The 72,089-nt window shown below is 41.6% G+C and overlaps 2 protein-coding genes across 2 annotated transcripts; both read right to left on the reverse strand.

Annotated features, from left to right (window-relative positions):
• Positions 1-659: 659 nt before the first annotated feature.
• On the reverse strand, positions 660-30,196 carry CUL5 (cullin 5). The gene is made up of 19 exons (XM_032198230.1): positions 30,097-30,196; positions 23,535-23,644; positions 21,127-21,226; positions 19,635-19,811; positions 17,955-18,096; positions 16,680-16,825; positions 16,523-16,603; positions 15,256-15,349; positions 12,375-12,505; positions 11,522-11,629; positions 10,895-10,959; positions 7,764-7,896; positions 7,097-7,228; positions 6,343-6,466; positions 5,405-5,580; positions 5,126-5,287; positions 4,308-4,426; positions 2,857-2,980; positions 660-1,211 (listed from the first exon to the last, which is right to left on the reverse strand). Exons 1-19 carry the CDS (start codon positions 30,118-30,120, stop codon positions 1,017-1,019), a joined length of 2,343 nt encoding a protein of 780 aa, XP_032054121.1. The 5' UTR covers positions 30,121-30,196; the 3' UTR covers positions 660-1,016.
• Positions 30,197-38,609: 8,413 nt separating this feature from the next.
• On the reverse strand, positions 38,610-51,252 carry RAB39A (RAB39A, member RAS oncogene family). Its single transcript, XM_032197012.1, has 2 exons — positions 50,745-51,252; positions 38,610-41,829 (listed from the first exon to the last, which is right to left on the reverse strand). The coding sequence occupies exons 1-2, from the start codon at positions 51,095-51,097 to the stop codon at positions 41,403-41,405; spliced, it is 780 nt and encodes a 259-aa protein (XP_032052903.1). The 5' UTR covers positions 51,098-51,252; the 3' UTR covers positions 38,610-41,402.
• Between the last annotated feature and the right edge of the window lie 20,837 nt (positions 51,253-72,089).

Here is a 72,089-nt window from a genome sequence, read left to right on the forward strand (position 1 = left end):
ATTCGATTACATATGTATGTAAGGTTAGAGTTACCAATGAGGAATTAATACAGGGATCTTTGAGTGTTATCCTTTTTCTGGGGGATTTGTGCATCAATTACTATTTAATGCATTCAGATATATGTAGTCATACTTAAACATTTGGAATACAAATATTAAATGTACAAGGAAATACACTTAATATTTCTGTTCACTATAACAGAACCACCCGTGAAAACTGTTTGTAGAGTGAAGTATCATTCAAAAACGCTTTGCCTTCTCAAAAAGGATTGTACCAAATCACCTGTCCAAATAATGTAAAGTAACAAATAATGTGTATCCACTTCTTTACAGCAATTTAAAAACAATGATCTCTTGCTTAAGGAAAAATATCACCCATGAGTTGGAATTAGTTTTGTGTCACTAATGTGTCAAATATTAAAATCCAGTTACTAGATTGAAGCACTGCTCTAGCCAACAGATTTTAACTGTAACAAATATATATCAGTTTGTGAGGCATGTGTGTCTCTCAAATGTTATTACATAAAAAGGATCAAAGGTGGACAGTACATTACTCTGTTGATCCAAAACACAAAAGTGAAAGTGCTACTTCTAGTCCTAATCGCATTTAAAAAAAAAAAAAAAAACACAACAAAAACCAAAACAAAACTAATAGCAGTTCCTCAGTGCATGAATATTTGAATATTTTTTCCTTGTGCAAGTACTGGTCATCTAAAAACCCAAACCTGTATTCTTCCCAGTGGGTGTAAATCAAATCTACTTTTAAAAGTTCACAATGGGCTCTTCATGAATGCAAGTTTCCCACAAAACAGCATGCTGTTAAAAGTGTGCAACATGAAGGGAATGCCATCATGCTAGCTGAATGAGATTGGCAAAATATAGTCCTCTTTAAGGTAAGGCAGGGATTTTAATATGTAATGAAAGTCAAAACAAGTCCTTCTGCAGCACAAACTGTTGCAGCTGTCTGTCCAAGCACCCTTCCGTTTATGTTTTCAGCATCTCACAGAGTCCTTAAATTATGCCATATATATGAAGGTGTTGATATCCGACTCGTCTCTTCTGATATATTTGTGCTCTATAAGCCATTCAATTTGCTCTTTTATCATTTTCTTTTGTGGCAAGAACATGTTTTTCAATATTTCTACCAGTTCAGTCTGAAGCTGGGCATTAGTAATTTTCTTCCGCATTTTCATTATTTGGATGATAGCCTCCTGGTGGGGAACAAGAGGAAAAAAATTGAAATATCTGGTGGAAGTGACAAAGTGACCACAGTATTAATAATTAGCTCCTGGTTAAGGCAAGGCAGCAAAGAAATCTATATTCTTCCTAAGACATCAAATATAAAAGTTACTTTTCCATCATAAATACTGCACTCAAGACATGCCTCAGTTAAAACAAGACAGTGCCAACGTCTGTTCTGGCTTATATATTTCTTAAGTGAGGGCCAAATCTTAACATACTTGAAAAGAGAGACTCCAAACACAGTGTTTCACCTTAGTGAATTATAACCAGTTGTCCAAGTGGGCCATCATGATTAGACTTTAAACACTAGAATAAAACAGTAGAAAGATCTCCTGGAAGTTTCTATTCCCCTAGTCTTATAAGAGGGAACAAAGTAAAATAAATCCAAGAATGTTGAGAAAAGAATGTAAGAACACTCTTTACTCGCAAGGTCAAACAACAGAGTTCATTACCTTCTAAGTTGTGGCCAAGAACTTGACAAAACTCAAACCAAAGAAGTACACAAAAGGCTCATTTAGGATATATTAAAAACATGTTTAAAGTTACAAATCCCTGAGGCATACAGCTTTGAATTTGCCAGTAATCAAGCACTAAGTGTAAGTCACATTCTGCTGTATTCCTTAGCCTAAGTAGATACCAAGCTGTCTTTACAAAGAAGTTGATAGTGTAACAGAATGCAGCACTCAAGATGCATGAGAAGTATGACAACTCCAACCAAAGGTGAATCTACTCTTACTTTTTATATCTTGAGTGTTAGTCACTAAAACCTGATGTTCATTCACCTGTCCTTCCTTCTCTGAGCAAAAGTCACATTTCCAGGGTGAATACCTTGTGAATACTTTGTGAAATGCACGTTTTGTGTCAAAGTGACATTCACAAGGAGTTCTTATTTGATAAGCACCACTAAGCATTAATCCTCTGGCTGAAAGAACATCCAGGATGTTAGGTCAGGTGACACAGTTTACAACTTGGTTGGTTTGGAGTCTAATCTGCCTGATCAGGAGAAACCTGCAGTTTGGCGGTAAAAGGGGATTTTGAGACTCCATCGCAAGTAACGATGGGATGCTCCCCCAAATGAATTGTTGAGAATTGTCAGCTAAAACGGTTTGATATGATACCTGACTGAGAAAGGACAATCCACCACAAAGCAGGCTGTACAGCCAAGATGCAATTACAAACTTTCCCTCTAGGTCTCTCAGAAACCTATACTACTGTCACAGGAGAGCGATCCCCATCTCTGAGATTATTCTCTCTCTTCACACAGAGTAGCCAAAAAGATCTGAATATCCTTTTCATGTTGCTGGCTCAGTAAGTCAACTTTACCCACCACTACACAGTTACGCCTTTACTGCTTGCTTAATAGCTGCTCTGTCCTGATTAATATCATAATCTGTTACGTTAGAACAGGAGGCCAATAACTACAAGTACACAAGCACACACACACAAACAAGATCTGCTATTCACAAAGTAATAAAACCATACAGCAGAAGTAAGAGCTCGTAGGATCCAGAAGCATTCCTTTCATACATCAAAATTCAAATGTGGACAACATGCAGTAGCAGCAATACAACAAATGAAATAAGATAATTTTATATTCCTCTGACATTTACTAACCTGGGTTCTTAATATTCTTAGCTGGACGATTCCTTCATTTTCCTCTTCTCGCATTCTCTCTGTAGTAAGTTGCAATCGACCGATCAAATTTATCTTGCCCCTTTTCTGAACTTTAGCGTTTTTTCTGAAAAAGTTGTATTGTATAAAAAATAAGGCAAAAATACATTTTCAGTTAAGGAATTCCTATTAAACTTATATTACAGCAGCAAGGAGTACCATCATATATCAGATATTTATAGGCTATTAGCCTTGCAGGAGTGAGATAGCCAGCTGCCATATCAGAATTCAATGCCAACTCCATGAAAAAAAAAGGAAAAAACTAACATGAAAATACTATCATTACCAAAAAAATCATCAGCTGAAACTGACAGAGTCCAAAATTGAAAAGTTACCAGCACTATTTTAAAGAATAGATTTCCAGAGAAATATATTTCATTTTAATTATATAAAACTAGGGTTCTTCAAAGGAGATTTTACAACAGAGTTCAGAAAACGGGACCAGCTCATTTATATCACAAGAACCGTCTGTATGGCATTTTAAAAAAAAAAAAAAAAAAAAAAAAAAAAAATAAATAACGGACCATAAAAAAAATAGCAAAAAAGCTCCTGGTATTCTTCAGCAGTCACCCCCAAAATTTCTGTGCAGCCTGACTCTTCTGTCATGTGCTTGCATCATTTCCCAAAGCTTGTGATCCTGACGACATGAACAAACCATCGTGGCCCTGGGCAAAATGGCAAGAAACTAAGCCCCAAGAGCAGCAGATTTGTCACCTCTCTCTCTTTCCACAGATCCAGATGTCCAGCTGCTACTGAGTACGAGGACCAGAATCTCAAGTTTCTAGCAAGGAGCTGGTTCTAATTGTAGTTATTGACAATAAAGAGAAGCAAAAATCAATATAAAAGAGGCTGTATATATTCTCTCTATGCTACTATGTGCTTTGAAGCATTTCAAAGCACCAGTAGAAGAGCACTGCAGTTCTCACTGAAATGAAGACACTCCTCTCTGATGGAAGTCACACCAAAAAGCCCAGCTTTGGACAGCATAGCAGAATATTAAGCAGCCTCCTTTCCTTTAAATTAAAAATATGCTTTTGGAACTGCGTGTGTTTGGGGGTGTTCTGCTTACATGGTGTTCTTTCCATATGAAATCTCGTGGGTTCATTAGTAACAGAAAGGTAGAGCCTCACATTTTGCATCTCTTCCCTAGGTGTTTAAGAAGTTTAACTTCACAGAAATCAGAACCATACAACCGCTTGTCTGGAGGAGCTGCTGGAAGTCATCTGGTTCAACCACCTGTTTGAAGCACGACTACCACTAAAACTGAAGTGAGGACAGGATAGCAAAGCCTGTGCCTAGCTGAATCTTGAAAACTTCCAAGGATGAAGGTTAAGGCGAATTCCCTTAATCATAACATAGCACATTGTTATTTTCATTTTCAAACATCATCTTACATTAAACTGAACTCCTGGTTCACCGAGAAGAGGGTTCCTTCTGTAAAGTCTTTGGGTGAATTGACTTGAGGTTCATACAATAAAACCTGACGTTTCAGCTTTGGAAATGCTACAAGAGACTACAGAGAAAAAGGGGGGAAAAAAAGAATGAAAATAAAACACCAGACTTTCTAAATGGAAACAGTTACTATTTAAGAACATTGTTCACCACTGTGCAGACTGTAATGGAGGAACCACGTAGCCTGGTTTGGAACTGCCAGGGGGGCAACAGGGAGATACCAGTAAAACCAGAAAGGGGCCATACTTCAGAAAGAGATTTGGTAAACTGAGTTAGCATGAGTAAAATAACACCAAGTAAAATGCACAAATTCATGGCTACAGAGTAGCTTGTGGTATTAAGTCTCATTTACATGATTTCTCATTTTATTTGTGAGCTAAATTGTTAAAAGGCTGATAAAGCAAACACTGAAGTTATTTTTAAGTAACATACAGTTATTGAGTGATAGTGAGTTCCTAGAATTAAACCAGTCCTGCTCCATAAACCACAATCATAACTGTGTGCTTTAGGCAGGATATGGTCAGAAAGGTTTTGCTGTTTCCAAAAGCTTAAATTATCTAACTCTGAGAATAGAGAACATGTTAATGTAAAGGCCGTGTGTGCTCAACAGTAGTGCAAGGAGCCAGCATTACAACAGATTAATTAGCAAGGAAGGCGTCCACATTTCAAAGTGTTATCTGATAGCGCTTTAAAAATACTTATCCAGTACTCCAGAGTACAAAAATCAGGAAGAAATCTGTTTCAAGAGAAAGGGAAATACCCATAAAGTCCTCCTAAGTTCTGCATCAGGGAGTTCAGTTGCCAGTTTAAGATTTTCAAAGCTGATCTTCTCTCTGGGTCTTTGGTTCCATGCAAACAGCACAGCTAGCTGAAATGTTGTTACCTCCAAGTCATACTGGCCAACCTCATTCTTAAAAGTTATCTGTGAACAGAATGGCAATTGTGTTTTAATCCTTTCTGAATACCAAGCTTTCCTGCTCTTATAAACACACAGAACATGCAGTCGTTGAGACTGAAGCAACAAAAACTGGACACTTACAATTCCATTGGACATGAGGTGGTGCCAGTGCAGTTTCCTACCACTGTGATTCTTTTTATAAAACTCTTCAACTTCTGGGATGAGATCTTCTAATTCCGTGGGCAGCGAGACAAATACTTTTTCAGAACTACGGGACCAGGCACCAGCATTTAAAATTTTAATATTCACAGAGTCAGCTGTAAGACAATACTGGGTTAGATGAATCTGCAGGTGTAACAGACAAACAGAATGCATTTTGTCTACTCTTAATACAATTATGAAGGAGTAAATTTTCATAAATTAGCAGGGTCCCTAACTATTTAAACATTAATGTTCTCTATTTATGGACCACTGGCTTTCTGCCAGCAACACTGACTGAAACCTCTGCTTTTCTGGCTTGCCTCTGCAGAGCTCCTTATGCACTGATACAGCTTTATAGCTGATGTTCGTAAGCACTACTTAAGGGTTTTCAGCAGTGACAGGTCCAAACCTGGATGTTCCCCAGCCTCTTTCTCATCAGTGAAATTTAATCTCAGAAACATCATCTGAACTCTTAGCAGCGTGCATCCAGCTCTCCTGCCAGCAGGTAAAGGAAGAGCACAGCATGAAGCACTCACGAAGAATGATGAGGACACGAAAGAAGGATGTAGTTAAGGCATTCAGCTGGTTGAAACTGATTCAAATCTTGCTTGGAATTCAGCTACAATTAGCTAGGGAGTCTATATCTGCAAAACTGCTAATAGTGAGAAAACACAGAAACTACCAGAATAACATAGCTCAAGTGTCAACTGTAAGAGAAAGCAGAGCCTACACAGAGTACAGACATTCCAGTCTAGGGGGTAGCAGTGCCCCAAAGGCTATGTGCAACCTGCAGTTGATGCAATTTTTAACTCAAGATTCAACAGAATTATTTTTCCACAAGAGAAATTAAAAACAGCAAATCATTTGAAAAACAATACCTGGTAAAGCAAGTTTATTATTTTTGTGCATTTCTTTGAAGGCCTGGTTCAAGTCTTCAGATACTTTGATATCTTGAAACATTCTAGCCAACTTGTTTACATAGTCTGCTGGCATACCTACTTCCTGTACAAACAAACAGAACACTAAACTATGACATAAACAACTAAGAACAAAAAGCTTCACTTTTAAAATAACAAACTAAAAGAAATGAAAAGCAGTAAAGTACACTGATAGCATCACCTTATTACAACAAGCAGCGATGTAGTATAAAGGTCTTTTTTTGTATGGACTGCAAGCAGTTACCCCTTACAGGCATATGATGAGTCTTTTAAAGAAATCCAGGTGCTTAAGAACATATGCATGCATTGAGGAATCAGTTAATTAAAGCATGCAAATAATATTCAAGTGTACATAAAGTTTCACAATTAGGCCACCAGTCTCAAATAATTTCCATACCTAAACTAGTACACTGCATTTTGCTCATTTACATATGGAAATTACAAAGATAATCATATGTGAAATATTTTAAAATCTGTCTTCATCACTATTAGGATCAACATTTCTCTTAGGAAAAAAACTTAAACTGCTTTAATCCCACAAAGTATCAAAATAAAATTGAAGCAGAAGAAGACCAAAGTGACCTGTGATTTAAAATATAACTCACCTAAGCAAGAATGGTATCTCAGTTTAAGAGTAGGAATTAATACAAGCAACAGGAACAACCAAATAAAAGGAAGATATCAGGCTACTTACTCGGAGCCACTCCACCATATTCTCCTCAATTTCACTGTCAGCTGATATATCTAATATCAGGCGGCGTGTTAAGTGAGCTTTGTGATATCGCATGAAAACATCTTTATTCTGTACATATTTAAGTACCAAAAGCTGCCAAGAAAGATTGTAATACACTTATTTGCACTGTCAATCTGAAGACTTTAAAGGCCCACCTAATGCCTTTGTGGACTAAGAAGTAGAAAAAGGCTACCTGAGATTGCCTCGAGAGGACCTGTACTATACTGTATCATATCATAGCCATTGTCTACGAATCTTTTATAACATCACACATCTGATTTCTTCATTTGTCTGCTATCAAGGAACTTCTCTTAAATCAGAGAAGACATTAACAACTGGCATGAAAACCTATCCTGTATTATTTTCTATATTAACATTTGTTACCATAACACTAGTTTGATATAGGCAATAATTTAGCATATTCAATTTTGTGACCTGACAACACAGAGACACAAAACACTGCATGGTTAACAAGTTATAAACACACACACTTCATGATATAAGAACCTCCTTTCCCAACTGTTACACTTCACATAGCTTTTTGAAGATCAAGACCTCCACCCACATGAGGAAATAAAACAACTAAATACATTCAAGACTAATCAAGCAGAAGAAAGCAAGAACGTACCACTTCTTTTAGCTTTGCTTCAATTTCTTCAGAGGTTAGTTTTTTGCTTAGTGGTGTTTTTCTTAGCAACATGTCACAGTAATTAGCAAGAAGCTCGGGGCATTTGGATTCCGGCTGTGTTTTCAATCCAACACTAAATAAAAGAACAACACGTCTTCAGACTGAAGAGAATCCTGCTATTCTGGAGTAGTTGCACTGTTAACAAGACAGACCACTCTTTCCTGATCCCCTTGGCAAGGGACTTGGTGGAGAATTCATATCCTTGTTATGCTAATGAAAAATTCAGGCCAACTCCCTTTTCTTCTTGGAAGAATAAATATTGTTTAACATTTTCAGACAGCTTCTACAGCTTGATCACACCAACTGCTTTTAATTTTAGAACTCTGTCTATGACCACATTCAAACTGTAGTTTTAAACAACTAAATATTGCACAGCAGTGAGTATTCCAGTAACAAACCAACAAACACCACAGTGAAATGTCTCACTCATCTTGCCCATGTGGTGTGATCTCTTGACAAGTCTCAAGAACAACCTCCTGCACTGCATTTCTCAGGAGGCAAAGCCTGACACACCTAGCACCTAGTAACACGGTCAGACTACACCAGGCAGAAACAACAGGCTAATGACTGGGAGATTAAAAAAGCTGAAGAAGCAGATGCTACAGTAGCAGACTCTCTAGTAGTAGTAGATAGTAGTGGACAGTTCTTCAAAAGGCCTGCAAGCACAAGGTTGTGCTCTGAACCCGCATCTAGGCTGTTGACTAAAATAGTGCCAGTGATCAATCCTACTCCCGAAGCCAGGTGGCACCATCTGGTTGCCAGTCTCAAATTGTTAGGGCCAGCACTCTGTAAAAGGTTCTCTAGGAGAAACAAAGGCAGTGAGCAAGATTACAGGTAAGATGCTGTGGGGATGCTCATGAATCCAGTGCTCTTCCTCATTCTCTCACCCTTGCTTATCACCTAGCGTAGATGGCTGTGAAAACTCTTCAGAGAACTCATCCTTTTTAGTTCATACAGCAGCTTGCAGGATGGTGTCTGCTACTTAAGACCACCTGCAGTAAAAGCAGATCTCTAATCTTTCTTTATTACAAGGCAGAGCCTTACTTAAATCAATGGGTTCTGACATTTTTCTGAATCTTCAAGATTCTGACAACACAAAAAAACCCACAACTAAATACTTAAATTGAATTTAATGGCACAAATTAAGTAGAATGGAATTTAATTTAATTAAAACACACTGTGTATGTGGACTACTTGAAGGAGCTTGCAAGGAAGAATACTGGACAGAAGACCATTGCCATCATGGTGGTCTTTAAGAGATCGCTAGGCAGGTTTATTTTTAGCAGTGAAAAGCAGTTTTAATGTGGTATTGATTTGCATATTCCCATGGGAAATTTAAACATTAGCAGAGACATAAGCTCTTTTGTCTTGCCTACATCTGTGCAAAGTATGCAAAGCAGGAATCCAGTCCTTTGTAAAGGTGTTCCTCCAGTAACAAAAACAGCAAGGCTAGTCCCTGTCCAGGCATACCATCAGTCCAAAAGCAAACAGTGTAAGAACCAGGTCACCCAAACTTGGTCCTGGGCAAGATACTGCTCTGCTTGTCCCTGCTTGAGCAGGGGTTGGACCAACCGACCTCCAGAGGGCCCTTCCGACCTCAGCCATTCCGTGCTGCTGTGAACACAAACACTGAACAGGTATCTAGCACCTGTGAGCCGGGGGAGGGTGGCTGTAAAATAATTAATTCTCACAGATATAGTTTAATTGTGCCTTTTCCCCAGGAAAAACATAAACTAGGAACTTGTAGGTAAGTTGAATTGATAACAACTTATCCTGGAAAGAGTAATGTGATCAACTGGAATTAAGAAAAATACAGGCTTTACCCATAACTGTAAAAATGTAGAGAATCATTTCAACTGGTATGACTGTCTTGTGATAAAGCAGACTTACTTTATCTATGGCTCTTAGAGAACTTAGCTCAGCTTGCCATTGAACATGTCATGTTGTGCAATGTGTTACTATTTCATAAAATAGAGAATGCACCCAGTTTCTAACAGAATCCTAGCAAAAAAAAAAAATTAAAAGCACCTCTGAATTTCAAAGTGATGTTTCTATTTATTCATTTTCCAGTAAGTGCTCTCTAAACTAGAAACTATATGAAATTATGTCCTAACTAACATCAGAACAACCTGGATCCATGTCTCCTGTTGTCTGGCTTTTCCCAAGTTAAGCACTTCCTCTTTCAGTCTTCTGCTTTCTTTCACCTGCTGTGCTCCTACTTTTATGTAAGGTACAAAAATTGGAAATGTGTACCCTTCATTCACCTTTCAACGCACCCTAATTTCAACACGGTTGGACAAACTTGTTTAGAAGTTAACAGAAAGGGAAGCTGGCAGCCCAGCTACATAAGCTTTGTTTCTGCAGTAAATCAGACTACAAACTATACATACGGAAGCCCAAACACAATGTATAGATTCCTATGCAGGTGGCACACCATGTGTTAAGTGTTAACATCAACTGACTGACTTCTGCCTCCTCTGGGCTGGGTTTGCAGAGTAGCTGTTGTAAGCATGCTTTTTCCTCTCGAGTGAGGAGTCACATAGGTCAGCTTAATCTTCTACTGGAAGTTGTTTCAACTAACCTGGTTAACCCTGCGCTCAAACCAAAAAGGAGCAGCTGCACAGGTCCCAGTCCCAGCTGGCACCAGAGAAGGCCATCTAGCTGGCTGCTGGATGGTCACATCTTAACCAGCCAGAGTTCTCAAAGATTACAGCCTCAGTTTTCCCCAGGACTTTTACTGAAATTTGGGTAGTTATGTAGCTCATTTTTTGGAAAGAAATTATCCATGAAAGCGTCATTAAATTCAACCACTGAAACAACTCATAACTCTGCTACAAAACAACAGATCCATAATTACAAGAAATAAGGCTCAGTTTAAATCAACTGCTATTCACTGATCTGCCTCCACGTGAGGAGCATCTAACTGTTTGATAATCAATCTGAAATTCTGTAACACAAAGAATACAAAGCACTTTTAAATGCAGCCCTACCTCATAAGGACATTTAAAAAGAGAAGCCCAGTCTTTAACAACTTAAAAACCTTGACTCACATTAAAATTTATATAACTTACCCCTTTTGCTTCAATGGCAATTCAAGTTTAAATATTGTAGCATCATTCACAACTGCTTTGTATGCCTAAGATAAATAATTAGAGATGATTAGCATGTTACTCAGTTTCTCTCTTTAGTGTATGAATCATAAAGATTTTATCTCCCTTTTTAAATTACTGCAAAAAAACAAATTCATCTAATTCTTTTATTAGCTCAAAGTTTACAGATTTGATTTTCAGTATGAGTTCAAATCCCATGACTCAGTTTTCCATTAATTGATGTTTTATGTTTTCTTCTTTTCTGTTAACACACTACCTTAAGCAGCAGCTTAGGAAGGGATTGCATGGAATGGGTTGCATATCTGAAGTCATGGGACTAAACCCAGATACAAATTTTAGGTAATTCCTAAACATATCGCTGAGTCAGACGTTAACATTTAATTTGCTCAACACAAAGATCATCTTCTGATCTACAGCATTACAAAGTTATACACAAATGCATTATTACACTACAAATTAAAAACTACTCAATTGTCATGTTTCAGTGTTTTAGTGCACATACTTACCAGAATAAGCAAGGGATTTGAGAGACATAATATTCAACAATTCTTAAAAAAATGAAAACTAGTGGTGAGTAGAAACACATACCTTATCTCTTGCAGTAAGAAATCTTGGATCATCTTGAAAAGCTTCTTTAACCAACTTACTAAATCGATTAAATAGTGTAAGCAATTGCTCTACGTACTTCTCAGAATCCTAAAGTTAAAGAGGCAAAAATCAAACAAAAAAAACAGGCTCCAGAGAAGTTAGTGTGAGATTACATATAATACTCTGATTTGCAATAACACAGTATCTTCAAGCCTGAGTGATTATGATTGAACATCTTATTTTTATTCCTTGTACTGAAAGGAGTTTTACAACATGTAAGCCTCACAGATTTTCAGAATAGAGAGACCTATATACGAAAAAAATATAGAGAGAATGCATAAAATTTTTAAATATTGTGTAACAACTTGCCAATGAAAACAGGTTTTCAAGGACCAACAAAAGGCACATCCTAATTGCTGCAAATACTCAGGCCTCCTAGACCCAGAAAAAAAAGATGATAAAATGCTCAGAAAGAATGGTGAAAATGAAAGCTTTTTAAGTTTCCACACTGAACAACCGCTCTTAGATCAGTGGTTGAAAGTAAAATCCAAATTTTATCAGGGAGTTAGGACTTGGAGAAAAGTGATTAGGCCTTTTTAATCCTAACATGTAAGTATCCTCTGCAATTAACTTATAACATTTTCTTTACTACAAATTGGATTCATGTTTTAAAGCAACAACTGAAAATGTAAGCAATACAGACGTTATTCTAAGGGCATCGCAAATTTTCATAGAGTGAAAGATTTATGATTAAACAAAAAATCTTAAATAATCATTTCAGTTCACATTTGTGTATCTTAAAATTAGGGCATTTAACTTTTTTTTTTCATTCATTTTAAAACAACACACTTACAGTAGTAATAGTTTCAGCAGCTGCTACCATATCTGCAAGTCCAGCACTAACAATATGTTCTTCCAAGTCTTTCAACATGGGCTCTATCCCATTTGGAACTTTATCCATCAGTGAAAACATTAAATGCAACTCTGAAAGATACAAATACTGATAAAGCCACCAGTCAAAGACCTGTTAAAAAAAAAAAAAAAAACATACCACAAAACCAAAACACAAGTGTGCTGCTTGGGATTATCTCAAGTGAGACACTGAATATGTAAGGAACAGATAATCCAATTCATCCCTTAGAAGGAAAAATGCTTTGAAGACTGTATTAGGTCTGAACCCACTAGGATATTCTTCTGAAGGCAACAAAGAAATATCTATTGTCACGTAATAACTTGCTTACACGTGTAAGATCACAAACTTGAATAAAACGCCCTGACCCCAATGGCGATTTAGATCAAATCCAGGCTCTCAGTGTAACTTGCCTTAAAATCCCTGGCAAAAACGGATCTCTTTCAGTCAGTAGTCTACAAGAGTCTGCGTAAGAAATCATATGGTCTCAACATTTCTCTTTCAAAATTAAAGCCAAACAAAGCTCTCTCTATGTGTCTTCCAATATCATCTTCAATGTTTTAAATAAAAGCATGCCAAATTCTAAAGTAACTGGAACTGATCAAGGCAAGTAGCACTTTTTCCTTTATTTTTCCCCAAAGAATTTAGTTCTTACAATTACCATTTCAAAAACTTAAAAAAAAAAAAATACAGTGTATTTGTCTACTTCTTGTGAAGTTGTTTTTTAAAATTGCTAGAAAAGAGGACTGAAATATCAATAATCCCTTCACAAAGCTGGCAACAAAGAATCACTTGGGCTAAGACCAGCAGATCAATTTAGAGAGACCACAGAGGTTAGGTGAAAAAAAAAAAAGCAGGTGGGATATTAAAGGGTATGATGCCTGTTCATGCAAGATAGTGATGGCATGAATAATCCCCCCAAAAAATAAAAAATAAAATTCAGTGGTCTCTCCTATTAAGCAGTGGCAGAAGAATATTTCAGTCTTCGAAGACTGATTTCCAAGTTAAAAAAAAAAAAGAAAAAGAAATTAACATTTCAATGAAATGTCTATCAGAATGCAACTGAAAGGTAAAGAAATCCATATTGTAGTTGTTGGGGACATTTAAACAAGCTCTATTTTCATTTTTCATTCATAAAAGACAAGTTTGCTTTTCATTTATGTTATGAATTATTTCAAGAATAAAATGTAGGCCTCCCTCCCCAGTACTGTAAGTAAACAAGAATTCATGAAGCTGATTCTGAAGAGCGTTTGCAAGTCATGGCATCTTTGGTAGTTTTTAGGTGGAGAACACTATGCCTTCCTTCCTTTGCAGGGCACGTAAATATTAAATACTTAACGTAACTGAGTATTTACAGCAGTGCACAGCTCAGAGCATTAAAAATAACAGCCCTTTTATGTCAGATACTGTTCAATAAAAAAAAAAATAAAAAAAAAATGAAGAAGCTGTTGGGGGCAATTAATGTCAGAGAGAGTCATGAGTAAGTGTAGTACAGCAGAGGATACTGTCAGATGTATATATTTCTATGTATAGCTCTGGTCTTTAAATCTTTAATCATCTGCACCTGCATCCTTCACTAAAGCTTTTTTAACAGTGTAACATAGGCCCAGGAAAGAAAAGATTTGAAAGAGATGCTTGAGTTCTTGTACACCAAATAAAAACAGAAGTATTTTGCAACCCAGCAATATCAAGAGGCAGAGGCAGCCACAAAGAATCAGAGGACAGTACTAATACTTCACCAAATTTCTAAAGGAAAGATGCTCTGGGTGATACAGACAAGATCTTCTGCAGCTCTTCATTTAAATAAGCCTCCTGTATTCTCCCAGAGGCTGTAACCTATACTCATATAAGTTTGTTGGCTTTCTAGATTTAGCTTTGGACTACTGCCAGAAATCATGCTGCTACACAAACAGATCACTATAACATACTTCTGAGGGCAAATATTTCTAGCTTTAGAAGTATTTCCTACACTATTTTAAGTTATAAAATCCATTTTTCACATTTGCATAGAAGCAAAAACTTCATATAGATATTAATTAATAATCATTGTCTGCAGGATACTGAGCCTTCAAAAAAAGTAATCACCCTCTGATTTCAACTTGATTTATGACATTTTAGTTACTTATCTAGTTTGGTTTATCATATAGGACCAACACACAACTTTTAAACACTAACTTCTCAATTTCTGGCAGCAGAAGAGCCTTCTGAAAATTTTAGCAAGGCACACAGAGCTAACTTTCAGAATTCACAGCCACATACTGGTTATCAAACCAAATAAACAATTTGTAGAGATTTGGTTCACGAACTTATTGGTCCTGCACTAACAACCAGATGATGAGCAATAAAGTGAAACATCTTTTAAAATATCTCTTATCTTTTTTTGGGGAGGGTGGCGGGGGCAGGAGCAGCCAGAGAGGGAACAACACGACAGTATGAACTACTCAAAAAATGGCACACATGCAAAATTTATCACAGTAAAATCAACATGAGGAAAATAAGCTGTCAAAAAAAATAAGGAAAATAATAAGAAATGCTAAATAAATAAAAAGAATAATATAATATTACTTTCATTCAAATAATAAGAGAGCTATTCAGTCATTCAAGTCAGGGTACTGCACATACAGACGTCAGAAATGATATTAAAAAAACACTAACCAATCACGATAATTTTGTGGGATAAAAGTTACATGCATGAAGCAACATTTTACCTACAAAACACTGCCGCTATCTATTAAAAGCAGTGATTTGATAAATCTGCCAACAAATCTATTTTTATACAGTCGACGCTGAGTTCATCCTGCACTGTTCTTGAAGCTTCACTTACTTTCTGTTTCATTTCGTTTGATCATGCCTTGGCATTCAGCTAAAATAGTCTCTTTAAAAGATGTCACCAGGGCATTGACGCAGCACTCCATTAGCTGAAACGTATTAAACACAGAATTAGCTCATTTAGTCTCCAAAGTCTGAGCTGTCTCAAGTTTGTTGTGACATAAAATCTGTTCTCAACATGTATATTGTATAAAATAATTAATAAAAATTGATTCACAGAAATAAGTATAGTTTGAAGAAAAATCCCTACATGAAACCGTATCTCCTTAAAATGTGTAGGCTAGTAAATGTGGTAAACCCTCTTCCAAACCAGGAGCCAGCTTAACATTTCTACCACCTTTTTCCTCTCAAGGGAGCCATCACTTCTGGAACACCAACTACCCTACTTAGTTTCCAAGTATACATCCAAGAGCTAAGAATAGTTCTCATTCCAGCATACCCTATTTGGACCAGCCTGGTTGGCTTAAACGAGACACTACAGCCGGATCTAGCACAGAAACTGTTTGTACATGTCCGGACCATTTCTCTTTTGTCAGCCTCTTCATACAGGTTACAGTTTATAGCTATGCAAATTGAGTGATTTACAACTTAACACAAGACATAAAATAAATTTTGATCAACTGCAGTAAGTCCAGATTTAAAGGGTACTTATTTAAAATAACCTATTTCCTGAACTGATTCCAACATAGACAATTATGAGCTATTCACTGCAGTTAAATCTTTCTCCTGAGTCTGAACTGTGTAAAATATTGCTCAGCTGGGGGGAAAGAGAGCAGGACAGGAACATACTAAATGGCCGTATTTCAGCCTAAGAGGAAATCTAGAACAGATTTAATGAAACTTTCATTTTTCTTTCTGATTGCAATGAACAGTAACACTTTCAGGTGCTCTAAACGAGCATGGAGAAACTGTTCACCTACTACATCGGTGGACTTATTTTCAACCTCATCCACTGTTAAGCATAGGGGGAAAAAAACTGACTCAAAATGAAAGAATAAAAATCAACTTAAATGAAAATCTGCCCTTCCATCTGAACTTTAATCTAGATTTACTAGTAAGATACCTGTAGAAATTGTAAATTGCCAGATTAGAAAGTAACATAGGTTTTTGCAAGGAAAAAATATAACAGATGATTAAAAAAAGATCAACAGTTTCTTAATTTATTGCTACCAAGTACACTAACATACACACAAAAAAATCAACTCACATATAATAACTATATATAAATACAAAATACAGCAATTTTTCTATGCTATACTTACTGCTTCCACAGAGTTACATTCACGCCTTGTTTCTAAATATCGTAGTGCTCTTTTCTCTTCTTCCTTGAGTTTAGCATCTGCCTGTGCAAAAGTAGAACAGCAATCATTTTAAGCACTAACATTTCCAGAACAAATTTACAACAGAATTTTTACTTACATATTTCATATAATTCTGTACACCGTTTTGTTGTAAATAAGAAGGAGCCTGTGTTCTATAAAATCTCTCTGTTGAATCCAAATATGCCTTTTCAAAGTTATCCCGATAAATCTGAAGTTTATCTTCAGGATTAGAACAAAGGTTAACTGCAAAGAGAAAGTCCAAACTTAATTCTTGGAAATCTATGTGGCCGATAATAAGCAAATCTCTCTCATTAAAATAAGTTTTGTATTTCAAGATGCCATTGAACAATTTGAAATATCCTACAAATGCACATTGAATCTAAAGGTAATCAGCTGCTCAATCTTTGTTGCAATTAGATTTAGATTACCTGTAGAGAACTAGAGAACAGTGTATACTTATCTCCATTGTTTCAGACATTCTAAGATTGTAACCAGAAAAATACAGCTGCAAAGTTGAAAAAGATAAAAAAAATAAATAAATAAAACAACAAAGCTCAACATAATGCCCAATGAAGCAAAGACTTCTCTACCTCATTGAGCAAACAGCTTTTATTAGACAATGTTCTTAAGAGTCTCCATGTCTTCGTTTTAGACATTTTTTTCTGTATTAGGATTTTTTCCTATTTTAGAAAAATTAGGAGTGGAGACAGCAGGGTTACTCCTAACCAGCACCTTGAGCAAAAGAAGTTTCCACCTTCCTCTCAACTGTTATGGAAATAAATAAATCAATAAAATAAAACAAGCCCTTAAATGGAATAAGCGTTAAAACATTTAGAATTTAGAATACCTATACATTTAGAGTTCTAAATATTTAGAATATCTATAAAGTCATCTGAGAAAGTATTAGTCACATGTTTACTTCAACATGCTGCAGCAAAAAATGCTTTGAAAAAAAAATGCAGACAATGGTGAAATGTCATAGAAGTTTCTGATATACCAACCTACATTTTACAAACAAGAGGAAAACTGGGAGTCTTAGATGCAGCCTGCAGATGCAGTATTTCTTTTTCAAACTGTCAGAAAAATCTCAAATGGTATGGAAAATAGCACAGACTTGAGGTTATTGCTGCAAACTTAAAAGATCAAAACGTTTGCTCCTTGAAAATACCAATTTTGCAGAAACCAATGCATAGCAAAATCACTTAGAAGTTATAGATACTTGGAACAGAATTTAGTTGGTACCACATAACAACATCTTCAGTACAAAATGAGATAATCATTCCAAAATTACCAACATATCTGTCAACTTCTATGATGAAAATTCATTTCCTTGGGTAAGGAGGCAAGAGAGATCAGCTTGTGCGAGACATACCATATGATTCTCGAACTCCAATTACAAGTTGAGAGTCAAAAGCTTCTCCTAGTCTTTCAGCATGAACTAGCTTCATTGCACTGTCCTGAAGTCTATTTTTTATATTTGAAAATATGGATTCATTCCACGTATCTAGCATGAGCTGCATATCAGGAAGGAAAAAAAATTCCATCAGAAAGGTATACACAGACCTAAGTTTATACAAAAAAAAAATAAATACAAGAGAGCAGAAACAGAAATCAAAAAGGTTATAATGTAGCTTGCAGGTTATATACCTATTTTAGAACTTGCTCTTGGCTTGTTATAGAAGTAATATGCTATTTATATTTTAAGCTTACTTTATGAAATGGGGCAAGTGGAGAAGCAAAGATCATTTGATTCAGACATTAACTTCTAGTATTCCGTATCGCTTCTGTATTCCTTCTACAGCTCTCATTAATTAGCCAAGTACCACTTCCAGCAATAGAATGTGTCAGGAGTTGTAGTACCAGGGGGTACTTCTGAGACAAACAGTTCATCGTTTGCAAGCTCAGTCTTAAGCCAAAACTCAAAGAACACAACAGTTACATAAAGAAAAATCAGTTTTTGGATTTCATTTCCCTAACACAAAAGGTCAATACGCAGAGCAAAGCATATTCATCAGGTATCACCATGTACCTTCAAACATGGCAGTAACTACCATGCATGCACCCTAAGCACACCACTTATCAGTCTATGCTGGCAGTGGAAAGCAGCTGGAATTGTAAAATTTACCAGTTCAAATTCTGACTCATGATTATGAACAAACTTACAAAAAACAAGTTTCAGAAAAGATGACGCAGCAACACAGCAAAGTTAATGGTAAGACTGCATAGTCTTTCACTATTGCTTTGTACTTTAGATTTTAACACAAAAAGCATCTGATAAAAGCCAGATATCCTTCTGAGAGTTCATTTTACCTTTCTTTATTCTAAGTTTCTCCACAACTGTTTGGCAATTTCAGCTGAATTTCCATTTCTAATGTTAAAGCGTATTGGAAGGGAATTGTTCAAAACATTGCAATGTTCTCTAAAGCAAACCTTTATTTGATTCCTCAATTACTTTTTGATAATTTTAACATTATCAATATGCATATTATGTTTGCACTGTACAATTACAGAATGGGTTTATGAGAGCTGGAATGTGTAACAAATGGAGAAGAAAACAGAGGGAACGTTAACCAACCTCAGATACACATCACAGATTTCTCATGGTCAAGCGGCTTTTAGATATTATAGACAGGGAATAATTTAATGCAGATATCTGATGAAAATAAACAGATCATTTTGGGTGATTATATGGAGAACTTCCCAAGCATAGGAAAAGTTTTCACAGTGAGTTTGTAATTGCCCCTCCACTAGGACTGAAGTTATAATTTTAAGTAAATAAAAAACAACCACCACTCAAAACAAAACAAAACAAAAAAAAACCTGCTTTAATCATCTGAACAGAACTGTTTATAGCCAAAGCAAAACTAGAAAGTGAAATTGCCATGGAGAGAAAAAAAAAAAGGTGCAATTTGTTCTGACCCTCACACTGAAGCAAAATGATACATCGTATTATATGGTTGGTGCGATTTCATCTTTAGACACACAATATCTTCTGTACTATTACCATAGTCAGAACAGTGCACAACAGAACTCTTTAATACCTCTCCCTTACCTTTCGAACAATACTGTCTTCTACATTTGACTTCTTGTTGCTGCCCTGCTTGCCCATTAAAGTAATCTCTAATTGACAAAATGGCTTGGGCAAAATATCACACTGGGTGAAGAACTTGCGCCACTCCACTATATATGCTTTTAGTAAAGCTGTATCATCTTGATGGCTCAGCACTCTCTGGAGGAGGGGGAAGAAGAGGAGGTATTTTATAAACAAATTTCTGCATGAAAAACAGATTAACTTTACACTGGAAATATTTTCCCATATAAAATACAAATATATGGATATATCAGAATAAGAATGTCTACATATTTAAGTGCCATTTACTTTAGAGCAGTGGTCATCAACCTGTGGCATGTGGACCTTTCCTAAATGGAAAAGAAAGGTACCAGCAAAGAAGTTGTTAACATGTTTCCAACTGAATAACTTTTTTAAGCCATCCGCAAGTCAAGAAGCTTAAAATCTTTGGTCTCAGAGGCTTGCACTGGTACAACTATACCTACAAAAAGTACACGCCTGTAAGGATTGTTACATTATATATAGTGGGAAAGTTTAATTTAATGCATCTACTTACCTTTGATTAGGCCCAGATAGGTAGTTAACATGTATATTTTAGCAATGCTTGGGAACTACAACCACTATCGTAATGCCTAAAAAGATGCCCCTAAACCAGCAGCCAATACAGACCACATTGAAGGCCCCAGTTCAGCACAGCATTTATGCATGTATGCACGATGGAGCTTAAAAGTAAATAAAAATCAACATATATTTGCCTGCTTATATAAAGGCCTGAGATACAAGAACTGTATCTTCCTTTGAAGAAAGCCATAGCATTGTAAATTTCTTCACTAGAGAAAGATTGTAATGGTTCATATTCTCCTTTGCAAATCTTTGTCATGGAATTTTATTCATTTATTTTTTGAATCTCACAAGAGACCACTTTCAAATCCCTTATTACATGGAACATCTATTACTATACAGTTTTAAAAACAAAAGTTGTCTTTTGAATCTATTGATGATTATTTGCAGAGAGTCCATAAAAATGGACAGCGAATCATGCTGAGCCAACAGAACAGATGTTTCTAATATGCCATACATACGACATTTAAAAACCATTAATGAATGTCAGCAAAGCACCGAAGTTAGACAAAAAGTACTTCCCAGACAGTAATTTCTTATAGAAAACTTTGCCTCGAGTAATTTTCAAAAGGAAGAATACTACATAAGTATCGTTGGGTTAACAAAAATAATGCTTAAAAGAAGAAAGTCATTGCTTGCCCCAGTTTCAAGAACTGTGAGAAAACAATGAGACAAAGCAAATGCTCAAGGCTAAGTCTTCTGTTTGTCAATAGAAGTTTACAGGGTAATTACAATCTCTAGAATATCAACATTTCAAACAAAAAGCAATGCATTTCAATCCAAAGAAAGTCAGAACCATTTGGTTATTTTTTCTAATAATATGAATACAAGTTATGAAACGTTAACAACTTACTGCTTGTGCTTGTTTAATAAAATCAAGGATGTCTTCCTTCAGAGCCTGATGGATTTTTGCTGGACCTTTGTCATCCCACAAGCAAACGGCATGTACGTCTCTAGAAAACAATTTATTCATCTTTTAGTAGCAACTACTCGAAGTTTAATATATGAGGCTGAAACAGCCATAATTTAAGTACTTGTAAGAAAACAATACATATTGTTGGACAATGATAAATAAAGTATGTGAGTAGATCACAGTGACACATGCAAGAAAACACATTTGGAGAAGAGACTGAAACTTTAAGGAAGTATGGAAAAGCAGTAACAGCAACCTGGCTAGGAAAATACTATGGACAAGAAGGAGATTTAAAGAATATGCAGAAGCCGAATTTGTCTTCACCACCTTTTCCGTAATCCTTACTGCATTAAGGACAGTTTTTTAAAGCTTTTCTTTAACAATGATGGAAATCACTTGCCAACAGAAGTACTGCAACTCAGCCTGTGTTACTCTAAAATACCCTAAGACACAGCCTTCACTCAAACTTTCACAATCCAAGCATTACAAAATCCTTCTGCAAAGGAAACCAGCCTTCCAGGTGAGAAACCTAAGGTCCAGGCATCAGTGAACTTAAAAAGTTTTAAATAGTTTAATAAGATCACTTAAACATTTCACAATCATGGGAACATTTTGAAGTGCAGCTCTACTGCAGAAAAGCTACCAAAGAGCAACACAACGCTAAATTATATTAATGAGTTTTAATCAATATTCAAATAAATTCCTGAGTTTCTCAGGTGACAGGCCAGCAAGTGTAACTTAATTCCTATTTCCTTTCCCTGTTAAAGGCTAGATAAAGCAAGTCACACTCCTACCTATAACATCATATTTAGTGTAGACTATCAAGGTTTTTTTTTGTTTTGTTTTGTTTTTGGCTCATTAGGTTCCCCTGTTTCTTCTTCCTCCTTTCAATAAGGCCAAGTCTTTGCAGGAAAGCAACTACAGAATCTACAGGTATTGCTTTGTTCCTTCTAATTCAGTTATTTCAATACAAAAGCAACTTTTTTTAGTTTAACTGAAAAGACAAAACCTGCAAGATAGAAAGTTCCTTTTACACAGAACAAAGGTGCTGGCCAAGGATTTACAGTGGTCTAACTTAAGAGGCTTATGTAAGTTTCATGGGCAGAAAAGATGTTACTGTATTCAGAATGCCACCATTTCCCGACAGAAGTTAAAAAGCAATGCTGGAAGATAATACCCAAAGAGCAGGTAGAAGATACCTACAGCTTTCAAATTGTTATTACAAAGTTTAACAAAAAGCACTGTCCAAAAACAGAAACTTGGGAGAGTGGGATACTTTCCCTTGATATACTTAAATTAAAGGTAATTAAGTTCAGTTCAACAATTCAGCTACGAGCAAAATAATATTTAGAAAATTTCAACACCAATGCAGAATTATCAAACTAGTTATTAAAAAAAATGAAGGCAATGACTCAGGACTGAATTCGTAACTTAACTACACCACATTTCTGGCAACTACTGCAGCAGTGATATCATAAGATATTAAAATTCATTACATGATAAACTACCTTTCTGTTTGGTTGGCAGAAAAGTGTGACAGGTGCAATCAGATGGCTCTAAAGGGAATTACTGCACTGTGATTCAAAAGGAGCAACAAGACCGCATTTCAAACTAAACTTTTGTGAGTGATTTTAACAATCAGAGAAAGAAACTGCAGATTTAAGCTGCAACTGTATTTAAGAGAAAATAACTCCGTGTCAAGACAAAGATGATTTTAGGTAAACTTTTGATAAGTATGTTGTAACTCACTTCCACATTATGTTGACAAAGGTGACATAATGTATTTTAAGGAAAAAAAATCAGTACGTAACAGAAAGTAACTTCAGGCTTTTTGGAAGGAGGAAAACAGCAGTGTTTTTATCCTGAGAAGGATCTCTACCTCTTAGGTTTTTAGAAAGTACAATAATGCAAACAATGTCTGAAAAATGTTCTATGTATTACTCTTAAGGTAAGCAATCATTCAGCTTAAACCAGTTAATCTGCATTACCCTTTTACTTTAGTAGCATTCTTCAGTTACTTGAGAAGAAAACCATTTAAATCAGAACAATTTAACATTCAAACTGCCTTTAAATGAAATTACTGCCGAAGTAGTAATCAACATTGTGTCTCTAACAAAAGCTTTGTGGGCAGGTAGAAAACTCGTTTACTATGATCAGATGAAGTCAAAGCTCTGCTGTTCTTTCTCCACTTTATTTGCAAAGATCTCAGTCCCAGTAAAACACTACTTCTGTGCATTTACTGTGAAAGTAGGCACACTTGGTGAAACCCAACAAACTAGTAGGATAAGTAGTACCATAACAGCATTTCTATTGCACATGAAAACACAAGATGCCAAAAAATTACTTACGAAAACAGATCAAACCATTGCTGCTTTGTGACAGACTCCTGACGAAGAAGTTTCAGAACGATAGGGCGCATGAAATCCCATTTGTCTTCAAATTGAAGCGAACCTTTATTCTAAAAGGAACAAAAAAAAAAAGTGTTGTAAGTAAAATAGCTTATTATTTAGAGTGATCATTAAGGATTGCAGTTTCTGTGGATAACATAAAAACACCTTCTCAGAGGTGTCTCATATTACCCGGCATTTCAGCAACAGCACCATAGCCAAATCAAGCTTTTTACAAGAAGTATTATTCTAAAGAGTGGCAAAGCTATTACTTGTTTCTTAGAGAATCTGCTAGCCAACTTCGTCCTTCACTCACTGCATTAATACAGTGCAGCAGGTTCCAGCAAATGTTCTCCACCTGTTAATGGAGCTATACACAGACAACACGAATGATACTCCATCAGCTGAACTGCTCCAGCCAAGACACACACAGCAACAGACAGGAGGCAGGGCTGCAAACCTCTTCTGAATGAGTTACCACGACCAAGATGGCAGCTAGGAACCAGGTGTAACCCCTGTGGATGCTGCCATGTACCTTTAGCTCCACGTGTGCTTGACATGAGCAGTGAGGAGAGGAAGGAAGCAGAGTAACACAGGAGCAGTTGTATCACAGACTGCCTTCCTGCGGGCTAACTGGCCATCAGCAACTCCATAGCCAAGGTTACAGTTGGTGCAGTTAAGAAGGATTCACACTGTTCCCAAAAATCTAATCCAAGGAGATTTTTTTCAAGCTCGCTGTACAAATGAAGAGGAAAGTTAAAGAAACCAAGTGCTCCCATATTTTTCTGATTAGGCAGACTTCCATTATTAAACAAAACCAAACCAAACCACTTTAAGAGAGAAACAACTTTTACTCTTGTAATCCTATTTGCTTGCAGTTCCACATTTTAAAAAGAAAAATCTGCAATTAAAGAAACAGTTGAACGGAAGTTGTGGCAGAACAACTATTGGTTATCTCCAGCATTATGTTCCAATACACTGTTTACTTCTGAACAGCTCATTGTCTTGGCTAGTAATGCAAATTTGACACAATTCACTTCAACTACAGCAAATAACACGGTCTAACTACTTGAAATTCTGACAAGTGCACTGTTCTGCCACCAGCATCTCTTCAGATAAATAAGCAGAGCAGCATGCCATGTTCTCTAAACCACCTTCTTCTGATTAGTTTGTACATGGAAACTTACAAACACATTTGTTATTTAATATTCAGAATAAGCACAGTTTGGAACCTGTATCCCCTGCTGCTCTTACGTCTCAGCTTTAAGTTATAAAGATGCAATAGGCATCGCAGGGACTATTTTTATAGCAACAGCACCAGGAGACCTCACAGCATTATCAAATCGTTGTGGTAGGCACTGAGTATGGGCCTCATGGAAGCAGCCCCTGTCCAAGGAAGTTCAGAATGTTTTCATCATATAAGAAAATATTTTAAATTGCTTGTCAAATTCAGAGAAAGGGACTTTTGCTTGTTATCTTCCCCTGTAAAATAATAATAATAATTTGAATGCTGCATCTTTGAAAATTCTCAAATACATTCTTCCCCCAAACAGGCCTGGCTTTACAATTACTCCTCAAACTTTGATGACTTTCTCACATCTCTTCTGTTCCTGTGAAAATGATTAGCCTCTACTTGCAGACGTTTCTGTTCCCAGTCCCTCTTTGCAGGATAATGAACTTGAAAGACTAGCTGCTGAGTTAGAAGTTCCAGCAAAAGCATTACAAGGTAAGTAAAACCAATGTCTTTAAAAGTTTTCCTTTGGAGTGAAACTTCAGAGTAGATCTAAGTTTTCTGGTAAAGGCGAGATGCCTGTTCTGCAATTCAGCCCTTTGCTGAACGCAGATGAAGATAAAAATAAATAAAAATGAACGCTCCATCTTTGTGAGTAAGCCTTGTTTCACTGTAAAACACAGAGGAAGTAAAATAGTATTTGCAAGTAGTAGTGTTTATGCAATTGACATCGTGATTTCCCGGTACATGCTAAGAAGCACACAAACTCCACTTCAGTTGTAAAAACCACACGCCCAGTTGCAACAAACATGCACCTAATTAAAAAGAATTTCCTAAATAAAGCTTGGCAGAAAACACAACAAAGGAAGTTTAGAACTTTGTTTCCTATACCTAAGACTTTTTTTTACACTTCCTCCTCCATTCCTAAATTAAGCAGATGAGGGAACGTGATTATTGGGATTAAAAATCCCACTCAGCTAAACTACTCTTTAATCTCAATTAACAATTCAACATTTCGCAGATGGAGTCACACTTTTGTGGCCGCTCATCTCATGCTCTTGTACTGAAGCTACAACAAGAAAGGGTGCACAGCACAGCGTACTGTGCATCGGTCACGTTCAATAACCCTGCCCCTCTTAGCGCGTAAGAATAATTCAAAAACAGTTTTACGGTAGATGTCAAACAGTGGTAATTCTTCGTTGTGACCAAAGTCACATAGCCACCAGTGACCCAGACAAAACGAAGGACCTGTTCCCACTTCCTCGAGCACCTGTGCACCCCGCTGACTTCTGACTGGTATTTCCTGGAGATTTTTCTTTCTCAGCTCATTTCCTCAAAGCACAGCCAGAAGGGAAGGCAAGCAGGAAGGTAAGTCACACCTCCGACTAGAGTTACTGCACTTACCACGTCTCCTCTGACAACATGGATTAGGCTTGAAGGCCATTCCCTGACTAAGTAACCACTCTAGGAGTTTAAAATTTAACACTTTGGAAAATAACTCCGCTTATGAAATACTCTGTTTCAAAAGTCACTTTACTAGATGTGCTCAGAGATTTAAAGTTCCGTTTTAACACTAAACTTCATTTGAAATGCGTACTGCTTGGCTATTATATTGAAATATATGCTACAGCTTTCCCTTCTTCTACAAACAAACACCTAAACACACTATTTTATGCTATCACATAGAAAACCTCCCAGCCTATGTTGGTGGATATTATGCAGAATTAGTACAAGAACGCAATCTGAATTGTTGCACTAACAGTATTCCTGATTTGGGTGCTACCACGTAACATGAAATTCTTCTCCATCGCTACAAGCAAGTTTCAGAGAAGCACAGCAGAAGCAGGCACAGAATATGGTACAAAAGCCTCAATACATGTGGAATTCAACGGGAACTAGACTAGAAATCAGAGGAGAAAGGCTCCCAGACCTCCCTGCTGTTGCCCCTCTGTACTTTGAAGTGTCCACTCGGCCATTCAGCAGCACTCTTTACCGTGTACTCTCGACATTTTAGGTGCACACAACTGCAGTCCCGATCTGTCAGATGCTTGAAACAACACTGAAAAAGCAACACCCTCTATTATAAAGCACATTTCAATAACATCTTTGCTTTTACTACTGAACTGTTTTCAGACAATGAAAGGCTAGTTCACAGAGGTATGAAGTGGGAAATAGGAGCTCCTAGACTGCAATAAGCGTGAAGATTCACAATCTGATTGATCTCTCCCCCCAGCAGCTCTAAAAATCAGTATAATGGTAGTAGTGAAGTTGCTACACAAAGCAGAGAAGTAGCCACAGGGAACGTTCTGCTGTGTAACTAACCAATGTGCAACATTCATGAGCTTCTTAAAGCTACTCTAATTAGAAATAAGCAGGAAGAAACTGATGAACCTAAAATACAAATCTGGATATATTTCCTTTAAGCTGAAGAATTAAAAAAAAATCAGATGTTGCCAGCTGTAAGTGACAGAGGCATAAGATACAAAAATACAGAAAATGGAAGGGTAAATCGTGGTTCTTGTTTCACTTAAATCCACGGAGCATCTGCTACTTCCCTTGCTGCTTCCTCCTAATACCAGGCTCACACTGCAATTCATCCTGCATGTGTGGAGTCTTGCACTTGCTGCCACCTCCAACAGCTCCAGTAAGCTCTACAAGAGTGTCAAGACCTGCTAGCATGGATACAGCTTCAGGTTTTCTTTGTGCTGCGATAAACTGAGCTGCTTTCTATTGCAGGAGCTGCGGAAAATCTCGTGTACCTTCATGTCAGGAGAGAACTGGCTTACAATATCTTGCCACCAACAAAGTGAACGGGTTACAAATCCAACACGTCCCCTGAAACAAAGTACCCCATGCTGAAAGTACCAGCCTCACATGCAGTTTAAGAGAAAAGACTTCTATGGTACTCATGAGCCACCTGAAAAAAAAAAAAAAAAACAAACAAAAACTCAACACTGCTACAGGTTGGTACAAACTAGCTTACCAGGCAATGCCCAGCTCTTCCTGAGTGCTTTGCTAGTCTGGTCGCATTACAATTCCCTGTGTGGCATCAGTTCGCATTGGTCACTCTAGTTCTGCATTTGATGAAGGCTCTTTCAGAACACGCTTCTCACGAAAAAACTGTTTACATTGCAGAGTTATGACAACTGGATTAGTGAAGTTTCAGTGATGCCCTTTAAAGTGATGAGCGGCAGTCCCATTTTGGTTCTGCTAGGATCCATTAGTAGAGTAAGAAACGAGCATTTCACTTCATTTTCTCAGCCGTGGAGAAGGTCAAGAGACCAGAAAACCAGAGAAAATTCTTTGTTCCTGTTTATCCTAGCAAAAACAAGACCCACTTAAACCTGACTTGGATTTGATTGCATGTGCTTTTTGGGAAAAAAAATACAGAAAAAAAAAAATACAGATTTTAACACCTTTCTTTTCTTACTCAAGGATTTTTACTGTACAGGGGACATTGCTTTTTTTGCCCTGAACATGAAAGCAGAAGTACATCCCCAAACCTCCATCAGTACAAGGCGCTGCCAATCGACAGCAACCTGGGACTGACAGCTTGCTTCTCTGAGAGCACTCCGAGAATCAAAAGTGGGGAACAGAAGACCTTCTCTAGCTCCAATTTTCCTACTGGTTTAGTATGTCATTATAAACAAAGTCAAATCACTGAACAATATTCCCTTTTGTAACACAGCACTCATAGATTATTGTCTTTAGGAAACTAAGATATATTGCTTAAAAAAACCCACAGTGTCAAAAAGGCCTGCTCTAAGTACATACGTAGCATTTTTTCCTGAAACACATTGTGCATACATACAACTTGTTGTCAATTTAAAATGCTCATGGTTTAAAATCCAATTGCAAAGACATCACTAAGCCAACAACGAGACTTCAGACCAGAAAGAGCCATCTCACAAAATCAAGGCCTGTGACTACTTTCACTTACTGTAAACCTATTTTTCTTTCAAAACAGCTGAAGTGGAATGTTGACAAATCTCACAGGCCTGTTTCTTCTGTCTGCTATGGGCTACACAACCAGGTCTCCTCAAAGCACACAGCAGCCTTTCCAGAGATCCTTAGAGGCACTGCAAAGTGAAGGACTGAAACAGTAACTAGTAGACAAACTGAGTTTGTTCACTCTAAAATCATTCTCTTCCACAAAAAAAATCACATTATGCCTCAAGAGTTCTGGGTGAAACATGAAGTTTCTCCTCCAGCAGTCTAGAGTTTTTTAATTTCATGTTTTTATTTGAGCCTTATTTCCTTTAAAATCTAGCTACCCACTTAGGCAAAAAGAAAGGAATTAATGATAATTCATTTTAGGTGCACTTAAATTTCAATAAAATTATTATTATTTTATAGGTATTTTCAGGCAGTTAAACCTTTCTGTTTCGGACACCAGGCAGAAAGAAGGCTATCAATTATATCTCATTTTCTCACTGAGCATCTCCGAGCAGTACAACCAGCACTCTGAGGGCAAACCTATACATCCAAAATAGGTCAGGTTGCTCAAACGCGGGCAGCACTTCTTCAGAATAGTATTTAAGTGTCGCGCAGAGTGCTGGACACATGAACTTCACATTTATGTGTGTTTTACACTGCTAACTGATGGAAGGAGCCTCTTTGGGGCCTTCCACCCGAAGTAGCCTGGCATTCCTGAAGCGTATGCTGGCGGCTCCGGGAGCAGTTGTCCGAGGTAGGCCTGCTGCGTGCTGGCATGGCCTCTGGGGCCATGAGCTTGCCACAAGGCTCAGGACGGGCAGTCCCGGGCTCCGACACCGGCCTGTGACGGCGAAAACTTGCGTTAAAACTTGGGGCAGCTCGGGGTGGCTGACGCCTGTCACCCAGCGCCAACGCCTGCCTCCAGGAGCCGAGCTGCTGAACATAACCGGGAGGCCTCGCGGAGTTTTCCTTTGCGGAAAAAAACACGGTTAGGAAATAATACTACTAATAATAAATTAAAAAAATAATAAAAAAAAGGAGAAAGCGGTGGCAACCCAGCACCTGCTCCCCGCGGAAGGCCTTTTCCCAACTCTTTTGTTCAGCTCGCCCTCCGCACGCCCGGGCTCCCCCAAACGAACAAAGGGGCCGACCCCAAGCCCCCGCCGCTGTCAGGAGCCCCCCAGCGGGGAAGGGCGAGCGGCGGCCTCCGCCAGGAGCCCCCCGGCCCCGCGCCCTCCGCCCCAAGCCGCCCCGCGGAGCTCCGAGCCCGGGGCCTGCCCCGGCCCCCGGCCCCCCGCCCGCAGGCCCGGCCGCCGGGGCCGCCTCCCGCAGGGCCGCGCGAGGCCCCGCGCTCACCTTCAGGAGATTGGACGTCGCCATGATCCCTGCCCGCCCGGCGGCGGCCGCTGCTCCTCTCCCCGGGCTCCGCTCGGCTCCCCCCCTCCCCGGCCGCTGCCGCTTTACATGGCCGCGGGCCGCCCGCCCGCCCGCCCGGCCCCGCGGCGGCGGCAGCAGGAGGAGCAGGAGGAGGAGGAGGAGGAGCGGCGGCTGCAGCTCCGGGCTGCCCTTGCCGGGGGAGCTGCCGGCGGCGCGCTGCGGGCGCTCGGCGGGGCTGGCGGCTGGCTCCCGGGCACGCAGCCGCCCCTCAGAGCCTCATGGCGGCGGCCGCCCAGGAGGCGCTCGGCAGCAGCCCCGGCTCCATGGAAGGGGCCGGCCCACATGATGCGGCGCCGCCGAGCCGGCCCCGCCGACAAGCGCGGACTCCCGGGCGGCCAGCGCCGCCTGCAGCGCCCCCTGCCGGCCCGCCGCCTCCCCACCGCGCCTCGGCGGCCAGCGGAGGGCCCGGGTGCCGGGCAGGGTGGGGGCTGATCCCCCAAAGGGGATCCAGGCCATGGCGGCGAGCCCCGGGTCCCTGTGAGGGGAAGGGGAAGGCGGGCGGCATGGCGGCCCCACGGCCGGGGGCTCTCCGCGGGTACAGGCACGGCCCCCGGTGTCTCTTCCCGACGTCCCGATCTCCCCCTAACTGGCCGCTTTGCTTCATAAACCCTTTAGGCTCCACGGGTTTTCTGTTTAGTGAGAAGAGTGTGGGGTTTAGGCACCCTTAGGGTGGGATTTTTCAGTGTGTAGCTATAGAAAACACAGTTTTACTTTCCTATTAAAACACATCTAAAACGTGTCTTGAAGAAAACATTTTGACTTTCAGCTTTTTATTTTACCTCACAATTCCTGTCACCCATGCCCCTGTCACCCATGCCCCTGTCACGTGCACACTGTGTGCTGTCCCCCCAGGTGATTTTGCCATTGCTCCCAGACAGGGTACCTGAGCAGTGGAAACACCGCCATGGAAGAGCACGGCTTGTCTCGGTCATCTCCGCCTGGTTTGCTAAAGAAGGTGGAAAGAAGTGAGGGAGTGAGAGGGAACCATGGAAAGAGACAGACATGCCCTGAAATTGTCAGCTGAAGACTGCTCCTGAGAAATGGACAGAAGAGCATAGCATAGCACAGCATAGCATAGCATAGAATAAATAGTTGACTTCGAAGGGCCCATCAGAGATCATCGAGTCCAGCTGCCTGACCTCTTCAGGGCTAGCTGAAAGTTAAAGCAGATCACTGAGGGCATTGTCCAAATGCTTCTTGAACACTGACAGACATGAGGCATCAACCACCTCACAAGGAAGTCTGCTCCAGTGTTTGACCACCTTCATAGTAAATAATTTTTTCTTTATGTCCAGTCTGAACCTCCACTGGCTAATTCCTTCATGTCCTGTCATCTGCTAGCAGGGAGCAGAGACCTGCTGCGCCTCCCCCCTCAGGAAGCTGCAGAGAGCATTGTAGTTGCCTCTCAGCCTCCTTTCCTGCAAACCAAACAAGCCCAAGTGTCCTCAGCCTCTCCTCACAGGACATGCCTTCCAGCCCTTTTACCAACTTTGTTGCCTCCTCTGGACACTTTCAAGGACCTTGACATCCTTTTTGTACTGTGGGGCCCAGAACTGCACACAGTGTTCAATGTGAGGCCACACCAACACTAAATATAGCAGAGGATCACCTCTTTTGGCCTGCATTTAATGCACCCCAAAATGCAGTTTGCCCTCTTGGCTGCCAGAGTACACTGCTGGCTCATGTTGAACTTCATGCTGTTGAGGATTGCCCAATGCTCCAACATATGTAGATCCCTCTGCAAGGCCTCTCATCCCTCCAGGGAGTCAACAGCACCTCCCAGTTTAGTATCTTTAGACTTGCTGAGGATGCGTTCCACTCCTGCATCCAGATCACTGATAAAAGTGCTGAACAGGACTGGCCTTAGAAGTGAGCTATGGGGAACACTGCTAGTGACACCAGCCAGATGTAGCCCCATTCACTGCAAGCTGAGTGGTGCAGCTGGTACATGAGAAGGAAGGGATGACGTCTAAAGGGCCCACTAAAAGCTTGAGAAGTGGGCCCATGTGAGCCTCATGAGGTTCAACAAAGCTGAGTGCAAGGTGCTGCATCTGGGTTGGGGCAATCCCAGGCAGTACAGATGGGGTGGAGAACCTATTGAGAGCAGCCCTGCAGAGAAGGACTTGGGGGTTCTGGTGGATGAAAAGCTTGACATGAACGAGCCAGCAGTGCGTGCCTGCAGCCCAGAAGGCCAACTGTGTCCTGGGCTGCACCAACAGAGGGGTGGGCAGCAGGTGGAGGGAGGGGATTCTGCCCCTCTGCTCTGCCCTGGTGAGGCCCCACCTGGAGTGCTGCGTCCAGGGCTGAGGCCCCCAGCACAAGAAGGATGTGGGGCTGTTAGAGCAGGTCCAGAGGAGTACAGCCTTTCAGTACTTAAAGGGTGCTTGTAAAAAGATGCAAACCAACCTTTTACTCGGGCATACAATATTAGGTCAAGGGCAAATGGTTTTAAACTAAAAGATGGGAGATTTAGATTAGATGTTAGGAGGAAATTCTTCATTCAGAAGGTGGTGAGGCACTGGACCAGGTTGTCTAGAGAGGTTGTGAATGGAGGTGTTCAAGACCAGGCTGGATGAGGACCTGAGCAACCTGGTCTAGTAGGAGGTGTCCCTGCCCACGGCAGGGGGGTTGGAACTGGATGGGCTTTAAGGTCCCTTCCAACCCAAGCCATTCTGTGATTCTATGATTCTATAATTCTACATGAACCCTTTGAGGTCTGGAGTCACGAAAGGTTCACCTGACATAAGTCATTGCCATCATATTTTTTCCCAGCTGCCAGGAAAACCACAAGTGACTTTCTGGTTGCCCATCTGGCAGGGCAGTGGCATTACTGACAAAAGTGTCAAGTACTCACAGTTGCCACTCAGGTCAATGGGAGCTGTATGCAAAGCAAAAAGGTGCCTCAGGTACCACCTGAGACATCAAGCCTGGAGAAAGGAGAGGGGAGGGGAGGGGCAGGGGAGGGGAGGGGAGGGGAGGGGAAGAGGTTGTTTCTCTAAGGAGATTTAGACTCAGCCTTAGGTGGGTGTCTAGATGAAAAATTGCAGTGGAGTGTGAGAGCTCAGGAATGTGGCTTGGGCTTGGGTTTGGGCATGAGCAGAGGCATGGAAACCTATTCTTACAGAAAAATGTAAGAATACACGTGATGCAACAGCATTCGAGTACCTTCCATGGTCTTATCTATTTTCAGTAACCTTAGAAATTTAGTACCCATTATTGTGACATTCATGCAGCTGGCCTGGAAGGAGCAGTGATATGCTCCTGCCCTGGCATGCTCCCATGCTGTACTTGTGAACAGTCCAGTCAAGGAATAAAGAAAACGAATAACTGAGAAGCCTCTGAGACAAGGAGTGAATAGTACTTTTACTGATATTAAAAATAAAGTTCATTTCATTTTGCATGGCTTACATAATGACTGTGATTTTTTTTTATTATTATTTTTTTTTTTTTTCTAAATATCTGTGCATTATTTTTCTGGGAAGTAAAGACATCTCTGAGCTTCAAGGCTTTGTGGTATTTTAGTACCACTTCAGGGCACTTCGAAAGTACAAAGTGTTTCATAATCTTGTTTTATTTGCTATATTTCTATTGCAAATGGACTATTACTAAATTCTGATGGTAATTAAGATATTAATTATTGATTAGTATATGGTGCTACATTGCTCTACAGTTTTATATCCTTTGCATGGACTGTAAAAGACAGAGTGAATGACACTTAATCCCGGAGCTGTCCGAAGTGATTTGCAAGTAGCAGCTCATGAAGATTTGGATGATCAGTGAAATGAATACCCTGCGTAATATCCTAGATGGCTGGAGTGAATTGAGTCCAGGGGCAAATCTGTTGGCTTTGAGTTGCATCAGAGAGAGACGTACGCACTTCTATGCACCTAATTCCCTGAAACACATGGTATGAGTAAGACATACATGGTTGCTTCTAATTTTTACTTAGTCCATGATGGAAAATAAGAAAAAAATGGTGAGTGATTAGTCAGTTTTAGACTCCTTTCCAGTCAAACTAGATAAATTTAGTAGAAATTTAGTAGAGATTCCCCTCGAAAGGAAACCTCGTTCATCACTGCAGTACTGTCCCTTGCATGACCTGTGCTATGACGGTCTCTGAAGATACTTTAAAGGGGCAAGGAGACACAGAAACCTACACCTGCAGCTGAAAACAGAAGCACCATCGGTGACCAAACTTTTAATGTGAAACTTCTGTGTTTGTTTCTATTTCTGCAAGAAAAAAACAACTTTTTTTTTTTTACTTTTTTTTTTTTCTGTTTACTATCTGGGCTTCAGCTCACCATTTCAGCTAATGACAAGAGTATCCTGGAAAATTTGCCTGCATGTAGGAGTGGAGATTATTGTTGCTTTCACATAAAATTGTGTAAGATTTTTGTATCTTAGCATTACCAGAAATGCCCATCCTGCTTGTTATGCCAACATTGTCCTTTAGATTAGATAACTCTTCTCCCTCCCTGATGTTTATTCCCCTCTGATATGTTTTTAGACAACAGTGCTATTCCCTCGCAGTTTGCCTGGTGGAAAAGTTTGCTTTTTGCCCTGAGTTACGCTGAAGATGATGCGTAGCGGTGCAGTGCTACTGTTTGCAGGCAGAACCTGCAGGAGGGTTTTTGCCCAGGCTGAATTCCTCCTGGGACATGGAGAAGCACATGGCGTGCGATAGACAAAATGTGGCCATTGTTCCGTGCCCAGTCACGGAGCTGCAGAGAACCGCTGCAGGGAATTGAATCTGATCTAATTTTTCCTCTCCTAGCCTTTTTTGGACAGCTAGAAATTTACTGTTCCATTCACTCAGTGTACTCAGGGAGCTGTACTTTGTGGAGCGTGGTGGAGTGCAAGAGGATTTAACATGAAAAGTTATAATTTTGTATGCTGCTTTTCTGACACTTGCTCACAAATTCAGCTCCTTTTCGCTGCTCAATGAGCTTTGTCTCTGCTTTGTTTTAAAAGCTCTCTGAGAATCAGACACTTTTCCACAGAGAAGTGGGCAGAGAAAAAAGTCCCAGCGAAATGAACGGTGTTGCTGTTTCAATGCTCTGACTGACAAGAGTCGAGGCTTCTGAGCTTATGCCCTGGCATAGGTTGCTCTTTTATTGCATGTTACACTAGCTGTACATCAGGGAAATGACAAACATGATCTGCAGAGACAAGACTTTTTTTTTTTTTTTTTTTCCCCTGAATAATACACAGTTATTATTTTTACATAGCAAATTAATGTAAAATATGACTAAATAGCTAAACTATCTGCCTGTCGTAGAAAACTTAAGCAATCCTGAGAATTCTCTAAAGTGCTGCCGAGCAGTGCCAGCCCTGCCAGTTTTTTATTACTAGGATTATGTCTGAAATATTTTCCGTATTTCTTCCCTTTAGTCTTAGGACCTTCATACTTGAAAAATATTAGTGGTTGTTGCTATCGCCCTGCTCCCTGTGATGCCTTAGTGCCAACTGTAGCTTCTGGCAGTGCTTCCCTGTAAAGCAGACATGCAGGGGGGGAGAGTGAGATGGGAAGAAGTCTGCAAGGTGGGTGCAGTGTCCACACAGATTTATACCCAACCGTTCCTCTCCTGTGGCTGCCCACAGCATTAACTGATCCTTAGGGAGCAGCTGGAGTGGTGGATGCAGCAGCCTGTAGATCTTTGTCAGCTCCAGGTCTTTGGCACTTTCCTTCATCCCACCCGCAGTCCCACAGCAATTATGGCAATTCCTGCAGTGCGCTAAGGGCTCTGACAACATTCAGTCTCATTGCTCTCTCTGGGCAGGGCAGGGGTGGAGGAGGTGATCTGTGTCCTCCTTTCTGTCCTGACCTGATGCATTAATTTCCCAGGCAACCGAGTTCTGTCCTGGCCAGTTTATTGCTACAGGAGACTTTGTCCATCGCTCCACAATTTTCATAGAAAAGGAAAAATCAGTTTTTACACAAGCAGGTTTGAAGCCACAGCAACGAAGAATCCCAGTGATTTAGCTGAAATTTCAGTTCTCTTACCTAGGCATTGATTTTATTTACAGTGCATGCAACTTCTTGTTTCTGCTCCTAGGTTTCTTTAGAAGCTTTGGCTGCAAGGTGGGACTTGAGCAGCCTGTGGAGGTAAGCAGGGTTATTCTTAGTTTGATCTGCCCTTGCGGGCTGACACTGCTGAAGGCTGGTGTCAGCTGTTGCACAGCTCTGCTCCCACTCCCAGCAGGTGACACACTGAGTGTCAGTCCCCAAGTAGTCTAAGCCTCGCCTAAAACGGGACTTTCGCTGCAAAACGAGTACAGGGGACACCCTCAAAGATGCTGGTCCATTCTAGCAGCTCTGGGTCTTGATTTTGGATTCTTTATCTGTGAGTTTAAATTAAAATTTACCTGCCCCTCCATAAAAAGCTCCTACTCCCTGTTCCTGTCCACCCTTCAGGGGCAAGGGGCAGTCAGGGTGGATGATGCCATTCAGGTGCTGCGGTGGCGTTTGCTACTGAGCAGCTATTCCCAGGGAAAAAGCCCACCGTGTGTGTATTGTGCTATTCTGGTTCGTTATCACAGTTTGGTATTTGTCAGCGAGTCCTTTTCCTGGACACACTTGAGTCTCGTGTTCGCTGTTCCAGGCGTTGCTTGTGGGAGCAGCAGCTCCAAGAAGAAAGGTAATGGCTCAGTGCAGGTCTGGGTTTCCAGAGCCGGCTCTTCCATGGCAGAATTGCTGCTCAGTGAAATATTTTTGGGCTCTCAGAACCAACTTTGTTTTCTTCACACGTAGGCTACACTCCCACTAATTAAGTATTATGCAAGGCAAATCGTCTTCAGGAACCTGCACAACTTCATAGTCTTCACGTTACGCTGGACTGGCACGTCTTCAATTGCATTACGTTTGTCAGATGTGCACGTTCACTGGAACGTGATCAACAACCCGCCATGCTCGAGAGTAAAAATCAGTTTTTCTGCAGCTGCATTCGCCTCACAGAGGAGGGAATTTTGCTGAGTACAATGGCACCGCCTGTAGGTAGTCGGATTTCAGCTGAAAGCCTCGAGCAACCTAATGCTACACCCAGGCTTTGAATTACTGCTAGAAGCAGGCTGGGAAATATGTGTACATGCATTCATGAGATTCATCTTTCTCTCTAAAGATCAGGAAGATGAATTTTTTGGTCAACTTTTTCCCATTCTAAATACATTCTATGATACTCTTATTATCCTTAAGAAACTCACTTAGGCATTGTAAGTGGTGCTGCATACAGTTGCACACTGTGACAATGCATCGTTAGAGGAATCATTAGAGAACAGCAAATGTTAGCTATAGACAGTTGTATTTTGACGCTTAACCATTTCCCAAACAGCCCAGCACGTCTGCAGTAGGCTGTCATGCCCCTTCCAGGCCAGCACAGAGAACAAGCCCTGGGCCCTCCTTGCTCTCTGAGGCTGAACAAAGGCTGCTGAGGCTGCTGGGCCAGCTCTGGGCAAAAGGCAAGGGTGGAGGTTTGGAGAAGCTGCTGTTACGTGCTCGGGTCTCCAGCTGGGGGAAAATTGCTCTCCCGGATGTTAATTATGTAAAGAGAGCAAGGAGGTGTGTGCTGTGCGAGGGAGCTGGAACACAGTGCCTGACATACCTGTGAGGTTTGGGGATCCACCCATCCTTGCTCTAAGTAAGCAGCCCGGGTGCCAGTCCCAGGTTGGCTGGAGCAGGGGGATCTCAGCACCGAGCAACTCAAGTGCACGTGGGCACCCAGTTAAGCAGCATTATTTTCTGTGAGCACAGGGCAGCCACCAGGAATTCAACCATCTAGCACAGAGTTAGCTCAGTAGGCCTATTCCATAACGACGGCAGAAATGAATGCTATGAATGTGTGTTACCTCAGGTTTTTTCCTTGATTCCCTGACACGACTCCTGAGGTGTGTAGCTATGCTCTGTTTCTTGCACAGGACAAATCCAGTTATAAGCAAGCCAAAATATCTGAAGAAATCATGTATAAAACACTTAAATGAGCAGAGAAAGATTATTTTTTTCTTTATCAAACTTAAAGCAATGCAAGTTAAAAACTGTAGGAAATCAAAAACAGTTTCTCATATCCGTTCATTCGCTGGACCTGCGAACCCAAATACAAACAGGTTTTATTTTAACTGTTTTTTCCTTTTCCTATCTGGGATTTACCAAACTTTAATTTGCAACTGGTTTTTGTTCTTGTTTGTTCATTTTTAATCTTTTCTACTTTTCTAATTAGGTTGCCAAATTTATGGAAATTTCATTTTGGTATCAATAGTAAGCATCGCATTTGTCCTTTCTTGGAGAAAAAAAAGGAATATACATGCACTGAACTATAATCTGCTCTACAGCATGTTCAACCTGTTACTTATACACTCAGTGCAAAGCATCTGAAAGCAAACTGACATATTTCAGCACGTAATCTATTTATCAGACGTTTCCATTAACTGCAAGCATGTAGTGAGAAGGTATGGTATTGGTTTAATATATCGTCAGGATAGACAATGTTTGAATGTACACGTTAATCTACATTTTTAGGAGTTACAAATAAGACAACGATGTGCACAGTACTTGAAAATGCAGTGAATTTCTCTTCTCGTTGCATTGACAACACCAGTTCATCACACAGTTGAAGCTGGTTCAAAGCTCTACTCCCACTGTAATAAATGTGACAGACACTTACAGGTACAACGTTCGCAGCAGAGGTTGTTAAGGCTCTGTTCTGACGAGTGTTTATTTCTCTGTGCACACCTCCCCTCCCTCCCCTCTTCTCCCAGCCCCTTCTCTGCTGCACACACGCAGATTTCTTCATACAGAAGGAAAAGCTCATTGGTTCCAGAGTATTCAGGAAGAAAAGTTTAAGGGAAAAGATTTTAACCTGAAGGTAATGTGTAATGAAAAGTAGATTTATAATAACAGCAATACCTGGTACTTATATAGCTGTTTTAATCTTTTAAATCATTTTTGGTATGATAGGAGAATGCAGCATCCACATCCCATGGATACTGCATCCGCTAAACGCTCTACAACAGATAGCACACACAGAGAGTCCAGACCAGAGATCCTTCAGTCAGACTGGGTCTCAAAGGACTTTGTGAATGCCAGGAAGAACGATCAGCTCCATTTCTGAGATACAGGTGAGGCACAGAAAACTTAAATGCCTTGCTCACAAACACACAGTGACCCAGTGGCAGACTTCAGGCCTGTTGGCTCCCCAGCCACCGGTTTATTTATTGGTCCATTTTGTCCTCTTAAACAACTAAGAGAAGATCTTTTGAGATACACAACATGGGCCCACTATGATAATCAGTGTCAAATGCACACAACCTGATTTCTGCACTAGCTTTTGGCATCTGTTGTCATGGATGTTTACTTAGAGTGCCTAAAATGCCCTCAAATCAAAATGGAATTGGTAGAAATGACTAAAATGTGTAGTTTAATAGAGAATCAGGCTCACAGCAATTACTTTGTGGCATGCTGAGACTAGAATTACCTAACTATTTTAATTGCTAACGAATTAAGGCTGATTCCTGTTTATATTAAGGCCTCTGTATCATTCTACGACAGCATAACTGTGCCTCAGTGCAAATGAGACTCAGACTATTGAAAAAATAACCTTTCTGTTCCCTCAGAAGACAATGATTTTTAGTGGCCCTAAATGAAGAAATTGACTGGAACCAACTTGTCTTGACAGCATGTAATATTTACAAAAGGCTTGTAAAAGGACCTAAAAGTAATCTGAAGGAAAACCAATTGCACAACTGTTGAAGAAAAAAGTTAAGATTAGATGGACCTGTTCCTTGACCATGAAAACGGAGAATTGTAACCTGAAAACACGTCTTTATATGAAAGTAATTGGCTTGATGTTCAGAGGTTATGAGTATGCTCAGGTAAACTGTAGATGCTTATCAACTCTGGAGATCAAGCCACCTTGTTACACTACTAGAGATAAAATAGACACAGACTCATTTGGTTTTTAAGTGCTAGACATACAGGGCACAGTTTGCGTAAAGCTAGTGTGTGTTATATTCAGAGTAGTAGTAGTAGAATGACCTCAAGCTCAGTAAAATGCTACATGATCACAGATTTCTCCTATTATTATTGTTATTAAAAGCTATCGTGTGTTGCTCTCTTAGAATAGGGCTTCTCCAACTTTGCTGCCTGTAGCCAAGAATTATTTCAGAAATTCTTTTTTCTCCAAACACTGTACTTGTAACAGTTTTGGTTTTAAAACCTTTATTTTTTGGGCAACCAATTAACATTTGTTGGCTGAGATTAAACCAATCCTTATTCTCTTCAAATGCAAGGTCTGGGTCCCCATGGGTTGCAGCACTTTTAAATTCCTTTTTACATCTAGCTAGAAGTAGATTTTTATTTTTTTTTTAAGGTGATATGGAAATTGTTTGTGTAAATTAACGCAATTCTTTAGGCATCAGTGTGGCTATGGTAACTACCCAGCTGAGGATCTGGCCTCCAAAATGTAACACAGGCAGTTGGGAAATCTATTTTGTATACAAGTCAAAATAGCTGGATCATACGTGATGTTACATTTAGTTTCATTGGCAATTCAGAAAATATTTAATAGTAAATTTCATTGCTAAATTTCATTGCTTCTATTACCCATTTTCATATACAAATAAATCATCTTTTCTAAAACATTCTTTTTCTTTAGTAAGGCTTGTATTCATAATCATATCAAAAGTGTTTGCTATTGGAGCAATCTTTCAGCTTGCTTTATTTAGAATTATCTTTATTATGAAATTCTACAGTTTACTAAACTTCAATGTTGATGAGCAATGCTGCACTTGAGTAAAGAATCACATTAAAAAAGTATAAGGTATGGTATTTTCTTGTCCAAAACTAAGGCAGGATGAACAAAAGTAATAAGCTCATCTCATCCTCACCTAGCAGGGCTTGATTTTAAACTGTATTCAAAGTACAGAGCCCAGGAGAGGATGTTGTCACGGTGATTATTGCGCTTGCACAGCGTCTTGCTATAGGATTAATTTTTCCTTTAGCAATCTATAATTTCTTTTCCTGAAGACCACATAAAGATATTGTACTCTGTAAAAGAAAAAAAAAAAAGCACTTAAAGCTTTATGAAGTTATGAATTAGACAAAAGGACACAAAACCAAATTATTATCCTATGATTCAGCTATGCCATGATCTCATATTGTTTCAGAATTATTATTCTGTTATTTAGGTTGGAGTCGTCTTCTGAACACCTGATGTGCTCTTTGGCATGCTACACATTCAGCAGATGCACTGTCTTCTGGGCTTTACGGCTTCCTCTGATGAATGCACAACGTTTGGAACAAAGCCACTCTTAACACCTTCCCATCCATCTTGTATTGTGATTTCTCCTTTTTTTACAAGTTCATAGATGTCTCGTGTAAGAATTGTAAAGGACTCTTCAACATTTGTGGCATCTTTTGCTGAGGTTTCTATGTATTTCATACCACAGGCAGATGACAGTTTTTCAGCTTCTTCCCTTGTAACCTCACGCTGTGATACTAAGTCACATTTATGTCCCACTAACAGGAAAACAATCTGAAAGGGCTGTACATGCATTTTTGCTTCTTCTAGCCAGTCTTTCACATGTTCAAAAGATCGCCGATTTGTGATGTCAAACACTAGCAAGCCACCGACAGAATTGCGATAGTAAGATCGTGTTATTGATCTGTGAAGAAAAACACAAAAAAGAAAATTAAAATATTTTTTCACTTTATTTGTAAACAAGATACGTTTCCATGTGATAACGTTCCTTTTTGACCCACTGTAAGTTTTATGAACTAACTGCTTTTTCGAAATTAACTGGAATTTATTAATTTACCTTTTCCACAAAAAAAAAAAAAGATCGTTTTTCTTTTTTCCTACTTCAGAAGTCATATTCTAAATGTTCTTGAAGTCAACATTTCTATTGCCAATTTTGAACGCTGAATTTTTCTGCAAAGTACTCTTTATTAGCAAACTGTGCACATGTTCACAGGACAATATTTATATATATATATATATATAGACAGCATTTGTTAAAGTCTGAGTCCTTCAGTTTTATATGAATATTCACTTCACTCTGTTCTAATCAGTCATTTTAAAATGAAACAGGTAAACTGTATCCTTTTGTATTCCTTACAGACTAATGGTTTGATAGAAAATATTGTACAGATAATCCCGAGTTATTTGTGCTTGTAGAGGTCAATTGACCAAGGAAGGAAGCTCCCTCAACAACACTGTATAATATTAACTGAGCTGGGCAAACACACACTTGTTACAGCACTGACAAAGAACACTTCTACTTCCAGCATATCATTCATGTGGAGGTTCACAAGCTCTTCATTAATTACGTTTATTATTTTTTGGCACTTCCAGGATTGGTGGACATGTTTTCTGCTTTTCAGCCCTCTATGTTCCAGGCCATTCGCTGGAAGTAATTTTGGAAGAAGGAGACCCTTCCTCCAGAAAGATTTTTAATATGCTGTAGAATAATAATAACATATTAAAAAAAAAAAAAAAGTTAATTAGAATGTAGAGAAAGATATGGGGACTAAAAAATGATTTTAAGTCTGTAATCATGTGCAATAGGGCAGGATGGAGAAGGTGAGAAGCGACATTTTAAAGGAAGGGATGGCCTACCTAGAAGTGGATGCAAGCACTATAGTAGTAGTGTAAACATATAGCAAGAGTGTATATGTAAGTATTCTCCAGATGAAATGAGACATAAAATCTATATTAACTGTCATATATTAAGGAATTAACTATATTTTATCTTAAGATTATGCGGAGAATGGAGCTTCAAAACATTTGAATCAGGATGAATGGCACACAGCTGCATCTTGCCATAAAAGGAGCTCCCTCTGATTTTCACTTAATCACATTTCAGATAGTGTTTTCTAACAATTTGAACACCGAGGCATAATTAGGAGCAGCAGTCATATTGCAGATAGGTAAGTGCAGTTAGATAAGGCTTAGATTACTTGGCATAACTAAATTAATGTAGTCACAGCAAACTGCATTTGAATGGGTTTTATTTAGATAAAGGGGGGGGCGGTTGTTTGTCTTAATGTTTTAGAAAGATCTTTCCTATGTTTCCAGCAACAGAGTACTCCATGGAGTACATCTCTGAGCAGTTTAAATCTGCAGACAATAGGGTCTCACCCTCAACTTACTCACATAGCCTGGGTATGAAAAATGACCATAAATAAAGGCTGTTGTATTTTGTGAAGTACTAAATAAAGATATCACAACGATCTGCTTCAGGTTTTCTTTTTTTTTTCTTTCAGTAAAACAGTTGCAAAGACAGATGAATACATCAAAACAATTCAGGTTGTTCCAGACAGAGCTGAAGTGTGTGACAAAAACAGGATTTGGTTTCGAAAAGTGATAGCTAATACAACCAATTTTCAAGAAAAAGAACCTGTCCTGAAAGCAGTTATGCCAAAGCAATATATTAGCAGCTGAAAAAAAAGGTTAGTACTGAAAAAGCATGGCATCATTTGCTTAGCATTTTTATGTAGAATAATGTTGTATCGTGTGTCTGTGAAGTGGAGCACTGAAGAGCAGTATTTATTGCCTTACTGCGTGCTTACACATGGAATTGTGTACCCTTGTTGGCTGTAACTCAGTTCCGCAGAGCTACGCCAACTGGCACTAGCTGGCGATCTAGGCCATTATATTTAATTTTCTGTATATGTTGCCTGTAACAAAGATGATTAAAAAGCATCTGTAACTCTGGGCTGCGCATCGCAAAAACTGGGAAAAACATCTGGGCACACGAACATAGTGGGTTGTTCAACAGTATCTGAAACATCCCACAGATGCAAAATATTTGACTTAAATACGACAATTAGAGTAGAGTAAGTATGGACAAATGTATCAGTGGATGTCAGAGTTACTTGGAAAATGAACTGTGTAAAGTGGGTGTACTTCATGGTCTGGTAAGTCTCTGCTTCTTTTTTTCTCTCACCCTATGAAACTAAGTACAAGAGCAAATTTTACCTCATTAATGTTATGCCTAAAGGTTATAGGACTTTTAGGTGCCTTCAGCAAGGCTTAGGCAGAGCTAAAAGACCAACATCTCTAGCTGTGCTCCACTCAGCTGCATGGAAAGGAAGTTGTGGGGAGCTGGGGTCAGCCTCTTCTCACAGATAACTAGTGACAGGACTAGAGGGAATGGCCTCAAGTTGCACCAGGGGAGGTTCAGGTTGGAAATGAGGAGACATTTCTTCTCAGAAAGAGCAGTCAGGCACTGGGACGGGTTGCCCAGGGAGGTGGTGGAGTCACCGTCCCTGGGGGTGTTCAAGGAGAGGTTGGACGTGGTGCTTGGGGACATGGGTTAGTGGGTGACATTGGTGGTGGGGTGATGGTTGGACCAGATGATCTTGGAGGGCTTTTCCAGCCTTAATGACAGTGATTCTATGATTCTGTATCTAACCGTGGTGCCCAGACGAGCTCTGCAGGGCCTGTGTGCTCTGCCTCTGCGCAGGCTGGGAGCGCCTCACAGGGCAGCGCCTGCCTTCCCTCGGCTCCTGTCACAGCTGGAAACCAACCCGAGTGTCCCAGGAGCAGCTCCTCGGGAACACACCAAACACCTTCAGATGGATTCCAGCTCCTCAGGAAATGCAGGTGAGCTTTCTCTTAGTGACAGCACCTACCTCTCACACAGCTCCCTATGCATCGCTTCACCAGGCACAGGGCCCTGTGCACAGGGCCCACACTACAGAGGCCACCCCAAGCGTTCTGCTCAGAGCACTTCCACCTTTAGAGATGGTGCAGACCATGTCAATATGCTGTGTAGGTCTTCACCGAAAAGCCTGATGATGAGTGTGCAAGGTGGCCAGCAATAGATAAGGAGGGCTGAGAGTCATCTGGAAAGCTTGGGGGCCACTGGCCGTAGGCCCTCAGGGGAAGAGGAGGTGCTGGGCTCATCTAAGCAAACGCAGAAGTTGAGTGAAGGGAGGAATACTCTCTTCTTTTGTTGGATCTGTGCATGAGAGACAAGTTCACAGGGATTTTTCAAGGTGCACTTCTTAAGTTCTGAACCCAGGAGCACTCAGATATTTCATCCCTTAGCCAGGTAATGTAAAATGCACAAAGGACTTACAACACTGGTCAGACTCTGCAGTGCTGCTGTTCAGAGCAAAGCCCTTACTCACCAGTCTAGAGTTGTACTCCTGCTTCTGGCTCAAAAAGCCTGTACTCCTCTCTGTGCAGTGCCACCATTAGGAGTGAGAAACACTGACCCAGACCCCTGAATGGCCTTCTTGGTAAGATGCACTCCGAGATTAGGAAAGATGTGTCCAAGCACACTTTTCCTGCTTCCTGCAGGAATGTTTTGTGTTGTTATTGTAAAGAAACAGCAAGAACTGGCTGGACGCCAAGCAGCCAGGCCCCTGGTAAAGCAAGAGGTTGCAGACTGTTGATGTGCTCAGAACCCTAAGAGCTTCATTTTATAGGAGCTACAGGCACCTGTACTTCACGAACAGGGAGGGCATTCTCTGTTCTCTTCCTACCTTTGCTCCCAGGAGGTGACTCCAGGCTGTGCACTTCACGTGGCAGAAGCCCCTCAAAGCAGGGTTGGTTTTGGTCCCTCTCCCACCCCCATCACTTCCCCTTTGCTGTCCCTGGGACACGTCCCACCTGAGGCTGTGCTCGGTCTGATGCTTCAGGCATTGTGCAAGGAACCTTCCTAATACAAGGCTCTGGATCTCACCCCAGCAACCAGGCAACTAAGTGATATCTAGCCCTAGATCTTCTAATAGCTTTTAAAGTGGTATTTCTCAGCAGCCTTCAGCTGATACAACTGAAGGAAAAAGCCTTCAACACACGACATTGCCCTTCTACAGCAGCACCATCTCAACAAAGCAAGCAATCCCAAGCTGGCGAGGACACTGCAGCCTAAAAAGAGACAATGTGGTGCAAATACGACAGAGGTCTACAAAACCACGAGTGCCACAGGCAGAGCAGATAAAGATTCAAAGTTAACCTCTTCAAGTACAAAAGCTCGAGGCTGCCAAGTATAGCTGGGAGCCAGACTCAAAAGAAACAAACTGAAAAATTGGCTCTTCGTGCAGCAGCTGGTAGACTTGTGGATCTCCTTGGGAAAGATGTTATGAATGCAGAGAGGTTGTCTGTGATGCACAGCAGACCAAACAAGAGACTGATTGAGGTTTAGTAAATAGATAAACCACATCAGTCTCAGGAAATCCCTCAAATTGAAAGTACTGGCTAGCAGAGTACCCTGGAGAATTCAGAGACTCTATCAGAGACAAGATACCTGAGTACGGACCCTAGACAAAACCAGACCAGCCCTCCTTGGATTCTTTGATGAGCAGAGAATCCCCTGACGGGATTACACACGCTTTGGTAAGCATTGCAGGATCAGACTCCAAAAGCAAAATGTTTTTAACTCCTTTATGAAGAAAACTCCTTTTTGAAGAGAAGAAGAAAACCTTAGGGTCAGGATGAGGAGCGGACGGTGGGTAAGGTTTAATGTTGTCCAGCTTATACGTAAAGGATGTTCAGATTCCAATTGCTCCAGTTATCCCCATGTAGATCCTAAATTCCCGAAATGTCTTCCTATGTAGACAGATAATTCTGGTTCAGCTAATTAATTGCCATAAAACTAGCATTATGGAAGGGAATGCGTCACTTGCAGCACCATGATTCATTTTCTGTGGGGAAGGAGGGAGAGGAGAGTATTTCCTTTGGCAGTGGGAGAGCCTTCAGCCAAGGACAGGGTGGGATTAGGATGAAAAAATAATGGCCAAAGACCAGCCTTTCTTCTAAAGGCTTCCCTCATTCTTCCCCCATTCTAAAATGAGGGAGATGGCCGGCAATGAAGTCTGCTTTCCTGAAAAGCCTTCAGACTATGTGTTGGAAGTGGGAAGCACATCTTATTTTGGATTTAGAATCTGGCAAATCTGCCTGTGGCTTTGAATGAAAGGGGACTGAACTCTCCGATCCATCCCCGCACCTACCTTTCACGTGTCTTATCATTCTGCCTACGACACTTCGTTTTTCTTCTGTTCCTTTGTGCCTGATACTTCTTTGCTGCCTCCTCTCCTCCTCTCTCCACTTCTCTTTCACAGGAGACTCTGAACCCTTCTCGAAGCAATAGGTAATGGAAATGTCCTAACAATGCCTTTGCGTGTGCCTTGTTGGAGGCGCAAGCTGATAATGTTTCAGGAGGGAGTTTGGCTGCTTCAAGTGGAAGTAGGTACTAAAGGAAGGAAAAAGCACTAAGGAAGCAGCACTAAGGAAAGGGAAACAACCCTCCTACCTACAGAGGTGAGTGCAACCCCTTCTGCCTGGGGTCTTGGGGCTGTGCAGCTCCTTGCAGTGCAGCTCCTCGCAGTGCATGGCACACCGGCCATTGACAGTGGGTATGCTGCAGTCTCTGGCCAGTATAATATGTAACACATTATACCATCTTTGTCTGGAAGTTACAAAAATTGATGTAAGCGTTATTGAAAAGGTAATTCTTATTTTCTCCCCCACTCCATGCAAACAAAATCTAGGTTACAAAGCTCCTTAACTATGCTGCTGTTAAATACGGACTGTCCTAGCATCCTCTAGACTGTCCTTAATCCTGATTTTCAGCAAAAATACTTGTATGAATAATATTTTTGCTCCTTTTGGAAAATGCTTGGCATTTGTAATAAAGGAAAGGTAAATACAGATAAAAGGCTGGAGAAAATCACTTTTCCCCCGACCAGAACCCGTTAAAAGGTAAGACTACAAGGACAAAAAGGGAACCACAACACCTTGATATCGAATGCTGTAAGGTTCCTCCAGATTGATCTACACTTGGAACTGCTGGAGGTGAGACTACTCCTCAAGAAGGCATATGTTATGATGTACAGTAATGATATGTTAGATTTTTTTTTACAAAGGATAACTTTAAAGTCTTTAGTTTTAATGGGAGTAGTTGTTAAATGCAGATTGTAAATTCTTTTTGAAATGATAACTTCCCACGTAGAGCACGTGTTCGTTCCACTCATTTATTCTGATTACGGTAGCGTAATGGCAGGGGAAAGTACAGGCTCAAAAAGAAGTCATCTTCTTAGCTTGATCTAAATATTAGGCTAAAGATGTAAGACCCTAATTAATACGCTCAAGGAAAGTCTTGGTAAGATGACGGCCACTGAACAATTGTTTTTGAAAATGAATTAGAAGATGTATTAATCACATCAGTCCATGGCTTTAGGATGACTTTAAATCAGTCATAGTGTTTCTTTCTCATTATGATTTCACTGATGCTTACCAGATGAACCAAACCTTCACTGAAAGCTTTATCTAGTTTTGAGGAGTTATTTTATACTAGGACTAAAGACTACATTATAATGACAGCAATTTTGAAAATACATACTGCTTGCTCAGAAAGAAGAGTAAGGGTAGTGTTTTATTTTCAAGATGTGTTGGAAACAGAACGTACCTAGTTAATATCATAGTCTGCTATATTAACGGGGTTAATGTAGCTGAGGCATTCCCATAGTATTATGTGCCTAACTTCTTGAAATCAGTTCTCTGTCTTAGCAGCATTGCTTCATAGCCTTGGAAGTTCCATGATTAAAATTCCTTTTTTTTGGTTTTAAATACAGGAAAATTAAACCAAACGAATCACAGCGAAGTAGACCATGTGAAACAAACAGTCAGAGCAGCAGACTGCTGTAAATGACAACTAACCCCAAGTTAAGAAGAAAGGGAGAATCCCTTCTTTTCCTTAGTCTACGTTATGGACCTGAGTCTACGCTAAGCAGGTCTGTAGGTTCTTTTTCTAGTGACCCACTTGAGGCACTGACACGAGGCACGTTGTCTGTATGGCAGCCCGCACCATGGGAGATCCTGCTTACTGGTGCCCCACTGGTGTCCCCACAGATACAGTAAGTAACCGCACTGGCTGAGCTCATAACAAGTAAACTGTGCTTGCAGCCTGCCTGCGGAAGCGTTAAGAGTGACTTTTCCTCTGAGCAGTAACGCAAACGAGGCGTGTTACGGATGATTTCTAAGAACGTGCAAGAAACCCAGTTCAGATACAGAGGCATCAATGAACTAGGCACAGGTAAGCAATTTCTCTGAGAAAATAAGTGCTCTCGTTCAAGATGGTGTGATGGCAGGTGGGTCCCACCTGTCCCCGGGCAACGTCCCTAATGGCTGGGACCAAGAGAAGGGGGTGATTATACAGCCAGCATTTGTCCTGCACACGGGAACTCCCCGAGGAGCTTTTAAAGCTGGTTTTACCTCCTGTAAAGTACCAAAGCAAGTGAATTAGAGCACAACTGGGAATGTTAACTGCAAACTGCTCGGCATTCCGCAAAATTGGATTATTTCTCAGAATAATTAGTTCTTCCCCAAGACTATCCTTGCTTGTGTAGACTTCTCCAGTAGCAGAGAGCAGAACATGCAAGTTTTTAACCTGTGGTGTATAATTTAGTAAAATATTTATAATTTACTTGAGTACATGCAAAACAGACTATGCAATAAATGCTGCGATATTTGGTACAACAAGAAACTTCTAGCAGAAAAACAACCACAGATGTTTAAAACTACTTCCCCCAGCTTGTATCTGCTGGGCATTGGAAAAAACACAGATGTATACTCCTGGTAAATTTTAAAGCAGCTGAATGCATGACTCATCACTGAATATCCCCTGAGCATCCCCTTGTAAACGATGGCTATCACTGGAGTTAGGATGTATGCAAAACTCTGTATTTGCATTCCTTTCAGTCAAGTGCCTTGTCATTGGCCATCCTGGCTATTCGTCAGCAAATTCAAAATAAAGAGATTATACCTCCTTAGTCACTTGTTTACAAGGATTTCTCCTTCTTTGCTGGAAAGCACGAGGAGGATGAAAAATGTTAAGAGCTTGCCATTATCACTGGTAATTTCTTTCCTAACCCTTCAGAGGCCTGCCTGCAAAAATATATATAAGCCTGTGACTCATGCATGCCCAGGAAAGTTTTTTTTTTGTTGTTTCACTGTGGTGCTTGTTATGGAACAAGGCTTCACCTCCCCTGGTAAGATGCTGAAACCCCACCTCTTGAGCCGAGTGCCAGGCTCTGCACAACTGTTGCAGAGGAAGCCAGGCAGCAGAAAGGGCTCTGCTGTTGTCGGTGTGGGGACCCATCGCAACCCCACTGCTGGACCCAGTGATGGGTGAAGCAGCACAGGGCACAGCAGGCAGATGGGCTGCGTGATAGCGCCCTGCTCACACCTACCTGGCTCCAAACCAACGCTGTATGCAAACTGTTTGTGACAGAGAGGGGATGGGAGAGGGCTGAGCACTCGGTGCAGCATTGGAGCTGGCTGGGCTGCGCTCTCGCTGCCCTGGTGGATAGCGGGGCAGGTGCCCGAGGCAGGTGTAACGCCCCAGCGGGTGCCAGGGCCTGCGGTGCTGCGGGGACGGAGGGCAGGGAGCTGGCGGGCAGCGCTGCGGGGGAGGCGATGACAAAGTCAGAAGCGGGGAGGGCTGCGGGGCCCTCCGGCCACCAAGCTGCGGGCTCGGCACCCCCAGGCAGGGCGCAGGGAGGGCAGGAGGCCACTTGGCGGCTGGGGCTGGGCGGCGAAGGGCTGCCGGGGAGCCGGGGGGCCCCTTACCTGAAGCGCTCCTGGCCGGCCGTGTCCCAGAGCTGCAGCTTGACCCTCTTGCCGGGCTCGATCTCCACCAGGCGGGAGAAGAAGTCCACCCCCACGGTGGGGTCGGAGTGCAGCGGCCCGGGGAAGCGCCCCTCGGTGAAGCGGTGCAGGAGGCAGGACTTGCCCACGGTGGAGTCCCCCAGCACGATCAGGCGGAACTGGTAGATCCAAATCGCCGCGTCCATGGCGGCCCCGCCCGGGCCCGGCTCCTCCTCGGGGCTCTCTCGGGGGCTCTCCCGCGGCCGGGGCCGGGGCCGGGGCCGGTGGCGGTAGCGGTGCCCGCACCGCGCTCCGATCGCCCCAACGCCCGGCATGGGCGCGGCGGCGGGCGGGGGGGGGCCGAGCGGGGCGGGAGGGGGGGGCGGCAGCACGGGCGGGCGGAGGGACGGGAGCCCCGAGCCGGCCGCTTCCCCCCCGCCCCGCTCCCGGGGGGCTCCCTGCGGCCGCCCGGGGCGGGACGGGGCGGGCAGGGGCGGCCGCTGTCCCTTCAGCACCGGCTGCCCGCCGGGGCCGCCCTCCCCTCGGCTGCGCTGCGGCGGCGCGGCAGAGCCCTCCCGCTTGGGCCGCCTCCTCCTCGTCTTCCTCCTCAGCCGCCTCCTCCTCCTCCTCCTCTGTCCTCTCCTCCTCCTCCTCCTCCTCCTCCTCTTGGAGGTGCTGGGGACGCGGAGTGGAAGCCCCCGGGGTGGGGCTGGGGGGAGCCTGAGGGAAAGGCGGGAGGGAGCCCGCAGGAAATGGCGGGCACGGAGCGGGGAGAGGGGGAGGTGGGCGAGGAGCTGGTGTGTGGCGACGGGGGAACATTTAAAATCATGGAAACACAGGGTCGTTAGGGCTGGAGGAGACCTCCAAGATCATCTGGTCCAACCATCACCCTACCACCAACACCACCATGTCCCCAAGCACCACGTCCAACCTTTCCCTGAACACCCCCAGGGACGGTGACTCCACCACCTCCCTGGGCAACCCGTCCCAGTGCCTGACTGCTCTTTCTGAGCAGAAATGTCTCCTCATTTCTAACCTGAACCTCCCCTGGTGTAACTTGAGGCCATTCCTTCTAGTCCTGTCACTGGTTATCTGAGAAGAGGCCGACCTGCAGCTCCCCACAGCTTCCTTTCAGGCAGTTGCAGAGAGCAGTAAGGTCTCCCCTGAGCCTCCTCCAGACTAAACAAACCCAGTTCCCTAAGCTGCTCCTCACAGGACTTGTGTTCCAGGCCCTTCACCAGCTTCTTCAGGAGTCCTGTTCCTCCTATTCTCCCTAAGATACAACCAGAGGAATAATAATCTCCATGACTTTAATTTGATGTGTCTGAGGAGAGTGTGCTGTCTGCTGTCTTGGGAAGAGGCATAATACAGGGAAGGAGAGGGGAACAGGGGAGGAGATGGGTGTGCAGTCCTCATTTCCACGTGGTACAAACCGCTTTTTGGGTGCCTTGCTGAAATACCCTTACCCTGGCAATGAAATGATTTTGTTAGCATGGATGCCCTCCTGAGGAATTCCTTTGTCTCAGGGATCTTCAGCTCAGTATCATGCTATGGTCAGTCTGCTGAGCAGTAGCTTCCTCAGATTTCTTGTAAGGCCTGAGGACCACAGAGGATAGCAGGCACCCACAGGTTGCTGGTTGCTTTGGGGACAAATTCACAGAAATCCCAGGAGGCTGTGGGCCTGGGGGCCATGACGAGGAGGCTGGCAGAGCTGGCAGGTGGGCTGCTGCTGGCAGATCTGCAGCAAGTGGACACTTGTATGGATGCACACTTGGAGAGTGGAAAGGGAGAGAGGAGATGGGTGATGTGTTTCTCGCAGCCTGTTGTAACTGTGGGGGACATCTGTGACCACTTTTCTCATTGCCTCAGTCTGGTTTTGATACTCCAACGTGTTAGGTGGTTACAAGGGTGAGATGAGGTAAGTGTAGCTCCACGTAGGCTCTGGTAGACCTTGCAGCTCAATGGTGTGGAAGAGCATGGCCTGACTAAGGGCAGGTCTTAAGTCAGAAGAAGAGGGGTTTGCATGAATCACGTAGGAGATCACAGCTTCCAGCCCCAAAATGAACTGGGGTGGGATGTGCAGGTGGCTGGCCTTGGGACACTCAGCTGGGCCACCCAGAAACTATAAAAGGCAAAGCTGCCACAGGGGCTCACCTTGCTGTGCAGGCTGAGCCAAAGCTGTGGGATGCTGCCTGCTCCAAGAATCCCAGCTCTCCAAGGACCTTTTGGGATGGCCAGTCAGTCCCCAGGACTTCTGTGCCCACGTGCGTCTCTGAGTGTGTTTCTTACCAAACCCTGTGCATTTCTCCCCTCTACTTTCACTAGCTGCTATTGTGAAAAATAAATTGAATGTAGCTTGTACTTGTGTAGTTGTTCCCTTTGAGTAACAATTAAAATAAAACAATGCTAACTTTGATAAATGAACCTTCAGAAGGATGCAATCAATCCAATTCTTGCAGTTGGATACGGGACACGTTTATAGGTTATTTCTATCAATCTTTTCTAACTGTTTTAACAAAAGTGGCGCTTGGGTACAAAAAACATTTGCTTGCAAAATAGAGGTGTGAGATATGTGGTATCAGCAACTCTGATACTTGTCAGAAGTGCTCTTTATGTAGTGCCTGGACCCTGCGTGGATCACTGCCCTGGCTGACACCCCCAGGCCTTCAGAGCCTCAGGTCTGTGCCTTTTGGCTTAGAGGCACAGCAGGTTGTTGTCCTCTGCAATCAGGATTGGAAGAACCTCACGCTAACGAGTTGCACAGCTCGTTTCATTCCTACATGGGACAGAAGGAAATTTGCCTACAGTTGAGCTAAACATGTTCCTAAGTATTGTAGGCTTCAGAGTCTGGTCTGCCTAACTCAGCTTGGCATTGTAGAAAGACAGACAGAAAGTCACATATATCCAAAGCACAGCCTTATACCTTCATTTGGGATCTTTTGAATGCCATGTGTGAGATGCTACCTCAGAAACCTGTGTTTGGCCAAGGTGGGTGAACTTTATCTCCAAGTCATTCAAGATTTTGTTAGTCTGACAGACAGCAGAGGCCCTGACAGCACACAGTCCATTGCAGAGATCTCTGACCAGTGGTTGGAAGAAGAGATCAATCAAAAATTGGTTTGGTTTGAGGAGCTGGAACAGATTAAACAGAGAAGTTAAAGCAGCAGCGAGAACCTGACCTTCCTTCAGACAGTTTCCACTACCTGGACATTGGCAGCTGGAGTCTGCTCTTCCCAGGAAGCGTAAATCCAGCCTAAATTCTGGGGAATTATTACAAAAATACTACTTCCAAATCTACTGTATTATTAGATAGATGACTGCACTATGCCATAACTCAATACCTTGCAATCTGAAAGTTCCTCAATTCTTTTATTTATTTATTTATTTATTTGTGATTTTGTGTGGATTATTCTTAACTTTTTTTAAAGTGGGTAGGTCACCACAGATCAGGTGAAGAACATGCACGCGTCGTTACACAGAGGCTTAGAGAGATATGGACCAAAGTAATGGATTTTCAACCCCAGTCGACCTGGGTCTGAAAAATTATGCTTCCCCAAGAACCGAAGAGAACTAAGGGACCAGACTGGAAGTAAGATGCCATGCCCATATTTATGGCCTAGGTTGTAAGTTTGGAGGCTGACACAGCTGCTCAGTTCATTGCAGGGAAAGTTCAACTATGCATATGCTGTTGGAAGATGCTGGGAGTTTTCTTTTTCTTTCTTTTTCTTTTTCTTTTTCTTTTTCTTTTTCTTTTTCTTTTTCTTTTTCTTTCTCTTTCTCTTTCTCTTTCTCTTTCTCTTTCCCTTTCCCTTTCCCTTTCCCTTTCCCTTTCCCTTTCCCTTTCCCTTTCCCTTTCCCTTTCCCTTTCCCTTTCTTTTTTCTTTTTCTTTTTCTTTTTCTATAGAGTAGTACTGGAGGTGGGATACTCCCTACAAATGAATAATGACTCTCCTTCAGTGCCATGGAGCCAGCTGGGTTTCAGTGGGAAGGATGTTTCTTAAACCATAACAGTCTGGTAATGTTTCTTCACTCACTTCTTTGATGCACACATAAATTTAGTATCTGAGTAGCACAATGGCACTATGTTGATATGATCAGTCTGCCTTAAAATCTCTTATGTGGTATGAGAATAAATCTGCTGCCCTTCTTTATTTTTGCAGCTCATAGTATTCGATGGGTTTCACACTTTCTCCTGTGGTGTTTTCAGTGAGTCATTCCAACTCCTGCTGAAGCTAACATAGACCTCTGTGATGGCTTATGGAACTTTCTGCTCTCAGTAAGAGGGAGATACGAACATCTTCAAGTAAATTCATTAAGAAAAAAGGATGAGGGGATGATGCCAAAGGAAGATCATAGTATTTAAATGCTATTCTAAGGCGTGTCTGACAACACAAGCCCAAGCCAATGGTACAGTTTTACTGAAGTGCAGAGTGAATATTCACCTGGCAAGACTGTGAAAAAAAAAAGACCACCACATTTGCTTTTGCACTATGTTTGTACGCAAAGTTTTGCAGTAGCTGCTGAGCGGGTCTGTGCGTGCCTGCATCAGTGGAAACTAGGATTAAGTGCTCGAGGTGCTGAATGCTAATGAAGACAAAGCTGCACACAGGCACTCCTCTTGCTGTAAACTCATCAATTTCCTCAGAATCACTGAGTTTGCTTACTAGAGCCTCAATGGCAGATACATTCCTTCTTCTTGTTGGTAACACTGAACCCAGTCTCTTTTTGTCTGACAAGGGCTTGTGCACCTTCTCATGAAACTATGATTAAGGTTGTAGCAATCGTACTGTTCAGCTTCTGTTGGAAATGACACTGCTTGTATGGCTGTCTATAGTTGCAAACAAACCCAACAAATGATAGGGTCAGAACCACCTTAAGTATTATTCCCCTCTAACATTAAAGTTGTTAAAAGTATACTTTTGGAAGAAAAATTATGAAAAATATCTTCAAGCACGGAAGTGTTTGTATCAAAAAAGGAGTAACAATTATGCAATTACATACTGATAGCAAATCGCATTCTGTTAAGTTAGAGAAATACACTTTTAAGTAATAGTTGTTGAACTCACATCAAAATCACAAGGAAATGTGTAAGAAATATCAGTGTAGTTACATTCTGTATGCTACAGTGCCATCTCCATGTCAAGAAGTGGGGCTCAGGCAGTGAGATCCAGGTTACCTGCCTGAGCTCCCCCAGGCAGCCTTTGCAGGACTGGATACCACATGTGAACTTCTGGTGTTACCCTACTCTACTCAGCCTTCTTAGCTGAAAAAAATTCCTTTCATCCCCTTCTGTTCTGTAGGAACAGAAGCAACTGGCAGGTAAATTAAAATGCTAAACAAAAATGAACATTTTTTGTTCAATCCTGATTAAATTTTGGTTTGTACATAACGAGAGTACTCCTGTGCTCTGTATTTCTGGCAGTTTGCTGCGTCTCTGCCCTGTGTTGGTTTGTACGCAGCTCTCATGACTGAGCTACCAGAATGCCATCATGTGCCTGCTTGGTCTTTTGCTGGTGTTTGTTTGTTTGTGTTTTCCCTCCTCCAAATAGTCCTTCTGTATGAGAACCTTCAGCTCGTCTTTCTACAGTAAAGTTTAGGAATAACTAAAAACATTTTTCTAAGAATAGAGGCTTCTATTTTGTAATAGAGGCAAGGTTTGTAAGGGAAGAAAGTATCTTCCATTTAACCAACAGACCTATTGGAAGATACAAACACTAATTATATATTCCTCAGCTCTGATACAGCTCCAGCTTCAAACTTCAGAACAGACTGGGAGCAGTTTGTTTGGGGAATAACCTAAGTGATGCTACTGCATGCAGAAAAGCAGTTAAACTTTGTGGGACAGCATATCCACCATAAAAAGCCACAGACCTGTGGAACAGTATTAGGGACAGGTGGCAAATTCCTGTTGCTGATGTGTTAGAAGGAGCTGAGGTGGTTGAGAAAAAAAATAATGCATCATAAAACCTCCACTGAGTAAAGGGAAATGTGTCAGAAATTCCTGTATTTATTGCTTAACACAATCTTATTTCATTTGTTATGTATTGCTGGAGCTTCGTTTCTGGCACTGTGTCTGGAACACCTGGAGCTCTTCACAGGCCAAGGAGAGAGGAAGATTCTGGGAAAACATGGTAGGAGTTATAAGCTTCTTTGAGTTTATGGTATCAATAACAGTCTCCAGTCATTTCAACACAAATAAATGTTTGGTGAGGGTATTTTTAGCCTCCTAAGTCTCTGCGTGGTAATGCGGTGGTTCATTCAAAGGTACGCTCTGTCCTCTCAGAAGCTGTCCTTGGTTGATGCATGTGAAGGTGTTCCCTGTGCTGCTGAGACAGATGTGTACGTGCTAGAACAAATGCATAAACACTGCAAAAATAAGAAAGAAAATGCTGCAGAACTGAATCATCAAAGTCCACGGATCCTACACATACATAGCTCAGAGCTGCTCTGCTCATGAGGCATTTTAATTGCTCTGTGCAAATGACACAAGTGAAACAACTCCACAGCGGAACGAACTCACAGAGGCACTCAGGAACGCCCAGATGGAAAAGGAAAACTTCTCCCAACTTCTCAAACCTGGTATTCCAGAAGGGCCAACACCATAGTTTCAGAGACAGGCTTACAAAGCCACAACTCTTCAGAACATTAAAAGCCAGAAATTCCGTATTTACTTAATTGATGTTTTATACACATGTAGTAATTTGTGTAGTTTGCCTCACAGCTCACCAATTGGTAAGCCACCCCTGTTCCAAACAAGTAAGCTTCCCATCCATAGGCCCGTCACCTGGTTCAGCAGACGCCTCTTTGCCTCCCTCACGATGCTGTAATACTATTACACCCAGCGCAGCCACTCCCAGTTTCACCTTGACTGTGTCTAGATCAGCCTTCCAACAATTGCCTCCCAAATGTCTGTTTGCTCCGGTAGTAGATGGTCTCCACTTCCCCAAATCTGGCCTTGTTAGGCATCACAGTTACAGAAGTACAATTAGCTTGGGGAGGGGTCAGGAAAACCTAGGGACATGCGATCTGCCCCACTGAAATACTCAACTGAATTCACGCACATTGGCAGGTGAGATTAAGAACCAAATCCAAATAGCAATTTATTCTACTATCTAAAACGAGCAATGCATTTTCCTGCCTTCCTTTCTGTTACTTGTAACCTCACTCAGCTTCTCCATTTGTCACTTGGAATAAATCCTTCTGAGATTCTGCACATTCTTTGCTCTGGTGACGTCCACCTCCTACATCTCTTTTCAGTCTGGGAAGTGCCAGGGCATGAAACAATGTAGAATTCAGCTCACAAAGGATGTTTTTTGTCTCAGCTTTGTGCCATACACCCTGTGGGTACGCTGGTCAAAGTCAGTATTTTCTTCTGTAAGCCTTGCACCTCTGAAGGAACCCTGTAAGTCATTGCCAACTCTCATGCTCATCTGTGTTTCGCAAATTTCCACCTTTGCCCCAGCTGCATTCTTTGATAAATTCTGAAGAGGAATATGATTTTTAATTGCCTTCCCAATAGCTCTTCCTTGTCGTGTGCCTGCAACTCTTCTTATGCGTTGTGCTGTTTCAGGCCTCACAAAGGACACAGAAGACGCTGATACACAAAAGGAATTGCTGAATTAATTCAGGATGGGAAGACAACTCTCCCTGCACCACTTACGAAAATTACACAGAGAGCTTCCATGCATGGTAGGTGTCACTGAGTTTCACCTGCCCGGAAGAACTGCCCAGACAAATGAGCCATAATTACATCTGCTGAGCCTGAGCTGACTAGGTTGCGCCAGCAGAAGCTGGTAACGCAGGTAAGGTTTCTTCCCTTGCAATTTGGGTGGAAGGCTGAAGGGTTACAGAAACTGCAGTGGCAATTGTTAGTTTGCCTCAGGGACAGGGAACAACAAAGACACATGAGTAGCAGAGTTATTGCCAGCTTAGGTATTGATGATCTAATACAGAAAGTGATAAACAGTTTTAGAATGAGCACAGGAGCACACACCCAACTCCCTCTGACCGCTGGAGGAATGGTGTAGGCTAGGGGCAATGTAAATCCTAAAAACATGTCATCTGCCCTGCATCCTTCTAGGGCAAAGGTTTGTCTCAGGCTTAGGAACTGCAAGTAGGTTCCAGGGTCTTGCACCCCAAAAGCCAGTCCCTACGCTGCCAGCTGGAGCCCCACCTTGCTTACACTGGAGGTAGATCAAGTGCCTTCAGGGCAGGAAGTCCTCCCTCTGCCCAAGGGAATTCCACAGTGGTGACAAAGCCAGAGGTTCCTCCTACAGTTGGCTCCATTAGTTTGAAGTCTCACTTATTGCCATTGTTTTTTCATGAGACATCTGAAAAAAAAAAGTCTTTGCAATTCTTAAAGCTGTACCTTCTGCTGAAGAGCCCAGATCTAAGGATGGAGATGTGATCCCAAAGAAATATCACCTGATAGAAAGAAAAATAAATGAAGTAAATTGTAGGCATTGGATCTCCACTCTAGTTACTCATAATACCCTCATGTCTTACATACGTGTGCTGTGTTTCCTTGTCATTGGGTCAAAAGAGATTTTGCAGAAAGTTTCCAAAACTTGAACTTGTCTGAGTAAAAGGCAGCATTTCTTACCAGTTTTAGTTCTGCCTGGCACAGCAGCATTCAAAGAAAGGTCAAAGACAGTGGTGTTCAAAAAGAAAGAAGTCTGAAGGTGCCACACAGGCAACCCCCCAGATCCCAGATACCTCGTTAATGGTGTCTTTGACCATGACTTAGATTGCCTGTCTGGTGCTTTCCTTTCTTTTCTTTTAAAACAAACAAACAAGCAGGTGTACTATCAGTGTGTTACTGGACATGCCTATGCCAGAGTGTCTGGCCAAAGAGATTTACTAGCTCCTGGAGAGATGTGGAGTGCTGGTGTTGGAATTTTATTTTCTGAAGCAGCTAAAATACAAACCATTGATCTGAACAGACACCAGGTGAGCAAAATGGCTCATAAACAAGGAGTGCTTAAAGCTTTTGCAGGCCTGCAAGAAAGCATTTTAGAAGAAACAATGTGATTGTGTCAAAAGGGGGATTTTCAATGTATGGAGGGTGTATTTCTGTAGTTATTCAAGAGTTTTCCAAATGCAATGCCAGTGTTAAGCACATCTTGGCAGTGAGATATATATATATATAAATTAAAAATCCAAATAGGCCCTGACTTTGGGTCTGAAAGGCAAGCTGGGCTCTGAGATAGCTGGGACTTTAAAAACTGCTCTTAACAGGGAATGCACGCAGCAGAAACTACAGACAGATGAAGGAAAAGACTTTCCAAACCGCCTTCTAAACAAGTTGCTAAGCAGTGTTATGTTCCCCATCCTGTTACTCATAGCAAAGTGAGAGGCTCAGCCACAGAACATTTTAAAAATGCTGAAATCCAAGCTGTGGAAATATTTTATGGTACATAAGACTTTTTGCTGCCCCAGTGTGTTACTGGAGATTTTGAAGAACTGAGATTTTGAAGAACTACAGCTTCCGTACAGCTGTCAGAGGCAGACCTGTGATGGGAACCTTCACACTCTGGTAGGGTTTGGAAAGCCACTTAAAGCTGACTAGAGTTTAAATAAAGTTTCCCATGGGCTGGGGAGTGAGGGGAGGCCCCATATGAGGCTGATCAGGGCAATTCAGGCCTGTTAGAGTCCTCAGGACCATGACAGCTTGTCTGGCAATACCCTGAACCTTCCTTCTGTCTCCCTCAGTCTAGGAAGATCTAGTCTGAGCTTCTTATAAAACAGCATTTCTAAAAATTTTCCCGGGAAAGGGGGCTCTCTGTGTGCAAGTGTGTGTAATAGACAGAAGAAGCCCCGAGTGACACCTGGGGCTTCAGCAGCTGGAGAGAGCAGCTGAGCTGCTGTGTGTGGGTATTAGTACGGGTTAGGCTGAGTTAGCGTAGCTGTTAGCACGAACTGTGAACATTAACTGACTTTTTACTCAGTTAAAGCATGATCAGAGGGCTGTTGGTTTTGCTCAAGGACACAGCCAAGCTGTGCAAATGACCTACTGACCACCAAGAATTGCAAAAGCATCCAGAAAAGACTGGAGCAAGCAGACTGTGAACATAAGCAACAGTGAGAGCAAACCAGAAAAGAAATGGCTTAATTATCCACAATGTATTCTCTAGCAAATCCCTTACCCAAGGGCACTGCCAGGTACTGGGGTAATCGGCTGTGGCTGAAAAAAGACTACAGGGAGGGAAGACCCATGACCAGGATCATCTCTGCAACTTGTGGGGAGCCCAGGGAGGGGAACAGAGCCCGGTACAACTTCATGACCCCGTGCCAGCATGACACCCAGCACAGCAGGAACCTCCAGGCTGAGCCACCCAACCTCCCGCCGGGGTTGCACCATCCCTCCCACAGGATGGAGCTTGCGACACAAACCCCAACTCCAACCCAGCCAGGGATGACTAAAGGGGCAGCTACTGATGGAGGAACCACCATGCGCCAACCCCAGCCTGCTGCTTTGCCCATGGTCTCACTGAAGGGACTGAGCGGAATGTGGATGAGGGAACAGGATAACAAAAAGAGGGGGGAGAGGGGTGTGGAGGGAAGTAAGGTTGTTGAAGCAGGGTTTATTTGCATACCATTGCAGAAACAGCTCTCTGAGATCCCTGCCAGGAAGGGAGGGTTTCACTTCCACTACCCCTTCTGAGTCATTTGTTACTGTCAGGGATATTACCGGCCCTCCAAACGAGATTGTTCTAGTTCAGATAAAACACAGACAAACCTTTCATTGGTGAAGCCTCTTTTCAAGTCCTGCTCCTGGTCCCAGGGATGAATCTGAATCTGAATGACACCTAGGATGAAAATGAAAATCATTATCAACAAGTCAAACCCTCACACTAAGTCCAGCCTGAGGTTTCTCAAAGATCACCCACACCTCTTTGTTCTCAGCATTTCAGTTCTTATGGCCCAGAAAGTGTCTGGGTTCACAAGGAAAACTCTTTTCAGGAATCAGTCAAAGATTTTTAGGGATTCTCAGTGTTCAGTCTTGGAATGCTGCTACTTACATGCTATGACTGGTTTGAATCAATATATTGACAGTGATGGCTATGTAGCTCTCTTTTTATCTGCCAAAGGATACTGTGTCGAAGGAAAGGAAGCTCCTTGGGTCTGTCTGCTTGATGTGCCACGGTAGACAATTCTGACAAGCAGCACTATCCACCAGGTGGCAGTGAGAGACAGAGGAAATCTGGCCAGTGGAGCAGCAGAGGTGAGGCTGAGAACACTTCTGTCTAAATACGGTGGCTAATTAGATCTTGAGTTGCCAGTGCTGAAAGAAACTGGTATATTGGGCATAACTGGCAGTGCTGGTAGCAGGGGAGCTACACGGGCGACCTTTGTAGGAGAAGGTCACTGGCAGCCCTTCAGTCACAGCCAGTTCCAGCTGGCATGGACAACACCAACCCATCCTGCACCAAAACTAGAACCAATTAGAGAACCACACTGCCCTCTGTGAAAGCATATTTAAGAAAAAAAAAAACAGCTGCTGGAGATAGGAAGTACAATGGGAGACATGAGGAAGTTTAAGCAGTGATACAGAAGGAGGCTCAAGAGGTGACGACAGGAGATGCAAGAGGAGACTTATGAGGAGTCCTCCCTGCAGGGACTGCAGCTGATGAAGGAACCCCTGCAGGGTCAGATATGGCCCCAAAGGAAATTGCAGCCTGGGGATGAATTCAGGCCTAGAAGGGGGTGAGGAGCTGCTGGATCCTTGTGGGGAGACAGCACAAACCCCATGCAGGCTGGGAGATCTCTCATTTCCCTCCTCAGCTGTACGAGGAGCCCTCTGCGAGTCTGTTCCTTCCAACTCAGGGTATTTTATAATTCATGTTCTATGAAGTGCATGAACTGACTTTGTCATTCTAGCTCACTTGAGAAATTAAGGGAAAAATTTTCAGTATGTCCAGCACTCTCAGTTCTCAAAATATACCTACTCCCTGACACAACAGTTTAGCATCTGTGTATCTGCCATGTTACCACGTGTGCCTTCTGAGTGTTTTATTGGCAGAACCCACATTTTAACATTGAAAATATGAAGATGAACGTTAAAAGTTTATCCCAGATAAGCGAACAATCAAATTACTTTTCCTTCCTTGACACATACGATATGGCCTGGAATGCTGAACAAAGGGGATGTATACCGAAGAAATGGCTCTTTACTCTTTTAAAAAACAAACATTACCAATGAAAGAGTTAATGTTTACTATTATGATTCAAAGATCGAAGCCGAAATTCCTTTAAGTGGTATATTCTTTATTGCAGCGCTGGATGCACGGGGGATCTCTCCACCTATCGTGCATACTCAAAACAAAAAGCAGTCTTGAATTTATACAATCAATCTATCAATATTCTACAAGCACCTATACATATGCATTACCTATCCCCGCCTTCCCTCGCTTCTCATGCTAATTAGTCTTTTGGCACCTTGCGCCTGCGCAGAGCCTTCCAAGAATTGTGGGCAGGGGTCTTTGGGACGTGGGCAGGGGTCTTTGGGAGGAAGACCCCGAGTCTTCCTCACAGTGTACTTTTCACCTTTGGTCAGGAATCTGCTGAATTGGCAGGTTTCTTAATTGCGAGAGCTGGTTGTTGCCAATTCTTCCGTTTGTTGTATCTTTATAATGAATTCCAATTCCAATGTCCAGTTTTGAGATTTATAGTCCTTACGTTTGTTTCTCTGTCCGTCTGCCGCTTCCTTATCATGAGTTTCAGTGTCTTGTTTCGAGATATACAGTCCATGTCTGGGGATTGTCCTTGCCTCCCCAATGCCTCCCCAATGCCTCCTTATTCAGTGATGGACACCACAACTGCGGCCACTGCTGCTCAAACCGCAGTGCCAGCTTTGTGATTTTTATACCGGTACCTAATTTTGGAGGTACTGCTAACAAACATTTCCACTGTTTATTAACAACAATCCATAAATTGTAAGCAGTGGTGTGGAGGGCGTTAACAAATACTAATCCGGTAAAGCTCCGAAGCTTAAACCACACTAAGGGAACCAAACATGGCTCCGACGCCTCACCCTTGGCGCCAAAGCCCAAGCTGGGCGAGCATCCCTCCGCCATCGCGCCTGGCGTGCGCGCGACTGCGCATGCGCCTGCCTCCCCCCCATCCCGGCGCGCGAGCTCGCGCTCTCCGCCGCTCCTCCAGCCGCCAGGCGGCGCCGGGGAGCCGCCATCTTGGCGCCTAAGACCCCGCTGCTGCCGTGAGGGGCGGTGATGAAAATTCTTCATGAAGTAAAAGTTTATAAAAGTAAACGTTTGAGCATGGTGGTAGAAAAAAAAAAATAATCAACGTCTTACCTGCCAAACTCAGTGCTTTACCTTCAGATACGTTCTGTTTAGCCAGTCGTGCCTTACAGGGCATGCTGGGTTTATCGGGGTGCCTTGGCAGTAATTAAGCTTGTTCAGAAGTTGTAATTATACAATGTGTTAGTGAGGTGCTATGCCGGAGATGTCACAGAATGTGTGTCATGGAGATGGGACTCTTTTTGTAGCCAACGTAATTTTAAGACGTGGAAAAAAAAAACAGCAAACAAAAACAAACAAAAAAATTTCACATAAACCAAACCAACCAACCAACCAACCAACCAAACAAACAAAAAAAAAACAAACAAAAACAAAACAAAACAACAACAACCAACCAAACAACCACTTTGCCTAAGTGAAGTGTTCCTCTTACTTTTGTCAAAGCCAATGGAAAAAAACATCTGTGCTGCAGAGATTCTCAGCATTTTGTAGGACTGGACTCACAGAGAGATTTACAGACCAATCATTTTTAGAAAAGTGACTTTTTTCCAGAAATAAATTCCAATAGCTGTGGTAAGATGGGTTTCCCCCATTGTCTTTGCTGAAGACTCCTTAAATGATAGCATCACATTCACTGCTCTAACAGTAACACAATAATGAATGTTTGTTAGTACAAGCAGCTGACAGTATGAGACTAATAAATAATTTGGAAGACAATTACCTGAGTTTAAGGGTTATTTTTATGAACAAGCCCCCTTTTTGGAAGTCCTAGGCATGCTCAGCTCTGCTGGCAACATTACAGGTCATGCCAGACCTGGAGATAAAAGCTAAGTTGCCTTCGCTAGCAGTGATTAAGCCTTATCAAACATTCTGGTTTTCATACTTCATTCAATTAGAAGCATTTATATCAGGTTCATAGGAACATTTTTTATTACATTTTTCCTTGAAGATATCCAATAATTGCAGCTCATCAGGGTCAGGTGAGCAGTTGGCTACCTAGCCCTTTGTTTGATTTAGGTGAAGTTCTGACTTACCCGTTAAGAAATGGGAAATTGTCTGACAGTTCCAGGTGAGTCAAAGTACAAGTAAATACATATTTGCCTATAAATTTTGAAAACCCTTTTTCCTGAGTGTGCATTCTCTAATACCTTGTACTGTTTACAGCTCCAGGAAGCACAATGGTCTTTTCAAAAGGCAAAAGTAATCAGAGCTATTTGAAAAAGTTTTGAGTCACTGCTAATGAAATGCAGATAACAAGGGAGTATAATTTAGCACGCTGTGAGAACCGTTGATTCGTACGTACTGGTTATAGAAATAAAACGTGTCTTAGAAGTGATCACTGTAATACTGAGGTGTCACATTGTGACTGTTGTGGCTGACACCACTGTCTGCTTTTTTTAAGGCTGGGAAATGGTGGCAAAGGTTTTAGTGGTATAAGTGGTCTAACTTGCAGTTTCCAGAGGTCTAAAGGTCTAACTTGTAGTTTCCAAAACTAATGGCCAGGAATATAAGGAAAAGTTGTAAGAAAAAACCGTCAGAATGCTGGTCAACATTACAAGTATCTTTGTGTAACACTACCAAAGTTCATAGAGCACTGCCACCTTGTATTGCTTTAAGTGAGATAAAATCCTGATAAAATCCTTAACATTTTACTATGAAACAGTTGAGATTTTAGACAGGAGCATATTTTATTTTGTAAACTCTTCCCTCCTAACAAATATCCAAGAATTAGTCTTTCTTCATTGATTTATTTTTTCAACATAACACTGATTTTACTAAAGTTGTATATATATGAAGAGTGTCAGGTAAAGAGAATTCTGTGATAAATTTTAGCTCTAGGAATAGGAAAAAAGAATGGCTGAACCAAGCTGGTTACAATTCTTAGTAAAAATGTTTAGGAAAGCACTTCAGCATGTGAAGTATGTACTGAATGTTTTTCTAATATGGCAGCTGAGCTTTGCCTGAGTGTCTGCAAGACTACTATTTTCTGAGACTCCTTTTGACAAAAACAAACAAAACCTGCTCATTTGGCGTTCATTTATGAGATGAACAACAACAATAACAAAATCCCCTTTGGATGTATGCTAAACTGTAGGTTTCAAATATCTTCCAGTATTTTCCAATGCAGCGAAAGTTCAGCTAAGGTAATGCGGTGTTAAAGGTGCAGCTTGCATCATTTGCTCATTAGCCGGATGTCTTGCCAGGATTAAAACAAAGACTGGAATGCCGTTCCACAGGTCTTGGTTGACATCTAACCTCTTTATATTTTATTCCACTGTTATGAAGCATTTTCCTCTTTCTCTTCCTAGAGAAGGTTTTTAGGAACTCTTCAGAATAAAAATACCAAAACCCAAGATCCAACATTAATAATAGAACAGATTGATAGTTACAACAAAATCTTTAAATACTTAATACTGAAATAGAATGTTCTTGAGAAAAAAGTAATTATTGTTCTAAGAGGAAAATGATGTGACACAAGATCATGTTTTTTAACTAGAATTTCTTCAAGCAGGCAACATGAATAAAACGTCTTTTGTGTATGTAGGAAAATTAGGAAAAAAAATCTTATTTCTGTTTACTTCTGCATTATTTATATGAGCGTACAGTATCTATTTTCTACCATGTATTTTAATATGTCAAATAGAGTTTTATTTTACACCATATGCACCGTCTGCTAATACTCATGTCTTGTTGATACTGACAAAAACTTAAAATGAAGAAAAATTAATTTGATCTTAGTTCCATATTGAGGTTGATACGCAATATCTGATTTTTCTTGTGTAACACCGAATATTCTTCTACAGAATACTCTTCCTCCAAGCGTGGTTCTCAGTGTCAGAAGGCATGCATTGATTTTAAGAACGATGTCTTTCCTAAGAATAAGTAACCCTTCTTTCAATATAGATGTGAACAGAATAAAAGAACTAAGAAACAGTTAATAAGAAATAAGACAATGTAAGACTTCAAAAAGAAACTGGCAGAAACCATGCTTCTGAGACATTAAATGGTGAAACTACTAAACCACGCTGCATGATCTTACTGCAGTCTTTGCTTTTCCTGTTGGGAGGAAGTAGAGAAGACAGAGCCTGATTTTTGTTGGAGGCACACATCAAAAGGACAAAGGACAGCGGTCACCATTTACAATAAGGGAATTTCTGAGTAGAGGAGAGAATCTGTCTGTTTCTCTCTCTCTTCATATCTTTCTCTCTCACATATCATGAGGGTACTTAAAAACTGGGACAAGGGCCTCCGGAGTTGTGGAATCTCCAGCATTGGAGACATTCAGGCTTAACTGGACATGGCCCTGAACAACCTGTTCTAGCTGGCTCTGCTTTGAGCAGGGTGTTGGGCCAGATAACCTCCAGAGATTCCTTCCAACCTAAACTATTCTGCAATTCTAAAATATGTTTTGATAAAACTGTCGTGGTTCCGCTCGAGTGGGCAGCCAAGAAACACTTTGAAAGGAACATTCATCAGGCCGGAGCAGTTGGAGACCTCCATTCACGTGCTTACCTTATAACAATTAGGATATTCATTTTCTTTGTGGAGCTTGTGCAAAATAAATAAAATAAAATAAAATTCAGAATGCATTTCAATTCTCATAGTTCTGATTGTATTAATACTTGAAAACAAAATATAGCAAAAGGGGACAAGAAGGAAAAAACTAGGTTTTATTATCACAGCCTTAAACCTGGTTTTGGCAGTGCCTGGTTAGTCTCTTCTCAGCCTTGGTCTGCATGCATGTGTTAATATTTAAGGATAAACTACACAGAATGCAAAGTCTGGCATTCACTCAGATCAGCTGTATTTTCTGGCCTTTGACATGATGAGTTTAGTGATAATTTCTTTCAGTGTGCCATCACCAACAAACAAGTGGTCTGAAATAAATACTCCAGACACAATGCACTCTTGGTTAAGACAGATCTCAGAATGGCAAGGTTTGCAAACAAATATACACCCATAGTATCTTATTCTGTAATATCAAGGCTGAGTATTGTCACAAAGTATTTTGATAATAAAATGGGATCAACGTAGTAAGCAATTAGTGATTTTCTTTTCAACATTAAAATTCCTAAACCAATTATATTAAAAATAGGGTGGGACCACAGAAAAATGTGCTTCACCAAGAAGAACCCAATCTTAACAAAACAGATCTACACTAGAGCTGCTCTTGTTACTCCAGCCCTATACCCCATATGCCTCTGCTTTTGCACTGGAAGTGTAAGAGCACTTGTTTGATCCCCACTGAATTCATGTAGTCAGGAGTTTCTCCCTGGAAAACAAAAAGAAAAATCTTTCCAAACTTCAGGAATATTCCTTAGGCTATAATTGCTGACTAAGTGCAACCCAGGACACGAGGCAATTTGCTAGGTTCCAGTATTATGTTCATCATCATCAGGGTGACCAACTTAAACAAAACTAAACAAAACTATTTTGTTTAGTCCATAGAAAAGAAGGTTAAAGTCAAAGAGGTCTTGTTGCAGGCTGTGGCTGCATAACTGGAGGTGTTAAATGTTATTCCATGAAGCCACTGGGAGAATGCCTTTGAAAAGGGACAGAAATCTGCTAAGGGGTTGAGGAACAGTTTCCTTCATTTCAGTGGTAGAATGGGGGAAAAGTCATGCTATCAACACGTCCTGAGCAGATGCAATTTGTGGTGGTACTTGGGCTTTGCTGTGCCTGCCTTCCCAAGACGTAGCTGCCCTGGTGAAGCTGTACCTCCAGCATCCCCTCAGCTCTTTTATGGTGGTGCCAGTGCTGGAGGACTTAACGTTGGAGGCAGTCATGTTTGGGCTGGGAGTGAAATCCTGTGAGATCTAACTGGTTATGTCTGAAATCAGCACTCTCATGAGTTTACTTAGGCCTCAGGGGCAGTAAATCTGCAAAAACAACAGATATTTTCTTGGGGTCACACCTCAGATGACCATCTGGGCCCCACAAAGCCAGGTGCCCTCAGGGGGCCCACAGCTGCCCCCACCCTGACGCCTTCACTCCTTGTGCCTAGGCCCCGCCCCACTTCTGCCTCCAACGCTACTGAGTGGGTCACCTCATGGAGTGACGGCTGGGTTGACCAATCAAAGCAGGAAAGCCATGGGCACGGTACTGGCAGAGCCTGCTGATTGGCTACTCAGCACATGGGAAATGGTGGCACTTGGTGCCATGGTGTAGGTGCCATGGCGCATCCCTCCGCCTGCTTGCTGCACCTCCCTCAGCACCAAATGCCCGGCATTCAGCCTGTGGGGTCCTGCGACTCACCGCCACCCGCTCCCCATAAGTGCCTGCTGTCAGCAAACAGGCCCGTTAGGAACCATAAACGTTGGAATTTTAGCCCTGAGTCAGTCAGCCTAACGCTTACGTTGCACTAAGTAATTTATCGTGATTCTTTCTTCTACTACTCCCAAAGAATTATCTATTCCAGGGCCTGATTTTCTGGATAAAGGCCGCTGCATTGCAAGTATGAAATATGTCTTCTCATGAGAGAGGGAATTAAGAGAGTCTTAGTAGACAGTTAACGAACACCTAGATAATTGTCTTAAAAACAGATGTTACTGAATGTCTGTGCTTACCACTGTGCAAATAAACCAAAACAAGAAGTCTTGGGGCCCCTCACAACGGAAGGTTCCTGACAAAAACGGGAAACCTGTCTCAAAAGCCAGCTGAGACCAACCCTGTGGTTTGGACAAGTGCCACGGAGCAGCTGAGTCTGCACAAAGGCAGGGGGTCAGCCAGTGGTGATGAAGAAGAGTTATCAGCCAGCCTTCATCCCCACGAGCCCCGGTAACCACCGCCAGGAGACACTGTGCAAGCGCAGATGGGAGAAGTTTATGGAAATAACTTCTTGGAACTAATTTTAATATGAAGTGGAGATAGGTTATGCGTATGTATAGGTGTATTGGGAAACCTTGCATATGTAACTCTTTACTGCATATAACCAAGGCAAGTTGCCACGTTGGGGTGCGCACAACTTCGGTGGGACTACCCCCTGTGCTGTCCAGTGCTGAATAAACATACCTACTTCACCATTTTACTGATTGTGGAGTCCGTTTTCCGCACGTCACTTATTTTCAGCCTAAAATTAATAAAGTTGACTATATACATGCTTGTTCTTCTGCTAACATTGTCTTTTATTTTTGTAAAGGTTTATGTCCTTTTCTGAGGTTTGTTCTCAGTGCATTTTTTTGACAGCAGCCCCGTCCATCTCAGCATCTCAGCTATACTAATAAGCCATGCTCTCACGGCCTCCATTTTTGCATATTTTTGTGCATTCTTCTTGAACATGAGTAATCATCAGGTACGCCATATTTCAGAAGAATTCTCTCCAAGGACCGATGATAGTCCAGTGCATCTCTGTCTCGATTCCAGCTGATCACAGGCCCACAGAATCACGGGATTGTTGAGGTTGGCACGGACCTCTGGAGGTCTGCTCCAACCCCTGCCCAAGCAGGGACACCCAGAGCAGGCTGTCCAGGACCACATCCAGGTGGATTTTGAAGATCTCCAAAGACAAGACCCCACAGCCTCTCAGGGCAGCCTGTGCCAGCGAGGCACAGTGCTCAGTACAGCTGTGCTGCACAGTACAGCACTGCAAAGTACCAAAGCGCTCCCTGATGTTCAGAGGGAACCTCCTGTGTGCCACTTTGTGCCCATTGCTTCTTGTCCTGGCTCTGGGTGCTGATGCATCCTAGGATTACCATTTGCCCTTTGTGTTGCTACTAGGTCTTTCCAGCTCATGGCCATCCTGGGAACAGCAAGTACTTCTTTGTCTTAGGACCTCATTGTTTCCAAACGATGAGCATACGCTGCAAATCTTTGTTACTGGTTTCCCGATAAGCAGTATTGTGTTTTGCAAAGATACATCTAATCTCAGTCCTACTACCCAAGTTCCCAAGGTTGCACAGTTCTTTCAGTTTTCAAACATTATCAACCGTCTTCTAACTTGGAAAAATATGAAGAAAGCCATGAAAATAAGGCAGACAAAATTTACCTTATATATTATTCTATTGTTTGAATTGTTTATTCTGAATTGTCTCAGTAGTTTGACCTTCGCTTCTTTTTATTTATTTTTTTCTAACAGAAGAGAGGTTTTGTTGGAGAAGCAGAGTGTAAGTTGATGAAAAATTGGAAATGTTAAATGTGCAGTTGTTGAGCTACAAAATAAAATTACATTTTACTTCATAAAGAAGGAGTTTCCATTAAATATTCTATTTGAAAAATCCATATATTCTTTTGTTTTTCTTCCCATAAAACAATTCAGCAAGAAAAATCACAATTTTTCTAAGATTATATTATAATGAACAAAATAAATTTATTTATAAACAGTAATTCTCATATGTAGTATGCATAAAGAAGTGGAGAAAAAAATGTGTAAGAAATCATAATCTGACCATGAAGGACCTCTAGTGGTATAAATGCTTTTGATAAAAAAACTCACAATTTTGCTTGCTCATAATTTTATTAGGAACCACAGCAGCAGTTTCAGATTTTAAGTTCATCTACAATATTTTGTGTTTCTTGCTGTAGATAAAGTAAAAACAGAAAATAGCAATATCTGGTAAAGTGTCAGGGTGTACAATGGCACTTTGATTTAAGTTCCTTGGAACTTAAAGCAGATCCTGTCAACTTAAAAATTACATTATTTGTTTTTACCTGCTATTATTGAAAATAATACACAAATAGCACAGTGAGAGAGAACAGATTGACTCCAGCCATTGAGCAGATTTTGGTAGGAAGAAGCCAGGAGAGACTCCTCCCCCCACCTACTTTTATCACCTGCTCAAACTTAAGTTTGTCTTGGCAGCATTAACAGCTTGATCCAACAGACTGAAGTCAAACTTTAACAAAAAGGACAAGAAAGCAGATAATGATAATGCAAGGTACATCTGAGTCTCATTTGTAATGGCTGCGCTAATACTTTTATATCCTCTCATCTGTATTTTTATTTTTTGAAAAGTAGCTATGCCATTACTTTTGGAGTATCCCCCAACCATTCTAGAAGATAACCAGCTGTAAGAAATACTTAGATTCTCAATTCTTTCAATGAGACTTTGAAATAGTTTGACATAAATCT

This window comes from Aythya fuligula, chromosome 1, assembly GCF_009819795.1.
Source record: "Aythya fuligula isolate bAytFul2 chromosome 1, bAytFul2.pri, whole genome shotgun sequence".
NCBI lineage: Eukaryota > Metazoa > Chordata > Aves > Anseriformes > Anatidae > Aythya > Aythya fuligula.

Excerpts from the sequence above, each read along its gene's own strand:
- RAB39A (XM_032197012.1), bottom strand. The coding sequence starts at position 51,097 with ATGCCGGGCGTTGGGGCGATCGGAGCGCGGTGCGGGCACCGCTACCGC. Across the intron at positions 41,830-50,744 it reads GCCGGCCAGGAGCGCTTCAG|ATCAATAACACGATCTTACT; the intron begins GTAAGGGGCCCC and ends TTTTCTTCACAG.
- CUL5 (XM_032198230.1), bottom strand. The coding sequence starts at position 30,120 with ATGGCGACGTCCAATCTCCTGAAG. Across the intron at positions 21,227-23,534 it reads CAATGGTTTGATCTGTTTTC|AGACGTACATGCCGTTTGCT; the intron begins GTAAGTAATTTT and ends ATTGTTTTCTAG. Across the intron at positions 2,981-4,307 it reads AACCAGGAGTTCAGTTTAAT|AAAAAACGCTAAAGTTCAGA; the intron begins GTAAGATGATGT and ends CAACTTTTTCAG.